At 41.5% G+C, this 72,089-nt stretch overlaps 4 protein-coding genes across 7 annotated transcripts in view; 2 read left to right on the top strand and 2 right to left on the bottom strand.

The window, feature by feature from the left end:
• Positions 1 to 3,791, bottom strand: part of LOC139459853 (uncharacterized) — a 14,538-nt gene extending 10,747 nt beyond the window's left edge. Inside the window, exons 1-3 of one of the 3 annotated variants that reach the window (XM_071241563.1) lie at positions 3,710 to 3,785; positions 2,925 to 2,995; positions 1,803 to 1,930 (exon numbers count right to left, since the gene is read on the bottom strand). In XM_071241563.1, the coding sequence (XP_071097664.1) occupies positions 1,803 to 1,929 (127 nt within the window). In that variant the 5' untranslated portion in view covers position 1,930; positions 2,925 to 2,995; positions 3,710 to 3,785. The other 2 variants (XM_071241562.1, XM_071241564.1) reach the window with 2 other exon arrangements.
• Positions 3,792 to 12,251: 8,460 nt separating this feature from the next.
• Positions 12,252 to 16,580, top strand: LOC139459855 (uncharacterized). Its single transcript, XM_071241566.1, has 3 exons — positions 12,252 to 12,300; positions 14,711 to 14,863; positions 16,432 to 16,580. Exons 1-3 carry the CDS (start codon positions 12,252 to 12,254, stop codon positions 16,578 to 16,580), a joined length of 351 nt encoding a protein of 116 aa, XP_071097667.1.
• A 5,951-nt stretch (positions 16,581 to 22,531) lies between these two features.
• On the bottom strand, positions 22,532 to 57,314 carry LOC139459844 (ATP-binding cassette sub-family F member 1-like). Of its 2 annotated transcripts, none has more exons than XM_071241553.1 (18): positions 57,086 to 57,314; positions 55,973 to 56,204; positions 54,660 to 54,721; positions 52,144 to 52,254; positions 50,821 to 50,921; positions 47,921 to 48,006; positions 46,663 to 46,802; positions 45,415 to 45,563; positions 44,144 to 44,227; positions 39,791 to 40,028; positions 36,846 to 37,020; positions 34,331 to 34,405; positions 32,722 to 32,792; positions 30,081 to 30,113; positions 28,651 to 28,722; positions 27,008 to 27,169; positions 24,463 to 24,535; positions 22,532 to 23,944 (listed from the first exon to the last, which is right to left on the bottom strand). In XM_071241553.1, exons 1-18 carry the CDS (start codon positions 57,194 to 57,196, stop codon positions 23,769 to 23,771), a joined length of 2,151 nt encoding a protein of 716 aa, XP_071097654.1. In that variant the 5' UTR covers positions 57,197 to 57,314; the 3' UTR covers positions 22,532 to 23,768. The 2 variants fall into 2 exon arrangements, with proteins under 2 accessions (XP_071097654.1, XP_071097653.1); XM_071241552.1 differs by having other exon boundaries at positions 54,660 to 54,724.
• Positions 57,315 to 63,341: 6,027 nt separating this feature from the next.
• On the top strand, positions 63,342 to 68,039 carry LOC139459848 (ankyrin repeat and death domain-containing protein 1A-like). Its single transcript, XM_071241557.1, has 3 exons — positions 63,342 to 64,450; positions 66,042 to 66,243; positions 66,955 to 68,039. Exons 1-3 carry the CDS (start codon positions 63,355 to 63,357, stop codon positions 67,298 to 67,300), a joined length of 1,644 nt encoding a protein of 547 aa, XP_071097658.1. The 5' UTR covers positions 63,342 to 63,354; the 3' UTR covers positions 67,301 to 68,039.
• Positions 68,040 to 72,089: the final 4,050 nt, after the last annotated feature.

The raw sequence follows: 72,089 nt of genomic DNA on the forward strand, positions 1-72,089 counted from the left end.
CAGTGATAGAAGTAGTACTAGAAGCAGTGATAGAAGTAGTGAGTGAGTGAGTTGGGTTTAACGCCGCTTTTAACATTATTCCAGTTATATCGCGGCGTGTCAGCTTAATGTGGGAGGAAAGCCCGAAGTGATGCAGGTCTCAGACGTTTAGCACTTCGGTGAAACCCACGAGCACGGGTATGGTGTTGACAAACCTAGAAACATAATTGGGGCGAACCGGGATTCGAAAGCAGCAGTAGTAACAGCAGAAGCAGTAGCAGTATTAGGAACAACGTCAGTCGGGAAGCTTATCCCCCTCCCCTGCCCCTTTAATCCGCCCTACACAGGTACAACGAAAAGTTAAAGCGACCGCCTAATTACATCCTGACCATGAACTGAGCAGTGTCTTGACGACCAGGCTGACAGCGATCTTTTTTTCCCCTTTGAATTCGAAATCAGGCTTCCATACCTCAAAGTAAGATAAAAACTCTAGTCACTTCGATTTATCATATTTGTGATGGACTTAACATACTCGACAACCCAGGTCAGGGATGAAGGGGTTTGCTGCAGAAGAGGATGAATTGGTTTGTTTTGTGTGTTGGCCAAGTTACTCAAATCCCCTGCTCCGCGACCTCGCCCCCTTTACAAACACAGCCTCTGCTGGGATTCCGGAAACAACATGGCGGAAGGCTCGTAGTGGAATTTGCCGCTTTCTGGCACATTTGCGACTGATTCGAAATATGAAACATGTCACTGTTTTCATTTTTCAAGTTATGTTAGTCACATGTTGCAAATGTCTCGTACGTGATTCGTAATGCAATGCAGACATTGTTATGGGGAAACAATGTCGTGAAGCAATTATGGGGAAGATATTCGTCGTGACGGTCATGCGTAATGGTCACAACCAATACGACTCTTCTCTGTAACGTCAGTCATTGTCAACAATGCCATGGATTGTGAAATCACATCACAATCTAGTCACAGTAATATAGGGTTTTATCTTGGAGCGATCGGTAACACGTCAAATCAAGGCCATCTTGTGTGAGTATTTTTGTACTGAATTTTTCGAATGGATATAACTAAATGTACCAAAGTATCATTTTGGTATTTTTGATCGAAAATCCCAATAAAAATATTTTACATAATTTAATTTTAAGTGGATTTGCCTAAACTAAACTGTCGCGTAAAAGAAAGTATATACTTGAAAATTGGATTTGACCCCCAAATTTACTAACGTTATCAAAACGTTATTCGGATGAAAACAGTAGCCGAAACACTGCAAACTTTAAGGTAAAAAACATAACTAAAATACCCGCATCAAATAATGACCATCAAATAACCATTTCTTGTTTGTTTTATGTTTCGCTACCGTAAAACACATGGGTGCATGTTTACTGTCTTGTGCCAGGCAAACTAGTAAGCAGAGTATAATTACATACACACTGGACAGACGTACAGACATACAGAGTTCAACGCGACCACTAGTCCATTAATCCAAGACCAGAGAAAAGCTCTAAGGACTGGTACTTTTCCCAAAAGATGTTGCGCTCTTACATAACAACTAGTCCGAAAATAATTTCAGCAGAATTGCTTAAGCACATGCGCACCCCGCCATGATGTCATATAAATTCAATGTGAACAAAACAAACAAAAGAATATGCAGAAAACAGAAGTTATGCTGTATCATGTTCCTCAATACCAATAACAGAGATTCCTATCACCTCCATCACAGGGGTTTGCTTATGAACAAACCCCGAAACACTACCAATGCACATTCGTACTGTAAATGAAATACAAAAATAATCTATCATTTTGGTACTTACCATCAGAGGTTGCAGGGATCGAGGCAAACGTCAGTAGAACCAAAACAACGGTAGAGAAAGTCGTTGTAAGATGAGTCCTGGTCGCCATATCAACAGCGACTGATAGCCCGCCGTCGCATATCCGCATCCTTTAACACATGGCATTAGTTGTTTAGCAAAGATCATCAGTTTGTTTACTCTTTCTTGTTCGAGCAGCGGCGAGGGTAAATTTGCATTGGGTTGGTTAACATTGTATCCAAGTCAAAAATAGATCAGCGTGCACTGTTTACACATCAACATCAACAATCACTGGCAAATCTCCGATTTCAAAGGAGTAATCCTATTTAATTCGTAGATTTAAGATTTACACCACGATTGGAGTTGTATTTGTCAAATTTGGAGTCGTGTGAGGGACAGAAAGTGTTGTTTCCGAAATGATTCCCAAGTTCGTCTATTTCCTGTGAATCGTGACTTCTTAACTTTGTAAATTTAAAAAACAAAGATAACAAATATTGCTGTGTAATTAATACTACAAGGAAATTAAACACAAATACAGAGGCCCAGATTAAAGTTTTTCCATATATCTTTGGGAAATATCTACTAATGATATTTTTATCTTCTTGATAAATGTACACGATACCACCAATGCCAACTGGAGTGAGTGAGTGAGTATGGTTTTACGCCGCTTTTAGCAATATTCCAGCACTATCACGGCGGGTGACACCAGAAATGCAGGCCAACTGGAATTTACAAGTATATTCTGTATGTTTATCAGGGTGAGTGAGAATGGTTTTACGCCGGTTTAGCAATATTTCAGCACTGGACACCAGAAATAGGATTCGCACATTGTACCCGTGTGGGGAAGCGAACCCGGGACTTCGGCGTGACGAGCGAACGATTTAACCACTAGGCTACCCACTCCCCCTCTCAAGGTAGTACTGAGTCAGATCATAGGATACACAGAAGCAGAGGTAGCAACTGAAAGGGTTATCAAATATTGTCATGAAACGGTTACAAAACATGTAATTTAATCATTGACCAATGATTTATATGAGTATGTACCTTGTGGAGAAGAAAACAAATGTGTTTCGTCAGACCATTAATACAGAATACCAAAGAAGGACATTAGTCTGTCATACAGACCCTAGCACAAATATATCCAATACAGCCCTTGGAAGTCTCTAATATTTGGCAAGTCTAGATTCCTGGAGTATCTGAAAATGAAGAAACTTCACTAAGCACCTTTTTATTATATTTTATGAATAATTACTTTAAGTTAACAACTGTTATTTCTGTCAAATATGTTCATTTCAGAGACTAGAAGTTAGTGTAGGACATAATTATATAGTAACAGGAGGGGAGATGTTTTCTAAGCGTACATAAACACATATATTCATAGTCAACAGTGACTGAAATATAAATCTCATGATAAGGGAGCATCCATTTGATTTGCATGGGGGGAAAGTGGAGGGGGTTAATTTTCAGAACACTCTATTTTTCCCCATCTATATCCAACAAACTATTTATTTAATGAGCACATCACAAAATCTCTTCATGTTCACTATTAACACAAACATTTTGACTTTTGGGCATTTTCCACAAGGCAAAATATTCATGTTGTTCAACACTGCCAACAAACTATTCATTTTGGGCATATTTCTGAACAATCTATTCATTAAAAATCCTCCCTAACTGATAATCATTGTTACTCATAATATCATATCGAAATGTTGTATGTGTTTGAAATATAAATCTAAAATTAATAAAAATTAAAAAAAGTCAAAATGGGTGTTTTGAACGACAATACGCTTTCCAACGTTGAATAATACATAACTTTATAGTAATATTTGCTAAAAACATGACATGATAAAAAGTTACTCTTGAATTCAATTCTGTATGCAACATACATTAGTTTCAAATTGCAGTACCTTGTGTGTGTCAGCCCGTTTCTCCCTCTTGATTCTCGATATACATCCCGACAGGTGTTGAAGTGTCACTGGTTAATTCCACACCCGAATTCCATGTATATTTACTTACCTACGTAGGGCTAGGTGTGCACTGCAATAGTCACGTGTGGACAGGCTAGCAGGGGCAAAGCGCATGCGCCAAGAACAATTCTTGGACGTGACCTTTAATTAACGATGAAATCACACATAATCTGCGCATGTGTCACTCCTTCCCATTGTGAAAGTGAATGTGTTGGTCGTGTTTCAATGTAATTGTTGGTACGGCCTACTCAGAAACCGGCTGAGGACACATTCAAGTTTGCCATGTCAAGCTGTCTAATGTATATCAATAAATTATTAGCAGTTAACAATTACCCGTATTAAACAGCTCCATACAAAAAGGGAAAAAAAACATTTCCATAGGTTCATAAGAAATCTCCGAGTCGAGTGTACGATTTATTAATACATTTATCACAAAGACTCGACCTTGACTGAAACTGACAACAGACAGTTAATCTGATTCAGATTCTGTCATTCTCCAATAATCAAAACACAGTTGATAGTAAGCATGTAAGTATAAAATGGGTTTCAAGACGACTGAATATATATGGTTGTTATTATCAAGTTAGATTTTATTTACATGCGTCCGAAACCGACAGCTGTTTTCGTTCTCTGCGAATAAATTGCATTGGATATTCTCCGGATTTGATATATTCGGACAGTTTCGACCAATATGATGACGTCACGCTATTGTTCTTGCAATGGAGTCTGAGCCAGGAGTTCTGGCCAATGTGGACGTGCATTCTGTGCAAGTAAAACTGACACAATTACAGGTCATTATGCAAAATTATAGAGAAATTATAGATCAACCATAACTAGGTTTAAGTCTTAAAATTCACTCGAATTTGTTGATTCCGCAGTTTCTCATGACTTCTCAATTTATATTTTACATAAAAGTTAAAGTGAAAGAACTTCGTCGGCTGGTATGTTTGTTTGTTTGTTTGTTTGTTTGTTGTTAAACACTCAGCAATATTCCAGCCATATGACGGCCGTCTATAAATAATCGAATCTGGATCAGACAATCCAGTGATGAGCATCGTTCTACAGCCTGACCACCCGATCCCGTTAGTCGCCTCTTACGCCAAGCATTGGTTGCTGCAGATAAATTATAACCAGGATCTTCACGGGTGTCTTTGTCTGGCGAGCTACAAAGGGTACATAGTGTTTCATCTCCAGGACTTTTATTCCATATAAACCTCTCAATAGGGCCGTTGGGAATTGAGGTTATAAATCGGATAGGAGAAAAGTGTCATCATTTTAGAAACTGTAATAAAGCTGTTTGAGCTTAACGCACCGGACTACGCTACATCTGAAGAAAAAAACAATTTAAAAAAAGTTTAAATGTTGTCAACTTTAATTACATCTTAACGTTTTTAATTAACAAAGATATATGAACATGCCTTTAAACGCTACAACTAGTATACTTTTATTACATGACAATGTTGTGATGCGTGTTATGCTTTGAGTTAAGGTATAACAACTTCTTTAATATGTTGTTGTTTCGGTATAACGCTTTATACTGTTTTAGGGCAAGACTGGTCTTTACCGAATCGTCGCTAAATTGCCTGTGTCAACTTCTAAGAGATACCTGTCAATTTCTTTTTACATGTTTAACAATAACTATGTCTTTTTACCATGAAACCCTTGTCAACATAGAATCACCTCACAACAAAGACAGTTGCATGGTTTGTTTTTCTCATGATAAATATAATAGCTTTCAGTGTTGAAAAACGCCATACGTGTACAGCAGGAAACAATGTGGCTCGTTATGTATTTAAATCACATGGCTCACGGGATCGACAATGCTCGTTTCAAGTGCCCTTATCATTTGTTGATTGCAAATAAACAATACAAACCCAGACGGTGTTTTGGGAAACGGTAGATCGAGGTGCACATACCACGACGTGTGTACAATGACACTACCGTAAAAACTCCATCGTCAAACATACGGGCGGCCCGGGAGCGGAATCAGCGGAGGAAGTTTAAGATGAAACCTCCCGAGAGAGCGGACATGAATGTTGTAGGTATGTGAAACAGTGCACACCCCCACCCCCACCCCCACCCCCAACCCGTTCATTAATATTCAGGATTTTAACCACCCGTTTAAGAGCTTTCACCTTCGTTATTGTAAACAAAGGACCACGGTTACATCTTCCTCCTGGTCAAGTCGTCTAAGTAATATAATTATATGAGGAGAGTTACTTCCCCTATGAGTACCAGGATCTTACGATCGCGAGTTCTTATCCTGGATTCGCTCTGATTATGATCTTACCCAGTGCTCGTGCGTTTCACTTGACCTGATAAGGTGTCAGCTTTTGAAAACGATTCGGTTTTTATTTCTTAAACACTTCGATTGATAAATATAAATATTAACAATAGGAAAACTTCACGGAACAAACATTCCCTCGTTTTTCTACCACTTGAATGTAGATGCCGTGGAGCTCAGAAACGACAGGATGCATAGAATACCAACAGCATATATAACCGCCTTTAAATTGTTCAATCAGAACTTCGTGTTTATGTTATGTGGTAAAGCCAAGCTCGTATCTGTATCAAACAAAACTACAACACGCCTATTGATTTGTGTTTGCATGTCAGTGTTGTAAGCTATGCTTGGAGTGCTTTGTCATGCGTGTTGTGCGTGTTTATTGTGATGTGATGTGCATTACATTTAGAGTGTGGTGAGATGGGTGTGTTATGTATAGAGAGTTGAGTGATGTGTGTTACATTTAGAGTGTTGTGAGATGGGTGTGTTATGTGTAGAGAGTTGTGTGATGTGTATTACATTTAGAGTGTGATTAGATGGGTGTGTTATGTATAGAGAGTTGTTTGATGTGATGTGATGTGCATTACATTTAGAGTGTGGTGAGATGGGTGTGTTATGTATAGAGAGTTGTTTGATGTGTATTACATTTAGAGTGTTGTGAGATGGGTGTGTTATGTATAGAGAGTTGTTTGATGTGTATTACATTTAGAGTGTGGTGAGATGGGTGTGTTATGTATAGAGAGTTGTTTGATGTGTATTACATTTAGAGTGTGATTAGATGGGTGTGTTATGTATAGAGAGTTGTTTGATGTGTATTACATTTAGAGTGTGATTAGATGGGTGTGTTATGTATAGAGAGTTGTTTGATGTGTGTTACATTTAGAGTGTGATTAGATGGGTGTGTTATGTATAGAGAGTTGTTTGATGTGTATTACATTTAGAGTGTGGTGAGATGGGTGTGTTATGTATAGAGAGTTGTGTGGTGTGTATTACATTTAGAGTGTGATTAGATGGGTGTGTTATGTATAGAGAGTTGTGTGGTGTGTATTACATTTAGAGTGTGATTAGATGGGTGTGTTATGTATAGAGAGTTGAGTGATGTGTATTACATTTAGAGTGTTGTGAGATGGGTGTGTTATGTATAGAGAGTTGTGTGGTGTGTATTACATTTAGAGTGTGATTAGATGGATGTGTTATGTATAGAGAGTTGTGTGGTGTGTATTACATTTAGAGCGTGATTAGATGGGTGTGTTATGTATAGAGAGTTGAGTGATGTGTGTTACATTTAGAGTGTTGTGAGATGGGTGTGTTATGTGTAGAGAGTTGTGTGGTGTGTATTACATTTAGAGTGTGATTAGATGGGTGTGTTATGTATAGAGAGTTGAGTGATGTGTGTTACATTTAGAGTGTGGTGAGATGGGTGTGTTATGTATAGAGAGTTGTTTGATGTGTATTACATTTAGAGTGTGATTAGATGGGTGTGTTATGTATAGAGAGTTGTTTGATGTGTATTACATTTAGAGTGTGATTAGATGGGTGTGTTATGTATAGAGAGTTGTTTGATGTGTATTACATTTAGAGTGTGATTAGATGGGTGTGTTATGTATAGAGAGTTGAGTGATGTGTGTTACATTTAGAGTGTGGTGAGATGGGTGTGTTATCTATAGAGAGTTGTGTGGTGTGTATTACATTTAGAGTGTGATTAGATGGATGTGTTATGTATATAGAGTTGTGTGATGTGTATAACATTTAGAGTGTGGTGAGATGGATGTGTTATGTATAGAGAGTTGTGTGATGTGTATAACATTTAGAGTGTGGTGAGATGGGTGTGTTATGTATAGAGAGTTGTGTGATGTGTATTACATTTAGAGTGTGGTGAGATGGGTGTGTTATGTATAGAGAGTTGTGTGATGTGTATTACATTTAGAGTGTGGTGAGATGGGTGTGTTATGTATAGAGAGTTGTGTGATGTGTGTTACATTTAGAGTGTGGTGAGATGGGTGTGTTATGTATAGAGAGTTGTGTGATGTGTATTACATTTAGAGTGTGGTGAGATGGGTGTGTTATGTATAGAGAGTTGTGTGATGTGTGTTACATTTAGAGTGTGGTGAGATGGGTGTGTTATGTATAGAGAGTTGTGTGATGTGTGTTACATTTAGAGAGTGATTAGATGGATGTGTTATGTATAGAGAGTTGTGTGGTGTGTATTACATTTAGAGTGTGGTGAGATGGGTGTGTTATGTATAGAGAGTTGTGTGGTGTGTATTACATTTAGAGTGTGATTAGATGGATGTGTTATGTATAGAGAGTTGTTTGATGTGTATTACATTTAGAGTGTGGTGAGATGGGTGTGTTATGTATAGAGAGTTGTGTGGTGTGTATTACATTTAGAGTGTGGTGAGATGGGTGTGTTATGTATAGAGAGTTGTGTGATGTGTGTTACATTTAGAGTGTGGTGAGATGGGTGTGTTATGTATAGAGAGTTGTTTGATGTGTATTACATTTAGAGTGTGGTGAGATGGATGTGTTATGTATAGAGAGTTGTTTGATGTGTATTACATTTAGAGTGTTGTGAGATGGGTGTGTTATGTATAGAGAGTTGTTTGATGTGCATTACATTTAGAGTGTGGTGAGATGGGTGTGTTATGTATAGAGAGTTGTTTGATGTGTATTACATTTAGAGTGTGGTGAGATGGGTGTGTTATGTATAGAGAGTTGTGTGATGTGTATTACATTTAGAGTGTGGTGAGATGGGTGTGTTATGTATAGAGAGTTGTGTGATGTGTATTACATTTAGAGTGTGGTGAGATGGGTGTGTTATGTGTAGAGAGTTGTGTGATGTGTGTTACATTTAGAGTGTGATTAGATGGGTGTGTTATGTATAGAGAGTTGTGTGATGTGTATTACATTTAGAGCGTGGTGAGATGGTTGTGTTATGTATAGAGAGTTGTGTGATGTGTGTTACATTTAGAGTGTGGTGAGATGGATGTGTTATGTATAGAGAGTTGTTTGATGTGTATTACATTTAGAGTGTGGTGAGATGGATGTGTTATGTATATAGAGTTGTGTGATGTGTGTTACATTTAGAGTGTGGTGAGATGGATGTGTTATGTATAGAGAGTTGTTTGATGTGTATTACATTTAGAGTGTGATTAGATGGGTGTGTTATGTATAGAGAGTTGTGTGATGTGTATTACATTTAGAGTGTGGTGAGATGGGTGTGTTATGTATAGAGAGTTGTGTGATGTGTGTTACATTTAGAGTGTGGTGAGATGGGTGTGTTATGTATAGAGAGTTGTGTGATGTGTATTACATTTAGAGTGTGGTGAGATGGGTGTGTTATGTATAGAGAGTTGTGTGATGTGTATTACATTTAGAGTGTGGTGAGATGGGTGTGTTATGTATAGAGAGTTGTGTGATGTGTGTTACATTTAGAGAGTGATTAGATGGATGTGTTATATATAGAGAGTTGTGTGGTGTGTATTACATTTAGAGTGTGGTGAGATGGGTGTGTTATGTATAGAGAGTTGTGTGGTGTGTATTACATTTAGAGTGTGATTAGATGGATGTGTTATGTATAGAGAGTTGTTTGATGTGTATTACATTTAGAGTGTGGTGAGATGGGTGTGTTATGTATAGAGAGTTGTGTGGTGTGTATTACATTTAGAGTGTGGTGAGATGGGTGTGTTATGTATAGAGAGTTGTGTGATGTGTGTTACATTTAGAGTGTGGTGAGATGGGTGTGTTATGTATAGAGAGTTGTTTGATGTGTATTACATTTAGAGTGTGGTGAGATGGATGTGTTATGTATAGAGAGTTGTTTGATGTGTATTACATTTAGAGTGTTGTGAGATGGGTGTGTTATGTATAGAGAGTTGTTTGATGTGCATTACATTTAGAGTGTGGTGAGATGGGTGTGTTATGTATAGAGAGTTGTTTGATGTGTATTACATTTAGAGTGTGGTGAGATGGGTGTGTTATGTATAGAGAGTTGTGTGATGTGTATTACATTTAGAGTGTGGTGAGATGGGTGTGTTATGTATAGAGAGTTGTGTGATGTGTATTACATTTAGAGTGTGGTGAGATGGGTGTGTTATGTGTAGAGAGTTGTGTGATGTGTGTTACATTTAGAGTGTGATTAGATGGGTGTGTTATGTATAGAGAGTTGTGTGATGTGTATTACATTTAGAGCGTGGTGAGATGGTTGTGTTATGTATAGAGAGTTGTGTGATGTGTGTTACATTTAGAGTGTGGTGAGATGGATGTGTTATGTATAGAGAGTTGTTTGATGTGTATTACATTTAGAGTGTGGTGAGATGGATGTGTTATGTATATAGAGTTGTGTGATGTGTGTTACATTTAGAGTGTGGTGAGATGGATGTGTTATGTATAGAGAGTTGTTTGATGTGTATTACATTTAGAGTGTGATTAGATGGGTGTGTTATGTATAGAGAGTTGTTTGATGTGTATTACATTTAGAGTGTTGTGAGATGGGTGTGTTATGTATAGAGAGGTGTTTGATGTGTATTACATTTAGAGTGTTGTGAGATGGGTGTGTTATGTATAGAGAGTTGTTTGATGTGTATTACATTTAGAGTGTGATTAGATGGGTGTGTTATGAGATGTTATGCGTGTTATGCATTGAGTGTATGGTGTGATGCGTGTTATACTTTGAGTGTATGTTGTGATGCGTGTTATGCTTTGAGTGTATGGTGTGATGCGTGTTATGCTTTGAGTGTATGTTGTGATGCGTTTTATGCTTTGAGTGTATGGTGTGATGCGTGTTATACTTTGAGTGTATGTTGTGATGCGTGTTATGCTTTGAGTGTATGGTGTGATGCATGTTATACTTTGAGTGTATGTTGTGATGCGTGTTATACTTTGAGTGTTGTGTGTTGCGATGCGTGTGTTGCTTTGTGTGTTGTATGTTGCGATGCGTGTTATGCTTTGAGTGTTGTATGTTTTTATGCGTGTTATGCTTTGGGTGTATATTGTGATGCGTGTTATGCTTTGAGTGTTGTATGTTGCAACGCGTGTTATGCTTTGAGTGTTGTATCTTGGGATGCGAGTCATGCTTTGAGTGTTATGTGACATCCTAGTATATATGTTGTGCTATGTGTTTTATGTTGTGTCTGTAGATATTATATTACGTCTTACATTCAAGTGTAAAGTCATGGTGAGATCACTTGCAATTCCACGTGTCTTCTCTGATTTCACGATAAGTCCAAGCATTCGCTCATGCATGCCAAGACACTTAAACTTAACTAGACTGACAAAATGTCATAGAAAGAAATGATACAACTTCAGTTGCAATAATTATTGTTGTAAGTATTGTTGTAATTATTATAGTAAATATTTTCGAATAAGCCCAAATTTATTTCCTATAGTTATTCCTTAATTCTTTTATCTTTACAAAGTATGAAAAGTATAATAATTTTGACAACTGTGTGAATGAAATCTTTTTTTAATGAAATAACGCGAATCCCTCATGATCAGAATTTAGTTACGACATCAACTGAAGAAACTCCATATAAATATGGTTAAAGTTTAAAAAATTAGAGGCAATGTTACTTATTTCAAAATGATTTTTTAAAATCATAAATATGCAATCGCTTAACATGTGTGTCACGCTAAGGTTCCCATAGCTGTCAAATATTTCAAAAAGTCGATTTTGGTTTTGTTCGTCAATGCAGACAACTTGTGAGAAAAACAAAAACAAACATATTATTCCTGGCTAATATTTAACAGTTTAATCACTTACAAACTGGGTTTAAAAAGACCCTGTCGTGTCTAACCACCATGAACCAACAGTACCTCTAACATTGTTATCACCCACAGTAAATGACTTGCACAGACAATACCTGGAACACTTAATTCAGTAACACGTAATTTAAATGCTGCATATCTCCCTTAGAATACAAGCACCTAACTGTTCAATCTGCCACAATTCTGTTTGAGCTGGTGGTCATGGCGGCAGTAATGCGGGATTAATACACGAGGTCAACTCCTTCTGTTTGCAGACTCCCTTTACACAACGCCATATATCAAACATGGCGGGGTTCAACCGGGTCCTGGAAAATACGGAAATCTAATGTCCTTCCTCTTTTTAATTACCTTGTCTTGTTTGGCGTCCACTAAGGGGGGTAGAAAAGGGGATGCTGATAGTGAAAGGAAGTCTAAGACTCTGGAAGTACCAAGATGAGGAAGATCGCGCTTATCGTATTGTCAGTGTGCCTTGTGAAGGAAGGTAGGTGTCAACATTGAGCGTTCTCATTAGGAGATGTAATGAACTATATTGGGCTTCAGGATCATATTTATTTCCGCAGTGTTTTTATTGTTTGAAAGCGTTTAATCTGTTTGATATTTATGGTTATTCAAATCGCGACGCGTGTTCACGAATATGATAGTGATAGGTATGAAATAACTTTATTCACTATCCGTTGAGGTCTTTGTTGAGAATAGGTCTTCAGCAACCCATGCCTGTCGTAAGAGGCGACTATGCTTGTCGAAAGACGCGACTAATGGGATCGGGCGGTCAGGATCGCTGACTTGGTTGATGCATGTCATCGTATCCCAATTGCGTAGATCGATACTCATGATGTTAATCACTGGATTGTCTGGTAGACTTGAATATTTACAGACTAACATCATATGGCTGGAATATTGCTGAGTGCTGGGGGCACCAGAAATGGGCTTCACACATTGTACCCATGTCGGGAATCGAACCCGGGTCTTCAGCGTGACGTGCAACCCGACCGCCCCAAGGGAGGAGGGGGAAGGAAGGTGTGTGGGGGTGGGGGTGGGGGTGGGGGTGGGTGGGTGTTTGGGTGGGGGGGTCGCGTGGGGGGGGGGGGGGGGGGGGGGGGGCAGTCGTCTACGGAGAGTTACCGAATTATGATCTTGGGTTCGAATCCCATATTCGTCCTTGGTTTGTCAGCGCCATACCCGTGGTTGACTGAAACGACAGGCAAGGATTGATGGGCCACTATGCCCCGGATTCTAAATGGACTACGTGCATCTCGCTCTGAACCATACAATCATTAAATATAATTTAATCATTGAACATGTTCAAAACATATCAGTTATCTTGCCACCAAATAACCAAGTGCGCATTAATTGCACGTGCAAGTGGATTTGCAGCTTTCTCGGATGTACTTAATGTTTGTCAACAAGCCATTAATTCAAGTAGGTGTTTATATTATTCCAGTATTAATCGTTGCTGTTAAACAGTTTACCAAACTGATAAGAATAAACATGTCAAGTGTAATCGGTAGACATGCCAGAAACTGATAGGATATTCATTGTCCCATGACATTTTCGAAGCCAGCGTTCTGATTATCCACTAACGGTAGCAAATCTATCTACATCTTGCCCATGGATTGTGCTCCAGTGATGAGTAATTACACTCAAACGTTGGGGATATACGGTGTGGAATGTTGGTTGCGGGATGCGATTTGTTTGTACCATAAAACAACTGGCATCGTTTCCTAAGGATTTAAAACTTTTTAAAAATCGGTCGTTGGATATCCTGGATGAACTGAAAAAGAAAACGATTGCGTGTCCTGAAGCAGTGACTTAGAACAAGATAACAATCTGTCTTCCGTTTTCAAAATACCAGCCCTCGCAAAATGATTACTATCCGGAATGTATTGACATAAACAATTAATGCAGTTTCATGGCGTGTTAAACATTAAACAGGCATGTTATTGGGTGTATTGATTCACAAGTTGATTGGCCCTGTTAAGAAGCACAATTGTAAACTTAAATTATTTTAAGGGGTGGTCGGGTAGCCTAGTGGTAAAAGCGTTCGCTCGTCAAACCAAAGACCCGGGTTCGATTCCCTACATGGGTAGAATGTGTGAAGTCCATTTCGGTGTCCCCCGCCGTGATATTGCTGGAATATTGCTAAAAGCGGCGTAAAACCATACTCACTCACTCAATCACTAGCAGTGGCTTCATACTAACGAGTATAGATACCACCGTACGTTAAGATGATGTCTTATGTGTTTAACGATTCGCAGCGCTTACCAATCGCCAAACTACAGAATAATTAATTCAGATAAACATCCCACTCCTTTTGCCGCTAAAAGCTGTATAACTGTTAAGCGGAAATTAAATGTTCACTTTCTCTTCCGCTTGCTTTCTCTGTATGAAAGGACGAGGGGGAGGGGGTAGTCTCGTGGTTAAAGCGTTCGCTTGTCACGCCGAAAGCCCAGGTTCGATTCCCTTATTGGTACTATACGTTGTAGGTCATTTCTGGTCTCCCTTTCTGTCCAATTGCTGAAATATTACTAAAGGCGGTATAAAACCAATCTCATCTATTCACTCTACACTATATTCATGTTATGTTAGGGGGCACGGGTGGCCCAGTCGTCTAAGGCGACGCGATTCGCTGTGCAGAGTTGCGTCCCTTTGGCACGCCAGAAACCTATAATTGTGGGTTCGAATCCCGATTCTCCCCGATTATTTGTTTCTAGGTTTGTCAGCACCATACCCGTGCTCGTGGGTTTCACCGAAGTGGTAAACGTATGAGACCTGAATCACTTCGGGCTTTCCTCCCACATTAAGCTGACACGCCGCGATATAACTGGAATACTGTTAAAAGCGGTGTTAAACCCAACTCACTCACTCTTGTTACGTTAACTTTCTTTTTCCAGGAAGCGGTCTCAAATGTTTCATGTGTGAAAGTGGAGACTTGAAGACCCCCAATTTCGACTGCCCCGCTGAGGGACAAGTGGCGTACCCTAAAACCCCTATGGCTCCCTGCAACGGCAAATGCTACATCAGAACAAAGGGCGGAGAGGGTAACGGTGAGCATCATACGCCTGTCTGTGTGTGTGTGTGTGTAGGAAGTAGAGACGGGCTTTACGCCGCTGTCGGCAAGACTACTGCCGCATTACAGATGAGTAAACTGGGAAGGGGCCAGAAAATATACCGTGTAACGAGGTGAGGTGACATAGGGTTTAATTTTGCCTCCACACCTGTGTGTGTGCATGCTGCTGCTTGTACTAGTCCGGACTAATGCCGATTTTGTAGTGCTAGAACAGTAAGATACAATGCCGCAGCTTAACATGAATACCCCACTCTGACACATATACCAACTCCGATCCGACCAGTCCTTGTGTTTAGCCCCTTAATGCCTAGTGCCAGGCATGGTAACAACAAGTAACATCTTTTAACGTCTTTAGGTACGACGCAGCCGGGGATCGAACCCCCGGCCTCACGTTCGCCGGGCGGACGCTCTACCTCTAGACCACGGAGGCGTACCCGTGTAATGAATCCATGGCAAATGTATGAGTGAGTTGTGCTCAACACCACTGTGGATCAGTATTTCTGTCGTGGCAGGTGCTTGATGTGGGCGGGAGCCCATGACATATTGGTCTGAGATAGTTATCACCTTGGTGCAAATCAACGAGCATGGGCATGGTCTTAACAAACCATGGATCTGTACATAATCGAGTCAGCGAGCCTGACCACCCAATACCGTCAGTCGCCATATTTGTGACCGGGTTCCGTCTTAGCGCAAACGGGCATACCTATAACAATTGTCAACTCGTTGCGTAATGGTTCACATATTATTTCCCCATGTATTATATATATTTCAGATGCAATTTAAAGCACATTGGGACGTGCGGAATTATACAGTATGACTGAACACATTTAACTGTGTCTTGGGTATATTTTTAGATGCAAGACATGTAAAATCAAAACTTATTTCTGAGGGATTCTTTGACGAAGAACTTGAAATCATACGCGCATTCTGATTGGTTTGTCGTATTTTCGCACATAACATTCATCGATAGGGGGACGAGTCTTCTTGAAGGTTACGGAAAGGGGCGAGTGGTCACGAATGTAGGGGGGCGAGTCTTCTTGCAGGTTACGGAAAGGGGCGAGTGGTGACGAATGTAGGGGGACGAGTCTTCTTGCAGGTTACGGAAAGGGGCGAGTGGTGACGAATGTAGGGGGACGAGTCTTCTTGCAGGTTACGGAAAGGGGCGAGTGGTGACGAATGTAGGGGGACGAGTCTTCTTGCAGGTTACGGAAAGGGGCGAGTGGTGACGAATGTAGGGGGACGAGTCTTCTTGCAGGTTACGGAAAGGGGCGAGAGGTGACGAATGTAGGGGGACGAGTCTTCTTGCAGGTTACGGAAACGGGCGAGTGGTGCCGAATGTACACAACAGTGGTTGATGTTATGACCAACGATCCACGCCGTCTGGGTACGATGACACGTGTTTAGCCAAGTCACCTTGTTGACCACCAATCCGTATAGTCACCCTAACAACAAGCATTAATTGGTTGCAGGGGGTCTGTTCTAACAACGGAATAATTGTATTACCACATGCAATCATCATGATCACAATTCGTCTATCTTCTTCAGCGTCGATACACCGAGGTTGTCTGTCTACGAAATGGCTGCGGAAGTACCTAAAGGACGGATGTGACGTATTGGGCAGCGACATCTGGTGTTTCTGTTCGCAAACTGGTTGCAATGGGAGACGACTCGGGGAGTGGTTCCCCATTATCTAGGTGTACACGGGACAACGATTCCGTGATTTACTGGACTTGTATTGAACAAGGACATTACAGTTAAGCATGATGTAACCGGAATCTTGTGAATCTGAAAAGATTTTTAATGGGTTTAGTAAATGAAGAAACGTATTTATTCTCGGTTCCAAGGATCTTTTGATGGGACTTTCATCCCAGAACCACGGCTTTGTACGTGGTCGTGACCTGGGCAGCGTCCTTACGTCGCGAGATGATGTTTTACAGACCCTGGTGATGACGAGGTGGGGTGTGAATGGTGCAAGCTTTCATCAACAAATTCAAGCATTTTTAGACATTGCTGGGGTTGGAATTGTTTTACAAAAACAATGTGTTCCAGTTCTGGATTTATCAAAATATATATATTCTTCGCAACTTATGCTGAATGTCCTGCAAAAACACAATGTGTGCGGCTGCTCCTTTAATAGAAAAAAACATATGGTGTGTGTGTGTGTGTGTGTGTGTGTGTGTGTGTGTGTGTGTGTGTGTGTGTGTGTGTGTGTGTGTGTGTGTGTGTGTGATTCACTGAAAAATACTGTCCCTGTCCACACACACAATCAGAGAGAGAGAGAGGGGGGGGGGGGGGGAGGTATTGTATTGTCGTAGGCTTGCATTTGCATACTATTAAGTTTGCTCGTGAAGATCCGGGGCTCGTGAAGATCCGGATCCGGGGCAACTCATGCTTGTCGTAAGAGGCGACTCACGGAAGCGGGTGGTCAGGCTCGCTGACTTGGTTGCTGCATGTCATCGTGTCCCAGTGCGATGTTAAACAAAAAATAAAAAAACTATTAAGTTTACTAAAATAATCCTTCCGGTTTATACGAGGGTTTGGCGTCTAACAAAAGACGGCCTCTCACGTGGTCTTTTTCTAAATGTGAACTGTTAATGTTAACAAATGCCTGGGTTCTTAGTGGCGGAAATAGAAGTAGTATTTATGATACACGTGTGTTGTGAACTTAAACACGTGTTAAAATGTAATGGAAAGAAATCATAACAGGACATACTCTCTTGTCAAACGTTGCACTTAGACACTTTCTTCGATAGGTGCGTGTTTCCACATATATATCAGCAACACATTAACTCCAACCCGGAACGACGTATAGCGTTTGCCACAATCATGGAATATAAAAAATACAAATGCTTTTTTAGCCATGCAGGACATTCGGTGTAGAACGCCTTTCTCTGTCACACACTCTGGTAATGTATTGACGATGTCGTGCCAGTCAGCGTTTACCATCTCTGTGTGTATTATCACCGGCAGCAGGGGGAATCTCCCCCTGGAGCAACAGTGAGGGCTTTGTGTAGAAGGGACCTACTTAATATCTGTGGAGATAAGTTGAAACTTTTGAGGTATTTGTCACTGTTCCAAGTGTGATACAAGTTCTATTCTCTGAAAGACGCAACCTATATCTTTTACAGAACAGAAAACAATTACCGTATTCGCCGCATTAAGAACCCTGCTCTAATAAGCACCCCCTAATCAACATCTAAGTTATCTCTATTAGCGCCTCCTACTAAGACCGACAATTAACGTGACAGTCCGTATAAACCTTTGTATATTTCATATTCCCTTTGCAGAACATGAGCGCAGAACGCATATTTGCCTCGTAGCATCGAAGTAGTCTACGTTTTATCTACGTTTGAACTGAGTTTGTTCGTTGCCGTCCTTCTCTGTAGAAGTGCATTCCCGCAATCAAATCTCCCCCACCCCTCCACCCCACCCCCCACCACCGTCGATTTAGAAACGCCTTTAGCGCGCTTATTACAGCGAATACGGTACATGTATGAGAGGTAGGTTTAGGTCGTTACCCACTTCCATGCGTCTTGGTTAGCGCTACAGTGGTTGTATTTCGACCCTGTATTAATATGATAACGATGTAACCCGGTAGTTCAACAGAATTATTCAGCAACCTTTTCTTTTCTTACGTGAACATATTATCTCAGTTCGATAATCAATATTCTTCACTATGATCACAGCAAGGAAGAGGAAGAACACACGTGTCGGTCGGGCAGGCTAGAAAAACTTACCGGGGGCTTCTCGTGCAGGAAGTATTCGACTTGGCTTACATTATGATCACGTGTTAATTTCAAATTGGAAAGAAACCCCTGACGCTGCAAAATAGCAAGATTATGTAAAACTCTGTGTGTTATAACCAGCGTCCGGAATGAGCTTTGAGGGTTACCTATGATATATTGCCCAATGAGTGAGTGAGTGAGTATGGTTTTACGCCGCTTTTAGCAATATTCCAGCAATATACCGGAAATGGGCTTCACACATTGAACCAACGTCGGGAATCAAACCCGGGTCGGCGTGACGAGCGAACGCTTTAACCACTAGGCTACCCGACCGCCCCTTGCCCAATGAAGAGAAGGTCTGTTCAGTGTCTGTCAGTTTGTTTGTTGTTTAACGCCGCGATATTCCAGCTTTATGACGGCGGTCTGTAAATAGTCGAGACCAGACAATCCAGTGATTGACATCATGAGCATCGATCCACGCAATTGGGATCGATGACATGCATCAACAAAGTCAGGGAGCCTGACCACCTGATCCCTTGAGTAGCCTCTTTTCAGTGTAATTAAACAGGACAGATATGAAAGAGAGGGCTGTATGCTACTCAAAAGAAGTTAAAGTTTCCTCCGACTCTTTCATATGAAGGAATCGGTTGTTCCTTAACTTCTTTTGAGTGGAATGTATGCTGAATATAACATACTAAGGATGCGAGGTATATCCGGCACTGAGCTACACGTTTGTGTTTATGAAGACGGATATTTAGCTAAACCATAAGTTGTTACAACGCAGTAAAGGACAAAAGAGATATTTTGACAGTTTATCTAAAATGGTTATACTGTTTGCGTGGGTGAGTGAGTGAATGACTATTGCTTAACGTTGCATCAGCAATGTTGCAGCTGTTCGCGGCGATATGTTGTCATAATTAGATCGATAACGATACATCGGTATATAATGTACATAATTGATAACGACACGTGGGAATATTATATAGATAGTTTGTAAGGGTGATTAACAAAGGCTTATGAAGATGAAGAATACTTTTGCTACACAGTGAAACCCCGTTAATCCGGACTATTGTTCATAGTGAAATCGTTTGGATTAAAGAATGTCCGGATTAATGAATCACCGGCAATTAGTTATGTCCGTCAACATTAAAAGAAAAAACTGCAAGTGATTCCATGGCATTTGATGGCTAACCAAGCAGTTCTTTTTACGTTTATGTTTCCATAAAAAGGAAACGACTAATGTTTATGATTAGCAGATAATGGAATGGGTGGGCCTTGAGTTGTGTAATTGATGTAATGATTTCGCAAGGGCGGATCCATCAAAAAGGGAAGGTCACAAAATATCACAATCTCTTCTCATAAGTATTGACATCAATATGTTTTGCCCTTATGGAGATTAAACGTTGAACCCGGCATCCTCTTCGCCTATATATCTCCTACGCGGACTTACCCAACATGTACACCGGCCTTAACGTTTATACGAGATGTTCGGGTGAACGGGGTGTCCGGATTGGCGACGTTTCACTGTAGTAGTATTTCCTCCAGTTGTTTATACTGAGGTGAAATGTTGTTTTACGCCAAAGTCAGAATTAGTCCGCTCTGTCACAGCCGCATTTCAATTAAACCAATCTAATTTAAACATCTTTTAATCCGGTACGATGCTTTCTCTTCTCGCATATCTGATCGGATTTTATTGAGATTGGTCTGTTATGAAATCTGGAACAGGCAAACCGGTGTGGGATGGCCCGAGGAACATTGACGCTACCGGAGTGCGATCAAACCTAATTAATCTTGTTTGTTTGTGTGTTGTTTAACGTAGCACTCAGCAATATTCCAGCTTTATGACGGAGGTCTGTAAATAATCGAGTCTGGACCAGACAATCCAGTGATTGATATCATGAGCATCTATACAGCTTGGGTGAGTGAGTGAGTATGGTTTTACGCCGCTTTTAGCAATATTCCAGCAATATCACGGCGGGGGACACCAGAAATGGGCTTCACACATTGTACCCATGTCGGGAATCGAACCCGGGTCATCGGCGTGACGAGCGAACGCTTTAACCACTAGGCTACCCGACCGCCCCCTATACAACTGGGAGACGGTGACATGCATCAACGAAGTCAGCGAGCCTGACCTCCCGATCCCGTTAGTCGCCTCTTACGACAAGCATAGTTTCTGAAGACCTATTCTAACCCGGATCTTCAGGGGTTCCCAATTAATCAACCAGGTCACACAATGTGACCACACTGTCAGATTTTTTTTTATCTGTGTTATGTGTTTGTCAAGTGTATATATAGTCTGTAAATAAATGTAATACGATACCATATGTTGTTCCAACACTGTCGGTCGCGTCTGTGGTGTAGTGTGTAGAGCGTCTGCCCGAAGAGCGTCATACCAAAAGACGTCAAAAGCTGGTACTTGTTGTTACCCTGCCTGGCGCTCGGCATTAAAGGGGCTAAAACAAGGACTGGTCAGTTTTCTGTGTCTGAGTGGAGTATCCATGTTAAACTGCAGCATGGCATCTAAGTGGGCTAGCACTATAAAACCGGCATAAGTCTCGACTAGTACAAGCACGCCCCCTCCCCCAACCCCACGCCGACCACCCACGTCGCTATGTAAGTGCAATAATCTTGAACGCACGTTGAACCCCAGGTCACCTCACCTCTGAAACTGTCCCCGAATTGTTCAGTGTCTGTGTAGATGATATCATTACTCTGCAGAGCTTGTTTATTTTGTTTAGTAAAATAATAGTAGATTTGCAGAAAGTTGAAATTGTACTTTTTGTATTTTCACGACTATTTTCTTCAAATGTTCAAATGTGTATATATTTCGACTTTTTGTACAATAAAAACGTTCATTACAACCCTTGTTTTGTTGACATTCCTGTGGGTCCTGCGCATGTCAGCACCTATGCAGTGGGGCTGTTCCACTACCGAGGTAAGTCACCTAACGTCGTCACCTATTGCAGATGTATTGCAGATATGTGACCAGGAGAGACTCTCCAGTATCCCTCCTCCTAAGGTTATATACTATGCATTGCCGCTCAATCCTTTTAATTATATATATATATATATATATATATACATATATATATATATATATATATATATATATATATATATATATATATATATATATTAGGGTGGATACGGGCGTAAGTCTTATCGGATGTTATTTTTATTCTATAATAAACTAAATATCAATCATATTTTTAAACACTCCTTGAATTCCACCATGTTGCGGGCAATCCACAAGAAGAACGTTTACGTACGCTTCAGTGACTATTTAGGAAACAACTTGAAGTAATGTTTGTTTGTTGTTAAACACCGCACTCAGCAAAATTCCAGCTATATGACGGTGGTATGTTAATAATCGAATCTAGACCAGACAATCCAGTGATTAATATCATGAGCATCGATTCACACAATAGGGATCGATGACATGCATCAACCAAGTCGGTGAACCTCACCACCGATCTGGATCGTTGCCTCTTACAAGCATAGTCACCTTTTATGGCAAGCATGGGTTGCTGAAGATCTATTCTACCCCGGATCTTGAAGTAAAATGTGTACAACTGTATTTACATTTTCTACAGCAATACACAGGTGGTGTCAAGAATAGATCCCTGGCAACCTATGCTGGTCGTAAGCACCGACTTAATGGATCGGGTGGTCAGGCTCAGAGACTTGGCTGGTTGACTGCGTACCCGATGTGGTGGATCGTGGCCCAAAATATCCATCACTGGATTGTCTCGTCCAGACTGGATTATTTACGGGCTGCTGTCCTAGCTGAGTGGTGTCAAACACATGAACACACACTCTATACAGCAGGGAGTGTTCTGAATGATGTAATAAACATGTCTGGAAACACATTGCTTGTCAACAAAATCAAAACAAACATATTTATCAGAGGAGTCATTTAATATTTACACAATTTAACAGAGTACTATATTCAAATCACCATAGAATGTTTAATAGTTAGAAGGGATAATTCTAGGGTAGCTATAGTTATTTAAAAAAAATTAACAACAAATATTTATTGCAACTCTGTATGAAGCAAGTCAGATATGGTATTAGCATCTCACACTGTTGTGCCCTACCAGTAACTTATTCATAATGGTAAAAATAATTCCCAAAAACCTTTGTGGCTCAGGTCATCTTGACCCACATATGAGCCAGTACTTGATAGTGAGTGAGTGAGTATGGTTTTACGCCGCTTTTAGCAATATTCCAGCAATATCACGGCTGGGGACACCAGAAATGGGCTTCACACATTGTACCCATGTTGGGAATTGAACCCGGGTCTTCGGCGTGACGAGCGAACGCTTTAACCACTAGGCTTGCACTGCCCCCAGTTCTTGATAGACAGGTTTTTTTCTCAGACGATTTGTATTAAATTGTTTAAAACAGATGGCGTGTTGAGAACTGATGTTCATTCCAATGTTTCTCGAATTTGTAATTCAAAATAGCTGCAGAAACATCAGGTATTTTTCAAAACATAAAATGTGGCGCAAACCTTCCTGAATGATATGGTGAATTTGAGGTGTTTTGATCTACAATTATCCTACTGATTGGTAATATCCATTCAAATCTTAACATGAACAAATATTGTACAATTAATTTTTTTACAACTTGTACACGATTAGATGAAAGAAACAGTTTTTTAGTTGCCTCATAGCTATATTCATCATCTTGGTATTGTCGGTATTTCATGGCACTGGCGTAATTGTGTTGTGCTTCACGATACATAAACCGGACACAAACATGGACCCTTGGTGTGATGGGCGAACGCTTTAACCACTAGGCTACCCCACCCCACTCAAATGCTTAGTATAAAGCATGGGACGATGATTTCAGTTCCTGGTGTAACCCACGTAGTAGGGATGATTCTCTATAATGTAGAATGTACATGAAGAAATGACGACCAAGGACAAACACCTGTTCATCCAATGGATCCGCAGGACTGTATATGCACTGTCACCATGACAACTCAACCTCCTGATCCCAGCTTGGCAGGTGTCTATGTCATACAAGTTCATCATTGCACCGGCAGATTGTCAAATATTGTAGAGCTGAAGCAGATGCTGTCAATGTTTCTTAAATGTCCTGAACCAGAATGATTATGGTTGCAATTAGAATTCTATTTTGATCTCCTCGTCAAACTCTTTCATGCTCTGGTGCTTTAGCCACTGTCTCCCCTAGTTCCTCAAGAAGTTCTCGTCTGTAATCGTCAAAGTCGCCGTCGATCTCGCTAATGCCTCGGTTCTCTACAACCCACAGTTGACAGTCTGTCTCTCGGATGAGACGCTCGTCGTGACTCACAATGATCACACCTGCAGAACAACAGCATGTCATGAACATAAACAAGAGCATGTCAAGAACATTAACAAGAGCATATCAAGAACATTAACAAGAGCATATCAAGAACATTAACAAGAACATATCAAGAACATTAACAAGAGCATGTCATGAATGAATCAGAGTAAATCATGAATGTAAAATGGAGTATATCATGAACTCTAACCACAGTATATCATGATCGCAAATGAGGGGAAATCAGGGGAAATCTGGAAAGCTAAACAATTTCTGTGTAAGGTTTCTAGTTCCCACAGAGAAGGTTCTAAACCAAAGATTAACAAATTTGCCTATCTCCTACCAAATACCTCTAATGAATGTATGCACTCAGGACAGACAATCTATAATTTCTCATAGTTCATAGCTTATACTCTAAAGCGAAGATTAACAGACTTGCCAATCTCCTATCAAGGTATGGCTACGGCTCTGGTCTTACAACCTTAATTCACTCGGGACAAACATAAGTAATATCTTGTATAGAATCAATGTCCCATACCTCCAGTGAACTCCTGAATAGCATCTGCAAGAGCATCAATGGACTCAATGTCAAGGTTGTTAGTGGGCTCATCCTGCAAGTAGAGTTTCGAACATGAGCCTAACACTTCACATCTCCGGGGAGACAGATGGTACTGCATATAGTCAAGTGAAGTTTTTACAACTGTACATATTAACCAACCATCATTACTGTTTTTGTTTGTTTGTTGTTTAACACTGCACTCAGCAATATTCCAGATACATGAAGGCGGTCTGTAAATTATCGAGTCTGGACCAGACAATCCTGTGATATGAGCATCGATCCACGCATCAACCAAATCAGCGAGCCTTGACCGCCCGATCCTGTTTTATGACATGCATGAGTTGCATCGCCTATTGTGATAAGCATTGGTTGGTGAAGACCTATTCTTACCTGGATCTTCATGGGTCCCCTCATTACCGAGAGAGATTTATTAGATAAATTGGGTTTGGTCTGTCAAAAATGGCTCCTAATATGAATAATCTCTCCTCATAAGATTCAAACACACACAGCACACACTGGCAGGTCTGTAGAAACCATCAAGAGCAGTTAGGCTTCATAACTTTGTAATATGTTCATTATTTGAACTCCTGAGGTCCTGTATATAGGCATCTGCCTGAGGGAAGGGAGTTAACTGACTTTATAAACCTATTCATTGGGATCGCTATTAAGTAAGAGACTTCTTTCTATAGGCATTAAAACCTATTGTGAGGTTTTACTTTCTAGTCTGGTTAAATCTCATAAACAGGGACGTTGTAATGTCCCTTGGATTTTATATAATATCCCAGGGATTTTATATAATGTCCTGGGTATTTTATTAATATAACTTCCGTTCAGATTGTAACATGTAATGAAATGTAAAATCAAATGACAAAGGTTTTCTTTATATTCCCGAGGATCGAACTCGCAACCTTCATATCTGTAGCCTAGTGAGTGTACCACGAGGCTACCTAAGGTTCATGGAAAGTATGTTCGAAACATAAAAATGTTGATAAATGTTGTTTTAAGTTTCTTTTTTCGGTTTATAACCATGGAAAAACACTTTCCCTCGGTTTTAGTAGATTAGTAGACAGAGCATGCCCGGTCAGGGCTACCAAAACCTCGTGAGCGTGTTTTCTCCAATACGTAAAAGTTCAGTTTCCACCCTTGCTGAACTAGGCTGGAATTTCTAGGCTCGAACATAGCGCCACCAGTGACTATGACGAGTTATGTCCCTTCTATGCCCCTCCCATTGACCAATCAGATTCCACCTTTCATATCACTTGCATTTGCCTCAAACAAAATGGCGGTGCCCATTCAAGACAATCTGATCGAGGATCAAGATATATTTTGTAATAAAACGGGTCTTACTTTGCAAAGCGCATCAAATCATGTGAGCACCTTGATTAAAAACATGAAAAGACTTGGAAAATATTTGTCAACGCCCAGATGACGGTACACATGCTTTGCATATCCTTTGCACATGTTGATTTCGTTACACGATTTTGATTGAACTATGCATAGACTAGTCAGTCTAGCCAACAGATAACTCCAATGATTCCAGACAAGTTCAGCAAGGGTGGAAACTGGACATTTCCAGTCAGTTAACTCCTGCCTCAGGAAGATGGTGCATAGGTGTTTGCTGAAACTGTATTTGAATCTAAGGTACCTGCAGATTTAGATTTCAACACTTAATTTGAGGGGGCTTGGATGATGTTAGAGACCAACATACACAACTTTAAAGAAGTTAACGAAGACCCGATTCTTTCATATTACTATAGTTAACCTGTAATTGCAAATATCGTGATCTTATGCGAACACTTTCAGACTTCAATCACAACACTTGATAACTTTCTGTACAGATCACCAAGGTTACTAATAATATCCAAGGAGTTAGGGACCACCCGATTCTTTCATATCACTAAAGTAAATCTGTCATGGCATAACAACAATGTTACTACTGTTAATCTGCGACTTGACACATTAACTATAGTAATATGACAGCATTGGGTGTTCATTAACTTCCTTGGAGTAGCATATTTTCTTTCAGTCACTGCTTCACGATATAAAAAAGGTTCTAGAAAAGGAAGATATCAAATGTACTTGTTCTATTATGTCCTTGTTGGTTGGTTGGTTGGTTGGTTGGTTGGTTTGTTAGTTTAACGTCGCACTCAGCAATATTGCAGCTATATGATGGCGGTCTGTAAATAATCGAGTCTGGACCAGACAATCCAGTGATTGATATCATGAACATCGATCCACGCAATTGAGATACGATGACATGCATCAACCAAGTCAGCAAGCCTGACCACCCGATCCCGTTAGTCGCCTTTTACGACAAGCATAGTCGCCTTTTACGGCAAGCATGGGTTGCCGAAGACCTATTCTAGCCCGGATCTTCACGGGTCACATGTCCTTGTATCCCATTTGTGTAAAACACTGCTCATGATGTCAATCACAATTATTCAAAGACTGCTGTCATATAGCTGGAATAGTGCTGAGTGTGGCATTACACAAACAAAAACCAAGCAATATTCAATGATCTCACCAAGATGAGGACGTCCGGGGCCCTGCAGGAGAGTTCCGCCATTGCCACCCTGGCCTTCTGACCGCCGGACAGATCGCTGTTCTTGATGGTGTGACCGTGACTCGCCAGGCCGAACTTCCCCAGGATCTTCCTGGCATCCTGGTACTGCATGTTGAACAGCCGCTGCAAGAGTCGAACACACAGCTGTAGTCACTAGGTAGTTACTACAGTGTAACAAGGGAGATAACTCTTATTCCTGGATCAGTTTCTATTTCAACGTGTTTCTGTTTGTTTATTTTTTAACGCGGCACTCAGCAATATTCCAGCTATGACAGCAGTGTGAAACATAAGCAAGTCTGGACCAGACAATCCAGTGATTGACATGATGAGTATTGACCCAAGCAATTGGGATGCGAAGACATGCATCAACCAAATCAGCGAGTCCCTTGAAACCACTCGACCCCGTTAGTCGCCTCTTATGACAAGCATAGTCACCTTCTAAGGCAAGCATGGGTGGCTGAAGATCCATTCTACCCCGGATCTTCACGGGTCTTTTACATGTGAATCAATGTTGACAGTTGTTGGTACAGTATTACTCTGTGTTGTATAAGAATGATGCACTGACTCGTTGATGTGAGGATGATCAAGAATACCACTCGGAGGAAAGCCAGAAGTGATGCATGTTGTGGACGTGTACCACATGGTGAACCTCTTGAGGGTTTGATGGTGAAATAGAGTGAATGAGTGAGTGAGAGTGAATGAGTGAGTGAGAGTGAGTGAGTGAGTGAGTGAGTGAGTGAGTGAGTGAGTGAGTGAGTGAGTGAGTGAGTGTGTGAGTGAGAGGTTTTACGACACTTTTAGCAATATTCCAGCAATATCACAGCGGGGGACACCAGAAATGGGCTTCACACATTGTACCCATGTGGGGAATCGAACCCTGATCTTCGGCGTGACGAGCGAACGCCCACTAGGCTACCCGACCGCCCCCTCTCTGAATAGAGCACTAAAGTACTCACGGAAATGAAAAAAACCCTGTTTTTTCGACCTCAGATCTTAAACATGTTAAATAAATGCAGTTAATATACAAAATATGTAAATATTCAAACAACTAAATTAGTACTAATTGGGCCGTGGCACAAATACAGCGTATCAATGTCGACAAGTTACCTCCTGTAAAGTACATTTTGTATTGTTCACTGAGATCAAACTAGCAAATCCAGTACTTTTCGAGTTTTTTTGTTATTTCGTATTTACAGCTACGTAACACTTTGTGTCGATTTTTAAATTGAGAAAAACTTTTTTTTTCATTTCCGTGAGTACTTTAGTGCTACACCAGACCACCAGGGTTTTACTAAAGTGGAAGCTGAAAATAGTGCTAGACTTGTGTCATTAGCCAAACTCCTGCTGAGTTCTATTTTTGCTGAGGTGAGGTGAGGTGAGGTGAGGTGAGGATCCTGCCGTATGAGTGATGAGTGGGGGAGTGCACCTTGTGAATGCATAGTTCTATTCCTGTTGGGTGAGTGAATGTTAAGATATACTCCTCTATCAATCCAACATTTCGAATCTCTTTCACTGTAGACCAAGATCTACCCTGACGACCATGGATCAAGTTTCGGGACACAGCGGTATCCGGTATGAACAGAACAAGTATGAGATGTGTTTACCTGAAGATATTCCACTGGCGTCTCCTCAAGGTTAAGCTGGTCAGCTGAGTGTTGATCATACTTCCCTATCCTCTGCAATAAACAAGTCAGTGAGTCAGCGAGTGAGTAAGGTTTAATGTTGCTTTAAAAAGTATTCCTGTTATATCACGGCATGTCAGCTTCATGTGGGAGCAGAGTGATGTAGATATTAGAGGGTTACCACCTACTTCTTGTGGGGTGAGTTGAATTGGGGTTCAAGATTATTGCACTTATATAACATCCTTGTTTTTAGCCCCTTGATGCTGAGTGACAGGCAACGTAACAACAAGTACTATCTTTCAATGTCTATTGGTATGACACAACCGGGGATCGAACCCCGCGCTGCTCTACCACTAGACCACAGAGGCAGTGATCTACTTCTTGTGACCTGCCACCCGAGCCAAATATCACATCAACACAATACTATTAAAGTTATTTCCAAATGTATCGTGTCCTCCTGTGTCTTCGATGGATTGAAAAATAAACAAGATTCAACAACAAAATGCAAACATTAACTGTTAACTCTTACTGGTAGTTCAGGATAAGTAGAACTCACAAAACATATTTGAGACAAGTAGGCAGTGAACAGAAGTTTGGCAAGAATATTTGGTTTGTTACAAATTTTGTTTGGTGTTTAACGCCACACTCAGCAATATTCAAGCTATATGACGGCGGTCTATAAATAATCCAGTCCGGACCAGACAATCCCGTGATTGACATCATGAGCATCGATCCACGCCATTGGGATTGATGACATGCATCAACCAAGCCAGCGAGCCTGACCACCCGATCCCTTTAGTCGCCTCTTACGACAAGCATAGTCGCCTTGTTACAAGTAGAGAGGGTGTACGCATGTGGTGCACGTGCAGGTCATGAAGATGACATTAACTACACTCCGGTGGACATATCACATAAACATATACTATTATCTGCTACTGAACTTGCCATTAGACAGGACATGCACATATCCTTCGTAATACTTGTCGTGGACCACCGCCTTTCTTCACAATGGTACTTGCGAGTGGGCGGACCTCACACAGTCAAATGGGGTTAATTGCTCAACTTATCCTGGCTTACCATGAATAATATTTAATCAAATGCCTATATAGTCTGACTGTGTCAAAACAATGAGAACAAAGTCTTAACACTAATCATCCCATACCTTATCATAGCTGACAACTTTATGTCAAGTCAACAAAATATAGTACACAACTTTTATTTCTATTTCAAACTATACAAGCTGATTGGTCAGCAATGAGTCTGTATTAATAAAATCCAAATAGCATGGCCTCAGAGTTGTTTTACTGTTTATTGACACAAGATCACAATTTTCTAAACGAAAAAAGATTCAGGTATGTACAAACACTATTTCAAAATAATTAAACCAAATTTTCAACAATCATCAAACTTACCAATCGATGGTTCTTCCTTATTTCTCCTTGTTGCTGAAATCAAGAACAACATCAATTGTAGAGTAGGAGGTGGTTTTATTAGTGACGGAGATTTATAATTTTGAGAGTGTGGTATTTCTTTGTTGTTTAGCCATGTTCAAGCTATGTCATCAGTCAGTAAATAACCGAGTCTGGACCAGACAATCTAGTGACTGATATTATGAGTGAGTGAGTGAGTGAGTATGTTTTACGCCGCTTTTAGCAATATTCCAGCAATATCACGGCGGGGGACACCAGAAATGGGCTTCACACATTGTACCCATTTCGGATCTCGAACCCGGGTCTTCGGCGTGACGAGCAAACGCTTTAACCACTAGGCTACCCGACCACCCCGACTGATATTATGAGCAATAATCACGGCAATATAGGAGGAGGAGGACATGCTAACAATGAAGTCCACGAGTCTGACCACTCGCCTCTTATGACATGCATAGGTTTCTGGGGATCAATTCTAAGCTGGAATCCTCATGGGGACACTGAATGACAAGAATGTATGGCAAAATAGAAAGAATGTTTCTTGGCCCAGCCTGCGTCATTTTGAACTCTCAAATCTGAAAGTGGCGTGTCTTCTATCCGGTTAGGCAAATAGCTGAAATCAAGCTACCAAATCAAATCAATCTGGGAGAGGGGGACTCCGGAGAGCTGGATCCCCAAAAAGGGGACCTGGGAGAGGTGGATCAGAGAAAGGTGGATCTGGAGAGGTGTATCAGAGAGAAGTGGACCTGGAGAGGTAAATCTGAGAGAAGTGGACCTGGAGAGGTGGATCAGAGAGAAAGGGATCTAGAGAGGTGGATCAGAGAGAAGGGGACCTGGAGAGGTGGATCAGAGAGAAAGGGATCTGGAGAGGTGGATCAGAGAGAAGGGGACCTGTAGAGGTGGATCAGAGAGAAAGGGATCTGGAGAGGTGGATCAGAGAGAAGGGGACCTGGAGAGGTAAATCTGAGAGAAGGGGACCTGGGAGAGGTGGATCAGAGAGAAGGGGACCTGGAGAGGTGTATCAGAGAGAAGGGGACCTGGAGAGGTGGATCAGAGAGAAGTGGACCTGGAGAGGTGGATCAGAGAGAAGGGGACCTGGGGAGGTAAATCTGAGAGAAGTGGACCTGGAGAGGTGGATCAGAGATAAGGGGACCTGGAGAGGTGGATCAGAGAGAAGGGGACCTGGAGAGGTGGATCAGAGAGAAGGGGACCTGGAGAGGTGGATTAGAGAGAAGGGGACCTGGGGAGGTAAATCTGAGAGAAGTGGACCTGGAGAGGTGGATCAGAGAGAAGGGGACCTGGGAGAGGTGGATCAGAGATAAGGGGACCTGGGGAGGTAAATCTGAGAGAAGTGGACCTGGAGAGGTGGATCAGAGAGAAGGGGACCTGGGAGAGGTGGATCAGAGAGAAGGGGACCTGGAGAGGTAAATCTGAGAGAAGGGGACCTGGAGAGGTGGATCAGAGAGAAAGGGATCTGGAGAGGTGGATCAGAGAGAAGGGGATCTGGAGAGGTGGATCAGAGAGAAAGAGATCTGGAGAGGTGGATCAGAGAGAAGGGGACCTGGAGAGGTAAATCTGAGAGAAGTGGACCTGGAGAGGTGGATCAGAGAGAAAGAGATCTGGAGAGGTAAATCTGAGAGAAGGAGACCTGGAGAGGTGTATCAGAGAGAAGGGGATCTGGAGAGGTGGATCAGAGAAAAGGGGACCTGGAGAGGTGGATCAGAGAGAAGGGGACTTTGAGAGGTAAATCTGAGAGAAGTGGACCTGGAGAGGTGGATCAGAGAGAAAGGGATCTGGAGAGGTGGATCAGAGAGAAGGGGACCTGGAGAGGTAAATCTGAGAGAAGTGGACCTGGAGAGGTAAATATGAGAGAAGTGGACCTGGAGAGGTGGATCAGAGAGAAAGGGATCTGGAGAGGTGGATCAGAGAGAAGGGGATCTGGAGAGGTGGATCAGAGAGAAGGGGACCTGGAGAGGTGGATCAGAGAGAAGCGGATCTGGAGAGGTGGATCTGAGAGAAGTGGACCTTGAGAGGTGTATCAGAGAGAAGGGGACCTGGAGAGGTGTATCAGAGAGAAGGGGACCTGGAGAGGTGGATCAGAGAGAAGGGGACCTGGGAGAGGTGGATCAGAGATAAGGGGACCTGGAGAGGTGGATCAGAGATAAGGGGATCTGGAGAGGTGGATAAGAGATAAGGGGACCTGGAGAGGTGGATCAGAGAAAAGGGGATCTGGAGAGGTGGATCAGAGATAAGGGGACCTGGAGAGGTGGATCTGAGAGAAGTGGACCTGGAGAGGTGGATCAGAGAGAAGTGGAAATGGGAAAGGTGGATCAGAGAGAAGGTGACCTGGGAGAGGTGGATCAGAGAGAAGTGGACCTGGGAGAGGTGGATCAGAGATAAGGGGACCTGGGAGAGGTGGATCAGAGAGAAGGGGACCTGGAGAGGTGGATCAGAGAGAAGTGGACCTGGGAGAGGTGGATCTGAGAGAAGTGGACCTGGAGAGGTGGATCAGACAGAAGTGGACCTGGAGAGGTGGATCCAAGAGAAGTGGACCTGGAGAGGTTGATCCGAGAAAGGGAGATTCATTTTTCATTCGAAGACTTTTGTTGAGGCAAAATGAACTTACCGGCTGTATCTCCTTTGTCAACAGCTTGAGGAATGTACTCTTGCCCACTCCATTGGGGCCGACTATTGCAACTGAAATGACAAAACATTGCAATGCATAAACAAAACAGGCATGGACACAGTCACTAGTCTTGTTTGTTTGTTCATTCGTGAGTGAATGAGTGTGGTTTTATGCCGCTTTTAGCAATATTCCAGCTAAATCACGGGAGGGGACACCGGAAATGGGTTTCACACAATGTACTCATGTGGAACAAGTCTCATGAAATCAGAAAGGTTTTGTAGTATTTATCCTTAAGTCTACCATTCCAGATTGACTGTTTGCTGCACTTAACTCATGGTGCCTGTGGCTGCAGTAATAACAAAACTGAAAATGTTCTCACAAAACAAGTGATGATATGTTTACTCAGGATCAAATTGATAAACAAAGGGAAAGTGTCTTTTTATCTCATTCCATGACTGCATGTCAACAAAACCTGTCAGCATATTTTCAGCAGCATCAGTGGCCAGTCAACATCCAACAGTAAACACAGACAAGTTCCGAGACAAGTGAAAATGAAACATAGATTTTTTCCAAAATCTAGCAGTCTTACATGAACCAACCACAACTCAGAATGGTCAATATCAATAGTATTTACAAGATGTACAGAAGAATAAATAGTGTTATCACATACTAGGAGTGTTCGACACTCACCGAAAGTGTCCCAAAAGTGAGTGAGTGAGTGAGTATGGTTTTACGCCGCTTTTAGCAATATCCCAGCAATATCACGGCGGGGGACACCAGAAATGGGCTTCACACATTGTACCCACGTGGGGAATCGAACCCGGGTCTTCGGCGTGACGAGTGAACGCTTTAACCACTAGGCTACCCGACCGCCCCCTCCCTGAAAAGAGCACTAGTGCACCAGACCACCAGGGTTTTACCTTGACTTACAAAAGTGGAGGTCCAGAGGACCCCAATAATTAATTTTAAGGGTCCTTGCAGGGTCCTGTAGAATACTGTACATATTGATAATTACTTTAGAGCCTGGAAGGAATCGGAGATCAGGTGGACAGTGGTCATGATTAATGGATGAAATGACAGACACCTTCAACTGTAAAATGAGTGAGTGAGTGAGTTTGGTTTTACGCCGCTTTTAGCAATATTCCAGCAATATCACAGCGGAGGACACCAGAAATAGGCTTCGCACATTGTACCCATGTCGGGAATCGAACCCGGGTCTTCGGCATGACGAGCGAACGCTTTAACCACTAGGCTACCCCTACAACTGTAAAACGGTACAGAGGTAGTTTTCCATTAACAATAAATTGATTTTGTGCAATCCATTATCAACCATCAGGACCCTTATGATTTTAGAGTTATTCCCCTTTGTTTCAGGTACTTGAGTCTTTGAAAACGGACTCGAATCTGGCTAAACCCGATCCGTTATTGAGAACTTCTCAGATCCCAATACCCAACCATACATTCTGACCTCGGTCCAAGCACTATTAAGGTCTGTTTAACCAACGGAGGGGAGACAGTTATCAGAACTTGGATCGGGGCAAAATGGTAAATGAGCACATGAGCAACCTTGGGTGCAAACAATTCAAGGGACATAACTCCCTCTTCTCACCTCTGGATGACATATCAATACCAAAGTCCAGGTTCTTGAAAAGTGGCCTCTGTCCATCATAGCCAAATGTGACATCTGAAATACACAACAGCAAACACTTTAAGTACAGATGACCCCATCGGCGATCCTTTATTGTTCGTTTACACATCCTTCATCACCTGTGAATCGACACAGCTGCAATACGAGTGAGTGAGTGAGTATGGTTTTACGCCGCCTTTAGCAATATTCCAACAATACTATGATTGGGACACCAGCAATGGGCTTCAAACATTGTATCCATTTAGGGATTCGAACCCTGGTCTTTGGTGTTACGAGCAAACGCTTTAACCACTAGGCTACCAGATAACCTCACCTGCAAGGCAATGTAACCGTGCATGAATGTTGTGTGAACACTATGATTGCCTACCATTAATGGTGAGGTGCAATGTGGTTTAATGTCACATTCAAGATCATTGTACTTAAGCCTATATAACTGCATATTCTAGCCAGGACTAATCTCTGTTTTACAGTGCTAGCCCTCTGAGATACCATGCCACAGTTTAACATGGATACCCCACTCAGACAGAGAGCGCCAGGCTGGCTAAGAACAAGTACTACCTTGGAAACGTCTTTTGGTGTGATGGTGTGATGCCAGGAATTGACCACAGACTTTTCGCTCGTCTGACAGATGCTTTATCAAGTTTATCAACTTGATAAAGCATGGTGTAGTGTGTGAGTGTGTCTGTGTGTACTCGTCCAGATTGATGCCAATTTATAGAGCTAGCACAAAGAGATACGATGCCACAGTTTAACATGAATACCCCACTCAGACACAGCATTCTGATTCTGAGCCGACCAGTCCTCGTTTTAGCCCCTTACTGCCGAGCGCCAGCAAGGTTAACAACAAGTACCATCTTTTAACGTCCTTTGGTATGACGCGGCTGGGGATAGAGCCCCGGACCTTCCGATCTCCCCTGGTGGATGCTCCACCACTAGACCACGGAGGTGGTAAATTATTGTCAAGCAAGAAGCATTGCTATCTGTGTGATGTAAACTGAACCCTCAATTGTCTGAGCACATTCTGGGCACCAAGTAAAGGTGTGAGTGAGTGAGTGAGTTGGGTTTAACATCGCTTTTAACAGTAATATAGAATACTAAATTAGCTCCCATGTAGTACCAATTTTATGAAACGAGTGAATAGTTGCGGTATCTGACGAGTGAAACTATTCACCTTCAGGTGTCCGTTCCACAAAATTATCGTAGCGTTAAGGTTATCGCAACTCACATACTTCAACTTAGACCAACGAGTGTCGTTGTGCTACCGTACGATCGCCTTGTGGAACGGGGCCTTGCACCTCAAAGTTTACAATCACATCACAATACCCGATTACGTAATTTGTGGAAATTTGTTGCTAGATCCTTCGGCGAAACAATGCCAAGTGACGTCAGCCTAGCAACAAGGTTGAAACGTGTTCCGAGAGTACATAAGCACGCGTTTTGGTATTACACAATGTGTAATACAGCTGAATGTTTATTAAAAGGGTGATCTCTTCACAGGCAAGTAATAATCACAGTTATATCGCGGCAATTCAGCTTATAGTGGGCGGAAACCCCAAAGTGATGCAGGTCTCAGACGTTGACCACTTCGGTGAAACCCACGAGCACAGGTATGGTGCTGAAAAACCTTGAAACATAATCGGGGCGAACCGGGATTAGAACCCACAATCATAGGTTCTTGGCATGCCCAAGGGACGCAACTCTGCACAGTGAATCACGCCGCCTTAGATGACTGGGCCACCCGTGCCCCCTTACTAAGTATAGGGATGAGTGGGTTAGGTTCATATACTCACTGTGCACCCAGTATAGGGGTGAGTGGGTTGGGTTCATATACTCACTGTGCACCCAGTATAGGGGTGAGTGGGTTGGGTTCATATATTCACTGTGCACCCAGTATAGGGGTGAGTGGGTTGGGTTCATATACTCACTGTGCACCCAGTATAGGGGTGAGTGGGTTAGCTTCATATACTCACTGTGCACCCAGTATAGGGGTGAGTAGGTTAGGTTCATATACTCACTGTGCACCCAGTATAGGGGTGAGTGGGTTGGGTTCATATACTCACTCTGCACCCAGCATAGGGGTGAGTGGGCTTGGGGGATAAACTCACTGTGGGGACCCAGTATAGCGGCTGAGATAAGAAGGTTAGGTTCATATACTCACTGTGGGGACCCAGTATAGCGGCTGAGATAAGAAGGTTAGGTTCATATACTCACTGTGAGGACCCAGTATAGCGGCTGAGATAAGAAGGTTAGGTTCACATACTCACTGTGGGGACCCAGTATAGCGGCCGAGATAAGAAGGTTAGGTTCATATACTCACTATGGGCACCCAGTATAGCAGCTGGGATAAGAGGGTTAGGTTCATATACTCACTGTGGGGACACAGTATAGCGGCTTAAATAAGAGGGCTAGGTTCATATACTGACTATGGGCACCCAGTATAGCAGCCGAGATAAGAAGGTTAGGTTCATATACTCACTGTGGGCACCCAGGATAGGGGGGCTGAGAGGAGTGGGCTTTGGGAAGGAAAACTTGACGATGTAATCTCGAGGTTTTTGCAGCAACTCTGTCGGCTTCTCCTCCTCAGCGAACAACGACTGCTTCGCCTTGTTCTTTGCCTGCTTCCGCGTCATGGCTTCCTTTTGTTTCTCCTCCTACAATGTAACGGTGGGTGTATGGTGAATATAAACAGAGGCAGGATATGTATGGTGAATATAAACAGAGGCAGGATGTCTATGGTGAATATAAACAGAGGCAGGATATGTATGGTGAATATAAACAGAGGCAGGATGTGTATGATGAATATAAACAGAGGCAGGATATGTATGGTGAATATAAACAGAGGCAGGATGTCTATGGTGAATATAAACAGAGGCAGGATGTGTATGGTGAATATAAACAGAGGCAGGATGTCTATGGTGAATATAAACAGAGGCAGGATGTCTATGGTGAATATAAACAGAGGCAGGATGTGTATGGTGAATATAAACAGAGGCAGGATGTGTATGGTGAATATAAACAGAGGCAGGATGTCTATGGTGAATATAAACAGAGGCAGGATGTGTATGGTGAATATAAACAGAGGCAGGATGTGTATGATGAATATAAACAGAGGCAGGATGTGTATGATGAATATAAACAGAGGCAGTGGGGTATGATGAATATAAACAGAAGCAGGGGGTGTATGATTAATATAAACAAAGGCAGGGGGTATCAGACGCAGGGGGTGTATGATGAATATAAACATAGGCAGGATGTGTATGATGAATATAAACAGAGGCAGGATGTGTATGGTGAATATAAACAGAGGCAGGATGTCTATGGTGAATATAAACAGAGGCAGGATATGTATGGTGAATATAAACAGAGGCAGGATATGTATGGTGAATATAAACAGAGGCAGGATGTCTATGGTGAATATAAACAGAGGCAGGATATGTATGGTGAATATAAACAGAGGCAGGATGTGTATGATGAATATAAACAGAGGCAGGATATGTATGGTGAATATAAACAGAGGCAGGATGTCTATGGTGAATATAAACAGAGGCAGGATGTGTATGGTGAATATAAACAGAGGCAGGATGTCTATGGTGAATATAAACAGAGGCAGGATGTCTATGGTGAATATAAACAGAGGCAGGATGTGTATGGTGAATATAAACAGAGGCAGGATGTGTATGGTGAATATAAACAGAGGCAGGATGTCTATGGTGAATATAAACAGAGGCAGGATGTGTATGGTGAATATAAACAGAGGCAGGATGTGTATGATGAATATAAACAGAGGCAGGATGTGTATGATGAATATAAACAGAGGCAGTGGGGTATGATGAATATAAACAGAAGCAGGGGGTGTATGATTAATATAAACAAAGGCAGGGGGTATCAGACGCAGGGGGTGTATGATGAATATAAACATAGGCAGGTGGTGTATGATGAATATAAACAGAGGCAGTGGGGTGTATGATGAATATACACAGAGGTAGTGGGGTATATGATGAATATAAACAGAGGCAGTGGGGTGTATGATGAATATAAACACAGGCAGTGGGGTGTATGATGAATATAAACACAGGCAGTGGGGTGTATGATGAATATACACAGAGGTAGTGGGGTATATGATGAATATAAACAGAGGCAGTGGGGTGTATGATGAATATAAACAGAGGCAGGGGGTGTATGATGAATATAAACACAGGCAGTGGGGTGTATGATGAATATACACAGAGGTAGTGGGGTATATGATGAATATAAACAGAGGCAGGGGGTGAATGATGCATATAAACAGTGGCAGGGGGTGTACGATGAATATAAACACAGGCATTGGGGTATATGATGAATATAAACACAGGCAGGGATGCATGATGAATATAAACACAGGCAGGGGTGTACGATGAATATAAACACAGGCAGGAGTGTATGATGAATATAAACACAGACAGTGGGGTGTATGATGAATATAAACACAGGCAGGGATGCATGATGAATATATACACAGGTAGGGATGTATGATGAATATAAACACAGGCATTGGGGTATGATCAATATAAACAGAGGCATTGGGGTATGATAAACATAAACACAGGCAGGGGTGCATGATGAATATATACACAGCCAGGGATGTATGATGAATATAAACACAGGCATTGGGGTATGATCAATATAAACAGAGGCAGTGGGGAGTAAGATGAATATAAAGAGGCAGGGGGTGTATGATAAATATAAACAGAGGCAGGGGACGTATGATGAATATAAACAGAGGCAGGGGGTGTATGATGAATATTAACAGAGGCAGGGGACGTATGGTGAATATAAACACAGGCAGAGGAGAGTATGGTGATTATAAACACATTGGCCATGTATCAGTGACCAAGGACATACCACCTTCTTCCCTGACTAGCTACACACCGCCTTCTTCCCTGACTAGCTACACACTGCCTTCTTCCCTGACTAGCTACATACCACATTCTTCCCTGACTAGCTACATACCACATTCTTCCCTGACTAGCTACATACCTCCTTCTTCCCTGACTAGCTACATACCACCTTCTTCCCTGACTAGCTACATACCACCTTCTTCCCTGACTAGCTACATACCTCCTTCTTCCCTGACTAGCTACATACCTCCTTCTTCCCTGACTAGCTACACACCGCCTTCTTCCCTGACTAGCTACATACCACATTCTTCCCTGTCTAGCTACATACCTCCTTCTTCCCTGACTAGCTACATACCTCCTTCTTCCCTGACTAGCTACACACCACATTCTTCCCTGTCTAGCTACATACCACCTTCTTCCCTGACTAGCTACATACCGCCTTCTTCCCTGACTAGCTACACACCGCCTTCTTCCCTGACTAGCTACACACCGCCTTCTTCCCTGACTAGCTTCACACTGCCTTCTTCCCTGACTAGCTACATACCGCCTTCTTCTTGGACTGTCCCGAAGCCTTGAGGTCCTTAATCCTCTTCTCCTGCTTCTCGTAATCCTTAATCTGCTCTTTCCGCTTTTGCACAAACATCTTCTTAAAAGCATTGAAGTTGCCACGGTAATAGAAGAGTTTTTGCATGTCCAAGTGGATGATGTCAGTACACACGTTGTCAAGGAAACTTTGGTCATGTGACACCACAAGCAGGGTCTTCTTCCACGTCTGCAGGTAGCTGTGACAAGTGAGGGAGATGTTGAGACATTGATCAGTATGCCTTGTTTGTTTGTTTGTTTGTTTGTTGTTTAATGCTGTTCAATACGATGACATGCATCAACCAAGTCAGCAAGCCTGACCAGCCCATCTCGTTAGTCGCCTCTTCTGACAAGCATAATCACTTATTGCGGCAAGCAGGGGTTGCTGAAGACCTATTCTACCCTGGATCTTCACAGGTCCTGATCAGTATGAATGGTGATTTAGTGAAATTTACCTCACCTTACGTTACTGATGAGGTGAAAAGGAGTTTAACATATGATCGCATTCAAGATTATTCACTCATACTGTGACATGCATTCATGTGTGTGTGGTCTACTGAGATACCATACCGCATTTAAACATAGATACCCCACTATGACACAGTAAACATACTCCTAGCCAAACAGCCTGGGTTTTATGCCCTTAATGCAAAGGGTCAGACTGGGTAACAAAGAAATACCATTTTTTAACATCCTTTGGTATGGCCAGTTGGGAATCAAACCACTGACCTTCCACTCTCAGGGCAGACGCTCTATCTAATGGACCACGGAGGCAGTCACATAAGCAACCGCAGTCCGTTAAAGGACCGAGACCAGACCAACCAGTGAAGCACCGTTCGTTTACTATCGAATATCTATAGGTTGCTGACACATAGCTATAACTCACCCAGCAGAACCATTCTGATAGAATCTCAGTTGGGAGTCAGGGACTCATCTGGATGAGGCTGAATATCACGGAATTGTATTTACAACTAACATACTTGCTCCAGTATGTGCCCCGGGCACTTAGAACATTAGCATAGGGAGTGCTTATTAAAACCATTCACAAGTTAAATTTGTTGTCAGATATCAGTAGGTGAAGATTCAACATGGTCGAAACGTCGATGAAAGTAACTTTTTTTATATTAGTTATAAGGCATTTATATACATGTTTCGCGCTGCTGTTTTAAAAGGTGTCAAACGCACAAGAAAAAGGGACGGATATGAACATTTTCAGGCTTGGTACTGGGTGCCGGTAAAGACTGGTCAAGAATTGGTCATGAGGTGCTTCATGGAGAGGGACGCTTAATACAGCAAATACGGTAGTTCAAAACTATTGATCTCAAAGTAACACCCACAGAGCTTGATTAAGCTACCGTATTTTCTTGAGTATAGTGCGCACCCATGTATAATGCGCACCCCCCTCTAGCGGGTTCAATATTTTGGAAAAAAAGAAATTTGAATATTATGCCCAGAAAAAATTTACACCGTACCCTTTCAGCGAAGTCCGGCAAACGAACGGTTTATTTACCGTTTAAATAGTATTTATTGTTCTGCTAGGCATTGTTTTATATCTAGGGATTAAGATTACCTTGTGTATTTTCTCGTAAACTAAGCCGGAAACAGCAATCAGCTGTACACACGTTTTCTTGGAATCGACCGGTGATTCGGTCAAGACACACCCAGTGATATAACTTTATAGGATTTTTAATGCAAGGATCGGCAACAATTGTATCTGAAACTATTTTATTTATCAGGAATAATATATTCCATTATTTTCTTAATTATATGCAGCCTTTACTAAACATATTTAAAATAATAATAACCCTAAGCGAAGCAGCTGATCGCTATTCCCGGGTATTATTTTTTACATGGAACATGTCTGACCAGTCACCGTCAAGGCTCACGCGCACGTGAGCACGTGAGCGCGAGAATTTCATGTTGACATAGAATCGTCAAACAAAAACAAATATGACTTTTAACGAGTCAAAGTATGTCATTTATGATATATGTATCCATTCTCTGTCAACTAAAGTTCGTTTCAAGGCGTCAATAGCGGTATTCTGACCGTGGTTGCTGTTAATAATGGTGAGTTGTGCGATCTTCCGATCGCTTCACACACGATTTCGCCGAAATTAATAAAAACAATATTATAAGGAATTTTGAATAAAATTAATGAAGTAAGTTACAAACATAAGTCCAGAAATACAAAGAACACTTTTTATAGACAGACAGTGTAATTACATAATTATTTTGCGTACTTCAGTATGGATTTGTTGACATGGTATTTCCGGTGTTTCGTGCTCACGGTACGTAATGTCTTTCCATGGGAGGAAAAAACATCCAAACTCATAATTCGTGTATAATGCGCACCCCCTTCTACACAGCTGTGTTTTTCCGAAAAAAAGTGCGCACTATACTCAAGAAAATACGGTATATAAAACTTGCACCAGGGCATATTGAAAAATGCAACCCAATATTATTAGTTATGGTTTCTTTAGTTGCCGTATACGGTGTCATATTAGGTTAGCAGGAAAATATATCGGCTCACGCCTCGACCAAAATTTTTCTGCTAACCTAAAATGACACCGTATACGGCAACTAAAGACACCATAACAAATTTATTATGCCGAAAAGTACACACTATTTGGTATCATTGTCGCACATGTCATGTCAAAATAAATCCTTGACACTTACAACGGTATGAACGACAGGACCAGTACATGTTTCCGAAATACAACGCTTTAACGTAAACTTAAGTGTTATCAATTGAATATATATTATGCACGTTTAAAGTATTATAGCTAAAATGGATAGAATTTTCATCAAAATTGCCCGCATGGTAACAGAAATATGCGGGCCAGTGTAACTTGAGGCCGCTTTCCCCTAACGACGAGCTGCTGTTTATTCTCTTCACGTTTCTTGTTATTGACGTCATCCTATACTAAGTTCTATGACGTTGCTATTTGTAACTCAGTGACCTCGGTTTTGAGCTTCTTTTCTCTATAACTTTTATCAATAAAGTCATGAACGTGGTTTCTTTAATAAATGATGGCTTTGCTCATCACAAATAATGATAATAAAACACAGAACAGCGTCGTTAAGAAACTTCTGTACCAGAATTTCCATGTGAAATATATGAGGTGGGTGTTGGAAATCCAAGATGGCTGGTACTGACGGTATACGGTCTCATATTAGGTCAGTAACAACCATCTTGGATTTTTACTGACTGTATACGGGTTCATGTGGAGTTAGTTGTTCTGCCCTCTGATTGGTCAATCTCACTTTGAGGCATAATAATAATATCTACAGGCACTTAGTGAATTCAAAGACTTTCAACTCATTTGTCCCTCACTTATCCACACAATTTTTTTTATTTCTGAACACATTCAGTACCTCTAAACTTTATGTATCATACAACATCAGTAATCCCTGTGTTATTTGTTACGCTTTCGTCGGCTTGATATCATCAAACGGTGGGTACTTCAAGATTATGTTTTACAAAAATTACAGCAATGTGTCATTAATTGATGCGACACTAGCAGCAGCTGCCTGTTTCAACTTGACAAGTTTATGGGACCAAGGTGCAACCTGGCTTTGTCTGTGGCAACTAGGTTTTCATGTCAACATGCACAGGGTGCCTTAAATCGAGCCCTGACCCAACACTTCCATTGAAAATGTATATTGTCAAAAGCTAAGTGAGTGAGTGAGTATGGTTTTACCCGCTTTCAGCAATATTCCAGCAACATAACAGCAGGGGACACCTGAGGTGAGATTTCATGAAATAGGGTTTAACGTCACGTCCAAGATTATAGAACTTTTACAGCGACGTGCCTGCAAGTGTATGTGTGTGTGTGTGGCTGCTTGTACTAGTCCGGACTGATGCCCATTTAAAGTGCTAGCTCACTGAGATACCATGCCGCAGTTTAACAGGAATACCCCACTCAGACACAGTATACGGAGCGCCGAGCGCCAGACAGGGTAACAACAAGTACCATCTTTTAACGTCTTTCGGTATGACGCGGCTGGGGATCAAACCCCTGACCTTCCGCTCTCCGGGCGGACGCACTACCACTGTACCACGGAGGCGGTCGGGGACACCAGAAATGGGCTTCACACTTTGTACCGATGTTGGGAATCGAACCCGGGTCTTCGGCATGAGGAGCAAACGCTTTCACCACTAGGCTACCCCACCACCCCGCCAAAAGTTAAAAACCTGTAAACAAAGTCTGTACTGACTTTGCGCTGTGTCTGAAAACAATTAAAGCTGCCGAGGCAGTATCCATGTATTCACATAGTTGGCACATACTAGAGAGAATCATCCGGCATCACTTACTTGTCCAGCCAGATGACGGCGTTCAGGTCCAGATGGTTGGTGGGTTCGTCCAACATCAGCAACGTTGGCTCCAAGAACAATGCCCTGAATCAACACAAGGGTTTTACTAGTCCGGCTAGACAACAGTACACTCTACTCAAACATCAGTCTCTTTAGAACTTTGAAAATGTAGCAAACTCTGTTGTGTAATGCCCAACTCAGCAATATTACAGCTATATGAAGGCGGCCTGATTGATACAGGACAACACTCCACCTTGCTGGTGTACAATGACACAAAGTCACAAAGTCTGGCCACCTGACCCAGGGGTAGCAGAGGGGGCAGGGGGGTGACTTGTGGTTGTGGGGGTGGATGCGGGTGTGGGTATGTGTGGTTATGGGGGTGGATATTTTAAGTCTTTTTTTGGCTTAGTCAGTCAAAACACCACATGCAAAAATTTGACAGCTGTCTAGCTGAATAAAAGATGTGAAATCATCTCCATGCAAATGCAGCCAATCTGTAGGGAAACATGATGACAGCTGGTTCTGCTATTGGTCCATTACTACCACTAGTGTTTGCTTGTTTGTTTGTTTGTTGTTTAACGCTGCAATCAGCAATATTCCAGCTATATGACAGCGGTCTGTGTTTGCTTGTTTGTTTGTTATTTGTTTAATGCTGCACTCAGCAATATTCCAGCCATATGACAGCGGTCTGTAACTAATCCAGTCTGGACCAAACAATCCAGTGACTGACATCATGACCATCGATTCACACAACTGGGATATGATGACATGCATCAACGAAGTCAGCGAGCCTGACCAGTACACCCTATCAGGACACTTCGTTGAAAGCAGCCTCTCACCAAGCTTGCTGACAAGGGGGCACGGGTGGCCCAGTCATTCAGCGATTCGCTGTGCAGAGTTGTGTCCCTTTGGCATGCCAGAAACCTATGATTGTGGGTTCGAATCCCGGTTTGTCAGCACCATACCCGTGCTCGTGGGTTTCACCGAAGTGGTAAACGTCTGAGACCTGCATCTCTTCGGGCTTTCCTCCCACATTAAGCTGACACACCGCGATATAACTGGAATACTGTTAAAAGCGGCGTTAAACCAAACTCACTCACTCACTCACTTCCCGACAACTAGAATAAAAACAGAGAGTGAGTGATTATTGGGTAACTCCAATTTCGCAGCTATTCACAGTGAAGAACAAAAGAAGAAGCGAGCTGAATTAGGAAAGCCACATTTTGTTGTCCTCTCTACACCACCCAGCAGCTCTGTGATCCTGTACCTACCTGGCAAGTGACACTCTCATCCTCCAGCCTCCAGACAGGTCTTTGGTGGACCTGTCCATCATATTCTTTGTGAAGCCGAGACCAGCCAGGATCCTACGCGCCTTCGACTCCGCTGCATCCGCGCCGATAGCACGCAGCTCCTCGTACACCTGGACAGAAGAAACAAGGCGTGGAGTTCATCATAACGTTATTTACAGATTCAACAGCCAATCACTGAAGTGGTGGTATCAAAATAAGATTGTTTTCTTTCTTACGCATAATAAGATGAGAGGGAGGTTATATTTTACGTCGCTTTCAGCAATATTCCAGCAATATCACGATGGCGGACACCAGAAATGGGCTTCACATATTGTACCCATGTTGGGAATCGAACCCGGGGCTTCTGCGTGACGAGCAAACGCTTTAACCACTAGGCTACCTGACCGCCCCTAATTAAAATAAAGGAGTTGTTTATGAATAGGAACTTGTCCTTGTCCTTGTTCATCACACCTGGCCTCTGAGCAAGTCTAAATAAAACCCTGAACTAACTACTCTAACTGTATCAGAAAGCTGTTATAAGTTAAACTTTAGCTGGATATGTTTTCCTGAGTTTAAAGACAATTGAAGGAAATCCTACAAGATCTTCCCAGTTGTATTTTAGAGTATGCGTAAAAAGTACAGGGGATATCATTGCTTGTTTCACTCTTGATAGAAGAGTGTGGTTTGCACACAGCTATTTTTAGCGCTGTGTCATTCGAACCTGACACAAAACAAAGGTGTTCATCACAATCATAGCAATAGCATGAATATATAACACACTGGACAATCGAGGAACCCCTGTGAATGAGTTGGGTAGAACCCCACTTTGAACAACACTTTGAACAAGCACAGTGTTTCAGCTTAATGGGTGATACAGTTCAACTTGACACAGGCCCACAGACCCACGAACAGTATCAATTTAAAAAATCAGGGAGAACTAGGATTCAATCCAATAATTAGCTGATCCTGACACAACAAAGGGATGCAACTCTACACACCAAACTGGCAAACTCAAGACAAACAACGGTGATATCATTGTCACAAGTTAGTATGGTATTATGACACTTTTAGCAATATTTAAGAAATATCGCAGCAGGGGACACAAGAAATGGTCTTGACTCATTGTACCCAAGTGGGGAATCGAACAAGGTCTTTGGCGTGACGAGCAAAAGATTAAACCACGAGGCTACCCCACAGCCCGAAATCCCCTCCAGCCGAATGATGACCAACCTGCTTGAGCCTCTCACTGTTGTTGGTGTTGCCAGCCTCAGACTCTTGCATTAGCTTCTTCTCTTCCTCCATGAGAGCAACACGCTTCTTGTCGGCCTTCAGCACCACGCCGATGGCCTTGTCCACACTCGCCTGCACCTCTACACACACAAATCAGCCACAAGTTGGACAAGGTTTGTTTTGTTTGATGAAAGTCTTAATAAGCATTTAGAAGTAGGATGTTAACATGACAAGGAGTATTATGGATAACAACTTCTTCATTATAGTAATATATATACAACGTTTCAGGGATGCTTCTTGACCCTTCAACAGGTGGAACGTGTAAAAACTGGCCCTGATTCGTGGATTCAACTGATGAAGATTCAAGGAGTCGCCCTGAATCAAGGATTCAACTGATGAAGATTCAAGGAGTCGCCCCAGATCAAGGATTCAACTGATGAAGATTCAAGGAGTCGCTCTGAATCAAGGATTCAACTGATGAAGATTCAAGGAGTAGCCCTGAATCAAGGACCCATGTGATGAAGATTCAAGGAGTCACCCTGAATCAAGGATCCATGTGATGACGATTCAAGGAGTCGCTCTGAATCAAGGATTCAACTGATGAAGATTCAAGGAGTTGCCCTGAATCAAGGATCCATGTGATGAAGATTCAAGGAGTCACCCTGAATCAACGATTCAACGGATTAAGATTCAAGGAGTCACCTTGAATCAAGGATCTATGTGATGAAGGGGCAAAAAGTAGCTGTGAAACATTGATATGTATCATAAAAAAGTTGTTATCCATATTATTCCAATCACAATTATTTGTTTGTTGTTTCTGCTGCACTCAGCCATATTCCAGCCACATGAGGTGAGTGAGTTGGGTTTAAAGCAGCTTGTAACAGTATTCCAGTTATATCATGGCATGTCGGCTTAATTTGGGAGGAAAGCCTGAAGTGATGCATGGCTCAAACGTTTACCACCTCGGTGAAACCAACGACCATGGGTATGGTGCTGACAAACCTAGAAACATAATTGGGGCGAACCAGGATTCGAACCCACAATCATAGGTTTCTGGCGTGCCCAGGGGACACAACTCTGCACAGTGAATCACGGCACCTTAGACGAGTGGGCCGCCCATGCCCCCTCCAGCCACATGTTAGTCACCGAGCCTGACGACTTGACCCATTAGGTTGTCTTGTACGACAATCATAGGTTGCTGGAAACAATTTTTACTTGGAATCCCCACAATTTACAGATGATTACTGGGGGTGCTTACCCTGTTCACAGTACAGCACATCTATGTTGGGGGGAATGTTCAGGGATCTGCTCTGGATGTGTTTCAGCAACGTGGTCTTGCCGTGCCTGAGTGAAGATCACATAAATTCATTAGGAATACAAGATGAAACAGTTTGTGTGTAAATGAGTTCGGTTAAAAGCAGCTTTCAAGGGTATTTCACATCATGTCATCTTCATGTGGGAGGAAAGCCTAAATTAATGCAGGCTTTAGATGCGTACCACTGTGGTTTGTTGTTTAACGACGCACTCAGCAATATTCCAGCTATATGACGGCGATCTGTAAATAATCGAGTCTGGACCAGACAATCCAGTGATTAATATCATGAGCATCGATCCACGCAATTGGGATCAATGACATGCATCAACCAAGTCAGCGATTCTGACCATACGATCCTGTTAGTCGCCTTTTACGACAAGCATAGTCGCCTTTTATGGCAAGCATGGGTTGCTGAAGACCTATTCTACCCTGGAATCTTCACGGGGCTCTTACCATTGTGGCGAAACCCACAAGCAAGTGTTTAGTGCTGACACACAGAGAACCATCATGATAATCAGGATGAGTCAACAATTCATGCTTTGTTTATTTGTTGTTTACAGTGTTACCGCTGGCTTTTGAAACTGCCAGTCTGGTGGACTGGCAACTCTAAAAATTACCAGTCCCCTCTAATTTTTGTCAGTCCCAACTTTCAACAAATAAAAAATCATATGAAAATTACCTGGTTTTAATTCCCTCAACATCATATTCAATGCAATGAAGTCATCTCTGAAGTAACTTAGTTAGATTTACTTGTCATTCACACAAAGTTCAGTCACAATTCTCTCTTCTTTTTTAATATTTCGAGACTAAGTAATATATACAAATATATACTTAAATGTTATTTCCTTGCACTAGAAATAGACAAGGGGAACCCAAGACAAGCTGACTTCGTTTGAAAAATATACTTATGTGAATATCGCCGATGTTTTGTTCAACAAAGATTTGTAAGGTACTTTAATTGCCGGTCCACAGGGACTTGCAGTCACATGAATTACCGGTCCAAGCCTAATTTTACTGGTAAAAAACTGGTAATTACCAGTTAACAGGAACACTGTGTTTAGAATGCACTCTGGACTAATTCAGCTAAATAATTGAGTATGGATGAGACAATGCAGTGATTGATATTATGAGCAACGTTCCTCTGTCATGTTATACTGACACACCATCAACAATCAACCAAGTCACAGAGCTTGACCCCCCAATTCATTAAGTCCCCTCTTAGGACCAGCAAAGGTTGCTAAAGTACTCACGGAAATATAAAAAAACCTGTTTTTTCGACCTTAGATCTTAAATAAAGGCAGTTAATATACAAAATATGTAAATATTCAAACAACTAAATTAGTACTAATTGGGTCGTGGCACAAATACAGCGTATCAAATGTTTTTAAGCCTTTTTACACGTAAAAGTGTGTATAAATGTGAATAAAACAGACTATTGTGAAACAGGGCATAACCAGGTGTAAGTAGATCAAGGTGACCTATGACACCTTGACGACAGGTGAGAACAGGTGCATAATGCCTATAGTCTGTTTCTGCTATGTCAATTTGGACTTAGTTTTATCTTTTAATGTTGAAAGTGCCGACAAATTACCTCCTGCAAAGTACATTTTGTATTGTTCACTGTGATGTGATCAAACTAGCAAATCCAGACTAGTACTTTTCGAGTTGTTTGGGCATTTCGTATTTACAGCTATGTAACACTTTGTGTCGATTTTTAAATTGAGAAAAACAGTTTTTTTCATTTCCGTGAGTATTTTAGGGACCAATTCTAAGCCGGAATACCCACAAGTTAGTTTTCAAGTAGCTAAAGGATGCAACTCTCTTACACATTGCAGCATCTTAGAACACTTGTCCAGGTGAGACTAATCCATACTTTAATAATAATCATAATAATAGTTCACCACTTCTTCACAATATATTTAATGAGTTTATTTCATGACTTGTGTTCAGAGCTGCTAGTTTCTACAAAGTGATATACACATAAATCATTTAAGTTTGATCGTCTTCAATCACATTAAACATTGCTTCACAAGAATCCCAGCTTCCTTGTTTCTAGAAAATATATTTGGGTATTGATAGAGGCCAAACTTTCTAATTTGGCTAAAAAGTTGGGAAAATAACTTCCTTTATGTCTTTTCTATGGTAATGCCTTGATAAAAGTGTCCTTTATAAAGTAAATGACCAATTTTCATGAGAAAAGTTTTGCGTTTGAGGTATTATTAAATAATTATAATTAAATATAATCACCATGATCACAGCTAATTAGTCCTGTAAGATATGAGTGAGTGAGTTGGGTTTAATGTTTTTGACGTATTGAACAGTATTTCAGTTGCATCACGGCATGGCAGCTTGATGTGGGAGGAAAGCCCTAAGTGATGCAGGAGTTAGCCGTTTACCACTTCGGTGAAACCCAAGAGTACGGACATGGTGCTGATAAACCAAGAGTGAGTGAGTGAGTTGTGTTTAACGCCGCTTTTAACAGTATTCCAGTTATATCACGGCATGTCAGCTTCATGTGAGAGGAAAGTCCGAAGTGATGCAGGTCTCAGATGTTTACCACTTCGGTGAAACCCACGAGCACGGGTATGGTGCTGACAAACCTAGAAACATAATCGGGGCGAACCGGGATTCGAACCCACAATCATAGGTTTCTGGTGTGTCCAAGGAACGCAATTCTGCACAGCCTTAGACGACTGGGCCACCCGTGCCCCCGATAAACAAAGAAACAATCAGGGTGAATGTGGGATTTGAACCACGGTCATTGGTTTTAGGCCCACCTAAGGGACACAACTCTGCGTAGCACTTGTGGTACCTGTAAGAAAGGAAGACAAGCAAGTACGCACCCATTAGGCCCCACTAGACCATATCGTCTCTGGTTCGTGATCTGCAGCGTAGCCCCAACAAACAGATCCTTCCCTCTGGCCGATATGGAGAAGTTCTCCACCTGATGGCAAGACACAATGTTTTCACAGCAGCCATGTTCAAAATAATACCTGCACATTTAAAATTAAAAGTAACTTGTGCCGATTTTGAAACCAGTGAGGAATGTACTTTACACTTTAAACTGCAGAAACAAATAGAACATTAAGATCTTGCTCAATGAAAAGATTTTTAAAAAACCTTTTCCCACTTTTTCAACTTAATTTCCAGTGAGTGAGTATGGTTTTACGCCGCTTTTAGCAATATTCCAGCAATATCATGGCGGGGGACACCAGAAATGGGCTACACATTGAACCCATGTCGGGAATCAAACCCGGGCCTTCAGCTTGACGAGCGAACGCTTTAACCACCGCCCATACTTAATTTCCAAAGATAACACCTGAACATCTTTAGCAGTGTTTTTTGACAAGTGAAAAAAACACATTTCTAAACCTGTAACCATGGTAACAGTTGCGCACCTAAATGTCCAGTGATCGATATCATGAGCAACAATCTACGCCATTGTGGTAGGATGACATGCAATCAAACAAAATCTACTAAAACTATGTTTATAACGAACACTCTTATAACAAACTGACTGATATAACAAACTTATGTTTTAGTCCCATTTGTTGTATAAATGCTGTATAAGCTTATAACGAATTACGATTTTTACGAACTAAAATTAGTGGTACCTTCGAGTTCGGTATAACCGTGGTTTATTGTAGTTTGGACAGACAATCTGGTGATCAATATTATGATCTGTTTGTTTGTTGTCTACACCACACTCAGCAATATTCCAGCTATATGACAGCGGTCTGTAAGTAATTGAGTCTGGACTACATAATCCAGTGATTGACATCATTAGCATCAATCCATGCAATTGGGACACGATGGATGACATGCATCAACCTTCCCGTTAGTCGCCTCTTACGACAAGCATAGTCACCTTTTACAGCAAGCATGGGTTGCTGAAGACCTATTCTACTCCGGATCTTCACTGGTCTTGATATTATGAGCAACAATCTATGGCATAGGGGTACGATGACATGCAATCAACCAAGTCCCCGGCCGGGCCACCCAATCCACTTGGTTACCTCTTTTGACCTACAAAGGTTGCTGGGAACCTATTCTAACCCAGAATCCCCACAGGGTCACAAATCAATGAACTTCAACAGTGTCATAGCAGCAAAAATACTGTGGTACTAATATAGGCATGTGTATTTCACTGTTGGAGGCATATGTACCTTGATGTCTTGTTGGTTCTCCAGCACCGCGGCCTTGGAGGACTTCTCAGCCTGGGACACGGAGAACTGTCCCTGGTCGCCCATCATCTCCAGCTGCTGCTTGTACTCCGCCTACAACACAGCGGTCAGTGAGTTGGACTTTTCAATAGGGATGGCTATCGATATAGATTATAGAGATCGATAATCGCTAACTAAATATCAATCAATTACTTCAATAACTTCGCGAGAAAGTTCCGAAAGAATAACAACATATTTTACGCCACTGGTGAGCAGTGACACATTTATATATGGATCCTTTTGTGGACATTCGAGATATGAAAAAAACCCAGTTCCTTCCCGTCTTCAACACTTGACATTTTTGACAATAACAAGTCTGTTTCAGTAAATCTAAACTTTATTTCATCACAATACTTTATGTAAGTTATTATCGATGACACCGATTCCAATTGTTGATCTTGTTAGCCAGCCCTACTTTTCAATATGATCACGACAGGGACACCATAAATGGGCTTCACACATTGTATCCACATGAGGAATCAAACCTGGTTCTCTAGTGTGATGAGTAAACGCTTTTACTACTGGTCTACCTCTACTGACCCAACAACACAGGGTGAATGAACTGGGTGTTACAACGTGATCACGACAGGGATACAATAAATGGGCTTCACACATTGTACCCACATGGGGAATCGAACCCAGGCCTTAGGTGTGATGAGTAAACACTTAAAACTATGGGCTACCCTACCTCCCTTACACCGCATGGGGTACTGAGGTGACCATAACTGCCATACTTTAACATACCGTACTTGTTGCAATAAGCGCTCTGCTCCTATTAGAGCCTCATGACCAACTTCTAGACCAATCTGTTAGAAATCTTTACAACCAAAAAGGTACATGACTGTCCACATTTTCTTGTGTATAGGAAATATTATTTATATAAAACAGCAGCTCAAAACGGCCAAAAGGGTATGTAATTGCAAAATGATTATTATTGAAGATGTTTTAGTTTCATCGGTGTTTGAACAAAATTGTTCAAAATGACTTGATGACTAAAACCAACTTGTAGTGTATGTTTTTTATAAGCACCCCCTTTGTCAATTTTCTGGGTGCCCAGGGTGCTTACTAGTGTGAATACGGTATAGACATTCCTACCCACAGAAAACCAATGTTCGACTGGCTGAATCGCAATCCCTCACTCAGGATGACTGTTTCATGAAATGATAATGATCAGGAAATTATAGGAAAAAAATAAACATTGGTCCCTAGATTTCAAAACAATTTACTTCCTGACCCTATTTTCCAAGTACCCGGCCAATCACTACTTATGTAATGGGATGTGATATTGAATTGTGAAATATGACTAACAAAATATGTCTAATTTCTTCATGTGTTCTTTGGTGGTTGAGACCAACTCTAAGGAAATGTCAGTGCGTATTATACAAGAAAAATATTTTTTCCCATAATTTAATTGCCCATAATTAGGGGTGCGTATTATATACTATGAATACAAGTGTGTAATATATACAAGTGTGTATCATATACAACTGTGTATTATATAACTGCGCATATCATTCAAGTAAGTATCATAAACACATGATACAAGTGCGTATTATATACAAGTGTGTATTATATACAACTGTGTATTGTATAACTGTGCATATCATTCAAGTAAGTATCATATACACATGATACAAGTGAGTATTATATACAAGTGTGTATTATATACAACTGTGTATTGTATAACTGTGCATATCATTCAAGTAAGTATCATATACACATGATACAAGTGCGTATTATATACAAGTGTGTATTATATACAACTGTGTATTGTATAACTGTGCATATCATTCAAGTAAGTATCATATACACATGATACAAGTGCGTATTATATACAAGTGTGTATTATATACAGCTGTGTATTGTATAACTGTGCATATCATTCAAGTAAGTATCATATACACATGATACAAGTGCGTATTATATACAAGTGTGTATTATATACAGCTGTGTATTGTATAACTGTGCATATCATTCAAGTAAGTATCATATACACATGATACAAGTGCGTATTATATACAACTGTGTATTATATACAACTGTGTATTGTATAACTGTGCATATCATTCAAGTAAGTATCATATACACATGATACAAGTGCGTATTATATACAAGTGTGTATTATATACAACTGTGTATTGTATAACTGTGCATATCATTCAAGTAAGTATCATATACACATGATACAAGTGCGTATTATATACAAGTGTGTATTATATACAGCTGTGTATTGTATAACTGTGCATATCATTCAAGTAAGTATCATATACACGATACAAGTGCGTATTATTTACAAGTGCGTATTATACACAGATAAATATGGTAACTATGTTAACGATAACATGACAAGACAATGTTAAGTTTTGGTGTGTCTTATTACATCCTATCTATCTAGATTATTGACATGTATCAATACAGACCTGCATGGAATATCATGGCTTTCTTAATATGACAAATACCTGTTTCTTTAACTTCTTTAATTCCTTCTTGCTAAGCTTGGGTTTTATTTCTTCTGTTTCTTCTGCTTGAAAACAAGAAATGTTATCATAAACATAGTACTATATGAACATGTGTCAAACGAAATCAAATCCAAAATGGCGTGAAGTCCTCAGGGAATTATCTAGGATTCCAGTTTCACCAACAAATCAGTAAAATACATACTTGTTCTAATTTGGGATATTGAAAAGTCCTTATTTTCTTAAACATGTTAAATCCAGTGCATCCTAATAATTCATTCAATACAAAAATGTAAAACTAAAGACTGTAGCCCCTACTTGTTTATTAGTCCTGTTATCAGGGAAATGAAATCACCTTGCAAAGCAATAACATTATTTATTACTATAATAACATGATTTGGCAAATTCATTATTCCAATTATCAGAGTTTTACTGACACTTGCTTCATACTTTGAGCAGGGACGCATTCCACAAAGCAATCTTCGCGCTACGACTGTCGTAAGTCAGTGTTAAAGAATGGGAGTTACAATCGACTTAGCGCTAAGATTGCTTTGTGGAAAGGGGGGCCCTGGTCTAGATAAATCCCTGCTTTTGATACATATTTCATATATCATTTAACCTTCCAGAATGTTGTTACATTGTATTTTCTTTCTAATTCCACAGGCACATTTACCATTCTAACTTTGATTATTTCTTCCTGTTGACCACACCATTGCCAGTTTCGAACACCTTCCCAAGGCAAGGGAGTAACCGACTAGAAAGTCCAGTTTCCACCCTTGCCAAACTGGGCTGGAATGATGGAGTTATATTTTTGCTGGACAAATGAGTCTGTGCATAGTCCAATCAACATTGTTTAACGAAATTGAAATTTGGTTCATAAACTGTTGTGCAGATTTCAGGATTTGCAAAGCATGTGTTTCACCAACTCGGCATCAACAGATATTTTCCAAATCTTTTCATGTTTTTAATCAATGTGCTCAAGTGATTTGACGTACTTCATGAAGTAAGACCCGTTTTATCGAAACATAAATTTCTATTATCTATCAGATCATCTTGACTTGGTGCTGCCATTTTGTTTGAAGCAAATGCAAGTGATTTGAGAGGTGGAATCTGATTGGTCAATAGGAGGAACATAGAAGGGACATAAAATGTAATAGCCACTGGTGACACTAAGATCGAGCCCAGACATTCCAGCTTAGTTTGGCAAGTTTGGAAACTGGACTTTTACAGTCAGTAAACTCCCTTTCCTCGTGAAAAAGGTTTATAAAGCCAGATGATGGTTCAACTTTCTTTTCGTATTTTTTCATGACACTTACCTTGTTCAGCTTCCGCTGCTGCTCCACCGGCATCTCTGTCAACTTCACCATCATCGTCATCGTCAGAGCTGTAATGTTTCACAGGCTTTTTCTTTGGTTTGGCTTTTGGTTTCTCCACAACCGGCTCTGGTTCTTCCTCTGGTTCATCATTCTCCGCCAGCTGCATTTCTTCCTTCAGCAGATCCATCTTACTCTTCTTCGGCTTCTTCTTCTTTTTGGACTTGTCTTCTTCCTGTAACCATGGTAACAGTACTGAGATGATTATTCGGCTGCTTGAGTCTCACAACATGATCAATGCCAACATGCAGTTCCTGGGTCTTGGATATGGTCAAGTGAGATCAAAAAGGATTTAATTTTGTGTTCAAGATTGGTGCATTTATTTACCATAGCGACATGCAGATGCTCTATCTATTGCACCGCAGAGGTGGTCTTGAGGCTAACATAGTAAGAGTTGCCATGAAGTAGGTGAAAGTTAAGAGTGTCACACTCACAGTAGTGAGTGAGTGAGTATGGTTTTACACCGCTTTTAGCAATATTTCAGCAATATCACAGCGGGGACACCAGAAATAGGCTTCACACATTGTACCCATGTCGGGAATCGAACCCCGGGTCTTCGGCGTGACGAGCAAAAGCTTTAACCACTAGGCTACCCGACGGCCCCCACACTCACAGTAAGACCAAGACCAGGGCAAAAGGAATCTGCTTAATGTGTATGAGGGAAATAAAACGACCAAAGCATTAACAATTTGGCTGACAGCTGTGGCCATTTCTATATCTTCAACATGTTCAATGAATATTTTTTTCTGGCGTTGATTCCTGAACATCAAAATAAATACTTTTAATAAACAACACAAACAATTTTTCCAGACCTATCTTTTTTGGAGATATCTAGTTATTTTCCGAACAATAATAAATGATTTTTTTTGCTATAACTGCTTTGTGTTTTTGAGACTTGAGAAAAAAATAGATTTTCATAAACCGGCTCTACATATTACATGAAAAATACAATTCACAAAACAATGACAATTGGTCATCAATAACCATGCTAATATGTTCGATTTCGACATATTCAGACATCTTACACCAACGCCGCGCCAACCATCTGGAACATACCTTTGGATCTTCGTCGTCGACTGTCAAGGATTTCATTTTGTCATCTAAATTCGGTTCTTCGTCTGGCCAGTCGTCGTCTTTAGACTTTTTCCCTTTGCTTTTCTTCGGCATTCTGTCTGACAAATATCAGGCCAACTACGTACGTTTCTCTATTAGTGATTTTGAGAAGATCTTGATTGGTATTTCACAACAGCATAGACTTTCATGCGTCTCCCATGTGCTTTTGAAATCGAGGTTTGCCGGAAAGAATTAAGAGTTATCTCCCGTGAATGAACTTTAAAGAATCCGATTCGCATACTGGATTGCGTACAGCATTCACAAATGACACATTTTTATAATTTTTAATTCTAGGTAGGGTTGATTACATTCCAAGCGAAACAGCTATTTATTAAAATAGAAAATCAACGGAAACTTGGAATTTTTTAAATGACCACGCACCAGTGAAAACTGACACATGCCAAAGAGTGCCATACAGTTTTGTCAAAACGGCGAAAACAGATTACGGAACGCATAAGAGAATACTCCTAGAGCTGTGAGGCCAGAGACCATATAATATTATATGGTCTCTGGTGAGGCATAATCCGCTATTTCGGATTTTCTGTCCCGAGTGAATTTAATTTTCTAACTTCACAGCTTTGGTTCAAATACATGTTAGGTATGACATCTTGACATGTTAACTACATATAGGTTTTAATAAAACTCTCAATTATTTCTTTCTTTCATTAAGCATTATAGAATCTGATCTAATCAAAACAAACGCATTTATAGGTTATTGCAAAGGTGCTTGCAATATCAGCTGTATCCACTGAAAATGTCTCCAAGAAATATACAAATCAAGAAGATAACTGCCAATTTGTAAGTGCCAAAGTGCTTTTAATTATGGAAACTAAAAAACCGGCTGCTATAGCATTAAACAGGCTAAATATCACTCGTTGTTGTGTTCGTGGTTGATTGCATTCTGCCCATTACGTGCTTAATGACAGAAAACAGCCGAAAGTGTGCTGATTGGTTCTCATTAATGTGTTAATTAACACCACGGACTTGTATATATATATACTCAACAACAAAAGTTCCTGTGACACCAATATTTTAGTGTATTTTTCAAACAAGAAAAGTTTGGTTTTCAATATTGTAGTACATGTATGGAATCAAGTCACAAAAACGCATCTGCTACAGAAAAGCATGCATTCCATGCAAAAGTTGACTTTTATGCAAGCCCCATGCATTTCACTACCGAAGAATGGGTATAAAAACATGTGATGTTGCAAGATAATTTAACGTCCACAGAAACACCATTTGGTGTTTATGGCAACGTTGACAACAGACGAATGCAGTCAGAGACCATCCTCGGAGTGGCAGGCCACGCATAACCAATAATCGACAAGACAGCTGGATTCGAACAATACACCTACGAAATCGATTCCAGCCAGCGACAGTGACTGCAAGAAGCATCTCTGGCCTTCGACGAATTGCTTCACAAACCGCACGTCGTCGCCTCATATGTGCAGGGAATGTCGCCAAAAAACCCGCCAGACGTCCCATTTTGATAGGAAACCACCGTCAATTAAGCACGTCTACAGTGGTGCAGACAGCGTCTACGCTGAACGGCCATGCATTTGGGACAAGTTCTATTCACCTCAGCCAAAGCAATGGACAGATTCGAGTGTTCCGACGTCGAGGTAAACGTTACGTCAATCATTGTGTCATGGAAGAGGATCGGTTCGGGGCGGCAGCGTTATGGTATGGGGAGAGATTACAGAAAGACAGAGGACTCGTTTGATAGTGGTAGAGGGAAATCTCAATGGGCAGCGCTACCGCGACGAGATCATCGGCCCTATTGTTCTACCGTTTTTGTGTCGTCCTGGCCCAGGCATTACCTTCCAACATGACAACGCCCAGCCTCATATTGCCCGACTCTTTCGGGATTCTCTTCAACAAAACAACGTGAATGCCATCCCCTGGCTGGCTCGCTCCCCTGATCTCTCACCAATCGAGCACATGTGGGATGAGATGGATCGGCGCCTTCGACGTCAACCACGTGTTCCACAGACACTCCAGGAACTTCGCAACATGCTCCAGCAGATATGGACAGATATCCCACAGGACTTTGTGCGACGCCTGGTCCATTCTATGAGACGAAGATGTGTTCTTGCATCGCAACCAGAGGTGGACAAACACGCTATTGATTTTTAAATTGACATTTCGGTATGTTCACGTGTTGTTGTTTTTTATATGAAATCACGCATTTTCTGAAGTCAGTATGGCAAATTAAACCATTTTAACACTTATAGGAGTCTTTTATCTGTTGCAAACCGAAACTGTTTCAGATTTGGTAAGAAACATAACTTTTGTTGTTCAGTATAGGTTATATAGATCCGTGTTATAACACTGAGACACACCACAACTGTCGTATTGGCGATTTTTAAATGAAGAGAGATTGTGTAGCAAAGAATTTCATGTGTGGTTGTAAAAAAACATAAAGAAACACTATTACAAACTGAACAGATCCAATAACATATTTATCTATTTCCCACGTGACACTTTTGTTACTATGTATACATGCTGGTTTGTATACAACCTGTCCGTTTTGACAAAAAGCCTAGATGCAGTTTGGTACTGTACTGTTTTATTGAAGTTTCATCACGTAAGCTATTGTGTCCTTTTCTGACTGAATAAGCAATTTTGTTAGTTCAAATGGAATAGATTTATCATGTCAATAAGACACATTACATGTGATCTTTCCACACCGCGTTTTTCAGGCCTCGTGGACCAACAATCATCAAGAGAATATTTGATAGAAGCATGGGTAAAATACCACTTATTCTCCCTTCCGGCTCCGTGCAATGAACGGTCCCTCGTACCTTCTTTGTTGAAGAGCACCTGTAATTTTCTATTTTCATTCATGACATAGGATAATTTTCAGTGCATGGGAAGATGTAAACAAAGGCATATCTTACAGTTTACTCACTGCATGTCATCTCTGATGCGTAATTGAATGATGGCTTATCGACAGATGGATACAAGCAGTTGGACAACAAGCTAATATTTCAGACATTACCTGCAAGAGCAAGACAGGTTGGTCGTGTGTTTACAAATGCAATATCGATTTCTTTGGTTTGCCCTGAGTGGCGCACATCTGTATTATGACAATGGTAGATTTTGAAGGTTTTGTTCTGATTCAGGTAATCGCTGAAACAAATTAACCTTATTTTGTATAGACACAGATTTGTTTATTTTGAGCTTCAGTTTACCAAGGGTCATGATTCGTAAACAACATTAATGGTTAATGCAATAATCATGATAATCAAATAATCGGGAGTAGTGCACTTTACCGGGCGCACTTTTTCAGATCCAATTAGCGCTGTGGGGGCTCGAACGCGCTTCGCCGGCTCACCGGTTCTGCTAATTAATGCGTTAATTAGCCGACGCTCTACCACTGGACCACAGGCGCTATCACATGTAGTCAGTGCTCGTTCAACGGGTCATTAGAATCCCCATTGACATGCACGCGTAATCAGTAAACAATGAATTGCGCATGCGTATGACATCACGGTCCGCGCTCCCGTTCATCTTTTCTTGAAACCACAACCGCAATTGTTTTTGTCAGCATGACCGACCAATGGGATTAAAAGGATTAACGCTTGTAAAGGTAAGAATTTATGGCTCACCCTTGCCCAAAGCAGGCTAACGCTAATGACCGAAAAAGGGTGTTGGATCGTAAAGACGTGTAAGTTTCCCTAAGACCGATAAACGGGTGTTGGATCGTAAAGACGTGTAAGTTTCCCTAAGACCGAAAAGGGGTGTTTGATTGTAAAGATGTGTAAGTTTCCCTAAGATCGAAAACGGGTGTTGGATCGTGAAGCGAGAGTCACCAGAGCGTGAGGTACGGTAACGGTATAACGAGACAGCGGTGGCACTATAGCGCGGTAATTGAGCGGATGGTAGAGCTCGGGTTGCGCCCGGTAAACTGCATTGTTGCCAAATAATTATACACAAAGAAAGGAATTGTAGTAGTCAAAAGGCAATACTTTAATTATTACATTTCCTTTTCCGTGTTCACTAAGCAGTGGCAATTAACAATAGCAATTAATAAAATATAATGTGATAATTGATAAAACCTCTGCTTTTAACTGAAATATATATTTATTGTGTATCACTTAATTCCCATTAATTATAAAACTCTAATCCCTTTTGTTAATCTTCATTCCTGTTGTACATTTTCTGTCCGCAACCCTGAACGAGCTGTACATCTTTGTCATTTCTCAACATTACTGTTGTTTATATTTATGACTTAATGCATGTCTGATGACTTTGGCTATAGAAGCCTTGGTTCAGAGATGAAAAGGGCAGGTCACACACTTAGCTTAGCTAGGGTGCTCCAGGGCACAAACACCACCATGACTACCACTATGTGGTGACCCGGCACATAATATAGGTCTACACTATTTTCTTGAATATAGTGGGCACTTTTTAAAAAACAACACACCTGTGTAGATAGGGGATGTGCATTTTGCACGCCTATAGTGAGTTTTGATGATTTGTTTTCCAGCGCAAAGACATTACTATGAGCACGTAACACCATGTCAATAAATCCGTACTGTAGTATTGCAGGGTAGAAGCCTCTGACTCAAAGCTGTCACATCGCACAGAGAACCATACCCCTGCCATATAAAACACGCACCATGGCATGGGTGGCCCAGTCGTCTAAGCCCTAAGGCACCGCGATTCGCTGTGCAGAGTTGCGTCCCTTGGGCATGCCAGAAACCAATGATTGTGGGTTCAAATCCCGGTTCGTCCCTATTATGTTTCTAGGTTTGTCAGCACCGTACCCGTGCTCGTGGGTTTCACTGAAGTGGTAAACGTCTGAGACCTGCATGACTTTGGGCTTTCCTCCCACATCAAGCTGACATGCCGTGATATAATTGGAATACTGTTAAAAGCGGCGTTATGCCCAACTACATAACTCACTCACTCACTCACTCACTCACTCACTCACTCACTCACACGTTCTGAATGAAAAAACTTGATATATTTTCCTGTTGTTTCTAAACACCATGGCATCTCTTCACATAAAAGTATTGTCATGGTGTATTTGCTTAGACTGACTAATTGAGGTGGTAAAGCATCATTGAAGAAAGCTGACATATTACTGGCTTAAAAATCCATGCATCCTTTTCTAAGATTGGGCGGTCAGTATATGCTCAGGCTTCACCTGACACGACCTTCTGTGGAGGTGTCGTCAGATATTGACGCAGGAAGGTATCGTATTGGAGTGAAACATGAATTTAATAAGACTGGTTGCTTTGTGCATGTAGTGATTGTTTGTTGTTTAACGCCGCACTCAGCAATATTCCAGCTACCACATTTAACGTAATAAGCACCCAGGGTGCTCTCAAAATTTGAAATAGGGGGCTCTTATTAGAATATTATTTTGGTGAAGAAAACCGAGTTGAAAGATAATTTTTTGGTTTATGCTGACAGCCTGAAATGTTTATGTACGACAGATATATTTTTCCAGATATATTTTGCCCATAATTAACATATAACATACGAGTGTGTATTGTACACAAATAAATCAATCTTGTTTACATTGATCAATCGGAAGGGGTGCTAACTGGGATTGTTCACTAGCCAATGAATTAGCAAATATCGCCGTGGGTGCTTATTAAAGCGGGGTGCTTATCACATCAAATACGGTATATGACGGCAGTCTGTAAATAATCAAGTCTGGACCAGACAATCCAGTGATTCACATGATAAGCATCGATCCACACAATTGGGATATGATAACATGCACTTACCAGGTCAATGAGTCTGACAACACAATCCCGTTACTCGTCTCTTACGACAAGCATAGTCGCCTGTTACGGCAAGTATCGGTTGCTGAAGACCTATTCTAACCTGGATCTTCAAGGAACCAGGAGTTTTGACTTCTGGAGTTGACACACTGCAGAGTTGTGTACTTTGGGCCCAACAGAAAGCTATGATTGGGGGTTTGAATCCCAGTTCATCCTGATTATGTTTCTAGGTTTGTCAGCACCATACCCACGCTCGTGGGTTTCATGAGTGATAAAAGTCTGAGATGTATCACTTCAGGCTTTCCTCCCACATTAAGCTGACACGCCATGATATTACATGACATACTGTTCAACATGTTCAAAGCAGCATTAAACCCGATCCACTCACTCCCTATCGGGTTGACAAGATAACATCTCACATAACATTATTATTTTTTCTACTTTCAGGTTTTAAACAAACAGGTGTTGACAATGGAGAGCCAGCCAGAGGACCAGCCATCAGTAGTTATTCCTATAGATCTGTTCACTGAAGCCTTGAAAAACAATGATTCAGCACAGGCAATATCCTATTTGTCAGACCCAGTGTTCAGACTGAACGTATCCCTGGGAGAATGTCTCGTTGAATGTGCCAAATATGGCAACCTGATTGCCCTCGACTTCATCCTCAACCTCCACAATCGAATCCATCAATGTATCAGTTACACCGACGAGTGCAACAAGCGCGCTCTGCACCACGCAGCCATGCACGGACCCCTGGAGTGCGTGGTGCGACTTGTCCGCGCAGGCTCGACAGTCAACTGCTGTGACAGTGAGGGCTACACACCCCTATTGTGTGCCTGTCAGGGAGGCAGGGCCGATATTGTGCAGTACCTTGTCAAAGAAGGGGCTCACATTAATTCCTCTCGGTCATATAAATTTGGGGAGACTGCTCTGCATATAGCAGCTAAACATGGCCATGCGGAGACTGTGGCCATCCTGCTTGAAGGCCGTGCAGACATAAATGCCACAACCAGGAATGTTGATGGTAATGGGGGATATACGGCTCTACACAAAGCGGCAAACGGCGGACACACGCGAGTTATTGAAATTCTGTGTATGAGGGGTGCCATATTGGATCTGAAAGACTCCATGGGTAAAACTCCATTGCATGTTTCAGCTGAGAAGGGAGACATTCTCAGTGTGGAGATTTTCCACAAATGTGGAGCACCGATCAATCTTCAGGACGAGCGGGGTAAGACGCCACTGGCCCTAGCTGTTCGAGAAGGCTACCCAGAGGTTGTCAAACACCTCATACGGTGTGGCTCAGATATTAATATGAGTGATACAAGAAGCCTGTCACCTTTGCATTCAGCAATAGCGGTACTGAATTACGAGATTGCCGAGTCTCTGCTACAAGCCGGCGCCGTCATCAACTGTCAGACCAATGACACACAGGAGTCGCCGCTGATGGTGGCCCTCAGCATGGGTCGGCCTGACCTGGTGCAACTCATGCTGAATAACGGGGCCGACGTGAATCTCTGTGACTTCAAGTGCTACTCTCCTCTACACCGGTCTCAGACAATTGGATGTAAGACTGAATACCTTAATATTTTGGTTTTTTTTGTTTGTTTGTTGTTTAACGTCACACTCAGCAATATTCCAGCTGTATGACGGTGATCTGTAAATAATCAAGTCCGGACAGACAATCCTGTGATTGACATCATGAGAATTGATCTACGCAATTAAGATTCAATGACATGCATCAACCAAGTTTTCAAGTCTGACAACTTGATCCCTTTAGTCACCTGACTCGTGAAGATCAGGGGTAGAATAGGTCTTCAGCAATCCATGCATGCCGTAAAAGGCAACTAACAGGATCAAGTGGTAAGACTCTCTGACTTGGTTGATGCATGTCATCGTATCCCAATTGCGTGGATCATATAGCTGGAATATTGCTGAGTGCGGCGTTAAACAACAAACAAACTTTAGTCACCTCCTAAGACAAGCATAAAAATATTCCCAACACTGTATTTGATGAGGACTTGTGGAACTAAGAACGCTAAATGAGTGAAAAATATAATAACCTCCAGTTCAAGTTCATCAGGGATTGCAACTGATCCTAGCCTATGTTATATGGACTTTTGTATAACTTCTAATTAACTGTTTGATTTGTATTCTAGAAGTTGGTGAGTAAGTAACAAAATGTACAACTTTATGGATAACAACTCTGGGTTTCTAACCTCTAATAAGTTTTCTTCTTACTGAGGACCGCCTCCGTGGTCTAATTGGTAGAGCGTCCACCCGGAGAGCGGAAGGTCTGGGGTTCGATGCCCGGCCGCGTCATACCAAAAGACCCTAAAAGGTCTGAGGCTGTAAAAGGGCCTATTCCAAAGGACTGCCTCTGTTATCTAGTGGTAGAGCGTCCGCCCGGAGAGCGGAAGGTCCAGGGTTTGATCCCCGGCCGCATCATACCAAAAGACGTTAAAAGATGGTACTTGTTGTTACTCTGTCTGGCGCACGGCATTAAGGGGCTAAAACAAGGACTGGTCGACTCGGAGTCAGTATACTGTATCTGAGTGGGGTATTCCTGTTAAACTGCGACATGGTATCTCGGTGAGCTAGCACTATAAATTGGCATCAGTCCGGACTAGTACAAGCAGCCACACTTATGTGCATGCACGTCGCTATATAAGTGAAATAATCTTGGAAGCGACGTTAAACCCTATTTCACCTCACCTCTTCTTACTGAAGAAGGTAGATGTCGCCTAGTCAGTTAAGGTGCCAGAATTGGCTTTGCACTTTTGTGTCTAAGGCAGTTTTGCCAGATACCTACAATCATGGGTTTGAACCCTGGTTTGCACTGACTATATTTCTAGGTTTGTCAGCACCTTACACATGCTTGTGGTTTCACCAAAGAGGAAAATGCCTAAGGCCAGCATCATTTCAGACGTTTCTTCCACATCAAGCTGAAGTGACGTGATGTAACTGAAATCCTGTTCAAAACTGCATTGAACCAACTTCACTCACGCCCTCTGCTTTCTCTACAACAACTTTTAAACATTCTCTTGTAAACATGCTCTTACTAATTTATGTTTCTCAATACACGTGGATGATGTTGTCGCATGACTGTGTGATATACCCTGAAATACAATGTGCATGTTGCATTGCTTGTGTTGAAGACCCCGATGCTGTGAAGGAGGAGTTGACGGAGCTACTGTTGCAGGCCGGAGGGAAGCTGAACGCCAGAGATCACCAGGGACACATTCCACTTCACCGTAGCATCTTCACGGGCTCCATCCGTGGCAGGCAGTGTACGCCCTGCATCCGGCTCCTGGTGGAGGCGGGCTCCAAGCTGAAGCAAGACACTTTCGCTCATACAAGGTAGGCATTATTGCTCTGTGTAAGCAGATACCCTTCGCTCATACAAGGTAAGCATGTATTATTGCTCTGTGTAGGCAGTAAGCATTATTGCTCTGTGTAAGCGGTTTATTACAAGTATATCGGTAAATTGAGGTTCATTTTTTCCATGATACGTATCACAATACTATTTTTTAATGAGTGGTATATTAGGTGATTTCAAATAGTGATTTTTATCACGTTTTTTATGTTTTACAATACCCTTATAACCTCGAAATGTTTCCTTATTGCAAGTTTGTTTCTGTAATTCCATATTCACAAAGATAGAGGTTAATTCTCAGTTATCTCCCTTATGTGCATATACATTCATGCACATTTGTCATCAACATACCGGCTAATGCATATGATGGTTGGTTGTTTGTTGTTTTACACAGCACTCAGCAATGTTCCCGCTATGTGATGGCTGTCTGTAAACAATCGAGTCTGGACCAGACAATCCAGTGATTGATATCATGAGCATCGATCTACGCAATTGGGATTGATGACATGCATCAATCAAGTCAGCGAGCCTGACCACCCAATTCCGTTAGTCGCCTCTTACAACAACCATACGCACCTTTTACAGCAAGTTGCTGAAGACCTATTCTACCCCGAATCTTCACGGGTCGCTAATGAATATGAGTCAGGATAAGAAAATATGATACTTTTACTCTAAAATATACGTTTTTGTTCCAGAACCTCGCCATTGTACTGGTTATGTTCCAAGGGAGATCTGAACATCGCTAGATACCTCGTCCAGTGTGGATGGGAACTACGGTCCGAATCCTGGATCCGATTTTCGGGGAAAACTCCGGAGCAGACCCACTTGCATCGCCTGTTCCAGATCCTGAACAAGTCCGTGCACTCCCTGAAGATCCTGTGTCGAGCAGTGGTGAGGGAAACAGTATCATTGGCAGTGGATGACGCAGAAATAGTATCTCCCATCACTAGCCTCCCCTTACCTCAGGCGGTCAAGAACTTTCTCTGTTTGAGAACCTGTGAGGTTTCGGAGGATGATGTGTTGATGATGGAAAGTCATTAGTGAGAACATTGTAAATGTTTTTGACACAATCTCATCAAAATCAGGTGTTTTAGTAGATACAACACTGCTTGGATAATTTGAGGACATTATTTTGTCCAGAGTATGTCTTGTTAGGTGAGCAGCCTCATCAGTTAATCAGCACTGAGTCTTCTAAATTCTCGGTAGTAATAATTCAGACAAGTTTATCTGATTTCTGTATCTCTAGAACAAATAAAATGGCCAGTTCTGAATGTAAATAACGAAAGCTGCAACATGCTTTCATGGGGGATATTTTATACATTCAGTCGTTCAACCAAATGACCAGGTGTTCCTTATGTTTTAGAAAGCTGACATCTGATTAGCTCAAGAACTCATTTAGCTTGGGGATCAAAAGTCTCTCGGAGTTCACATGGCGTTACTTTCCGTGGAGCTGTTGTTGCCAGATTTAGACACAGGTATCACTTGGGATTAAAAATCTGATTCTAATGAGATTGTCTTTGTACTAACCTATAATCAAACCAAGTTGAATGCTTCCAGTAGTATTTATTTGTGTCCCAGATATCGGCATGTTAGTGCATCGTTGTAGTTGTGTTATATGCTATGACGGTAATAGTTTTCAAATGGGTAAGGGAATTGCACAGAAGAGCATTTCCCATGATCACTGTAGTGAACGCCCTGCTCCAATAAGCACCGCGTGACCAAGCTGTAAGTAATTTTTGTAAGCATGTTAACGCTCCCTAAAGATTATTTAGAGAAAACAATTGCCAAGTTAGTGTATTTTTATTGATGTTTGTAAGTTTATTCACTATTGCTCAGTCTCTGACAACAGGTTTAACTTGTGTATGATTTTGATAAGCGGTCCCCTTTGTCAATTTTCTGAGTTCCTGATCACTTATTACAGCAAGTATGGTACATTTAGTTAAATGTATGTAAGAATGTTTAACTGATTCAAATCAAGCAGATCAGCATCCGTTACTAAATGTGAAATACGTCCAGACTATTTTATTGAGAACTTATATTATGTGATATTTTTGACATCAGTGTCTATAAGAAAAAGATATTTTGAACAAATTGTCCGTTTATCATCAGAATTTCTAACACAGAACATCTTTGAGATGACACAGTGACAATGTTTACGGGCTACTTCTTGTCCTTGCACCTTATAAAGGGGCAGGGGTAGAGGCGGGGGCGGTAGATAGGTGAGTAGTTAAAGCGTTCTCTTCTCACTCAAAAGTACTGGGTTCGATTCTTCACATTGGTACAATGTGTGAAGCCCATTTCTGGTGTCCCCCTGTCATGATATTGCTGTAATATTTTGAAAAGCAGTATAAAAGCATACTCATTCACCCACCCACCCACTCACTCACTCACTCACTCACTCACTCACTCACTCACTCACTCACTCACTCACTCACTCACTCACTCACTCACTCACTCACTCACTCACTCACTCACTCACTCACTCACTCACTCACTCACTCACTCACTCACTCACTCACTCACTCACTCACTCACTCACTCACTCACTCACTCACTCACTCACTCACTCACTCACTCACTCACTCACTCACTCACTCACTCACTCACTCACTCACTCACTCACTCACTCACTCACTCACTCACTCACTCACTCACTCACTCACTCACTCACTCACTCACTCACTCACTCACTCACTCACTCACTCACTCACTCACTCACTCACTCACTCACTCACTCACTCACTCACTCACTCACTCACTCACTCACTCACTCACTCACTCACTCACTCACTCACTCACTCACTCACTCACTCACTCACTCACTCACTCACTCACTCACTCACTCACTCACTCACTCACTCACTCACTCACTCACTCACTCACTCACTCACTCACTCACTCACTCACTCACTCACTCACTCACTCACTCACTCACTCACTCACTCACTCACTCACTCACTCACTCACTCGGGAGCAGGCCCGGAAATGTCACAGTGAAGAATTAGTGGTATTCCGGGTGCCACAGTGCAGTACGCTGGATGTCCTGAAATGTTTATCTGGTACACAGATGCCAATATTTCAGTGTTGAAATTGTTCGTCTCTTTTTCTTGCTAAGAGTGATACATCAATCAAATATTTCGCCCTAAGCTTGTGAGTAGCATGGTCACACAATGTACCGGTATGTGAAAAACCCAGTCTAATTTACTTGTACCAGTGTGTCAACTGATGTAACTCAAGACTTCTTAAGGCTTTAAAAAATAAAAGAATTGGTTCTCAGGCAATGTATTTTGAAAATAAAGAGCGGGCGGGCGATGTATTTATACATTTTTGGGGGGTTGTTCAAACTAGTATGTAACCAATAAACAGTTTTGTAATTAATAAACAATTGTGTACAATCAACCTGGGAAAGGGCCTCCCTACATAAATGTATTCCTTGATGAGTAAAATACTGGAATACAGTATTTGACTACCGTTGGCCTTGGAATATTTCAGGATTTAAAAAAAAAAATTAAAATGGAAATAACAACGAAATGGGGTCAAACTTTATAATGATGCGGGCGATGCCTGAGAACCAAGACTTTTTTTTAGCCTAAAGTGGATACCAAGACAAATTGGTATGACAGTGCCTCGAGAAGGAGGATTGCCACCCTCCGAATTGTTATACGTGACAGTGTCATGTCTTCAAGGCAGGGTGCTTAAGAAAAGAGGTGTTAGGTTGACATCTAATGTTATTGCTACAATGACTGGTGTTTGCACTGTAGTTCAACATTGTGATCATACAAACATTCCAGACTCTTGTCACTTAGCAACACATTTATCTTAGATTTGTGTCGCAAAGTTAGTGGAAATTGGTCAGCAATTACTTATTTCAAATTATTTATTAAGAAACATTGTCTCGATTCACCAATTTATCAAGAATTTACGCCTGCCCATGTATCGATGACTTTAAAACAAATTCTGTATCAATATACGAAAAGTCATATTTATCAAGTTTTGCAATAACCTATCATTATAACTTCTCAGGCTAGCTATTCATTGCTGTCCAGAGCTCCAGATAAGCTTTTGGTGTTGTGGGTATTTTACCCATGCATTTTAAAATCACTGCATATCAGCTATTCTATCTGGGTATTCAAATTTTTGTTATCCACTAGTTTTTACACATGTGGGTATTAAGTTAAATATTTGAAAACACTATTCATCTAGTCCCTGCAAACTGGTGTTGTATGGGTTCAAGAGCTTTATAGGACTCAAAAATACCACAATACTTCCACAAGAAAGTGTGATGGCAAATGTTCATGATGTAACTGTCATCGTTGAGTTGGGCAAGGTTGACGGAATGCCCATTTATAATTTGAAAATAAGTTGCTGATTTGCCAATCGAATACGCAGGGTTACTTCACAATATTTTGAATATACGCACAAGTTTTATTTTTGTAGCGTAGCTGTAATATTCGTTGCGTATTTGATACGCTTGGATTTTATTTTACTGCATATTTCTGCATTTTGATGCGTATTTTACGCAGATACGCAGCTTATCTGGATCTCTGCTGTCCATCACAAATCATCATGCTAAATCAGTGTAAAATACCATGAGACTAGAATGAGCCAAAATTAAAGAATCATGTGAGTTAAACTCAAATTGGTTTCTGGTCACAACCTCTGGGAAGGTTAAAGATGTCTTGATGACAGAGCACATCGATGTATGTACAGGGACTCGAGTGTCATGATACTGTCAGTTAAATGTGAACGAGTGGTTGTAGGTTTGAGTCCCAGTTTTACCCGATTATGTTTCTATTTATATCAGCACTCATGGGATTCACTGTGCTCATGGGTGTCACTGTGCTCGAGGGTTTCACCATGCTCATGGGTTTCACCGTGCTCATGGGTTTCACCGTGCTCATGGGTTTCACTGTGCTCATGGATTTCACCGTGCTCATGGGTGTCACTGTGCTCGAGGGTTTCACCATGCTCATGGGTTTCACTGTGCTCGTGGGTTTCACCGTGCTCATGGGTTTCACTGTGCTCGTGGGTTTCACCATGCTCATGGGTGTCACTGTGCTCGAGGGTTTCACCGTGCTCATGGGTGTCACTGTGCTCGAGGGTTTCACCATGCTCATGGGTTTCACTGTGCTCGTGGGTTTCACCGTGCTCATGGGTTTCACTGTGCTCGAGGGTTTCACCATGCTCATGGGTTTCACTGTGCTCGTGGGTTTCACTGTGCTCGTGGGTTTCACTTTGCTCGAGGGTTTCACCATGCTCATGGGTTTCACTGTGCTCGTGGGTTTCACCATGCTCATGGATTTCACCGTGCTCATGGGTTTCACTGTGCTCGAGGGTTTCACCATGCTCATGGGTTTCACTGTGCTCGTGGGTTTCACTGTGCTCATGGATTTCACTGTGCTCGTGGGTTTCTCCATGCTCATGAGTTTCACCGTGCTCATGTGTTTCACCAAAGTGGTAAATGTCTGAGACCTGCATCACTTCGGGCTTTCCTCCCACATTAAGCTGACAGGCCATGATATAACTGGAATACTGTTAAAAGCGGTATTAAACCCAACTCACTCACTTGCGGGATGCACAGGATTTTGTGAGCTGAATGGGTTTGTACACCATGAGACCGAAGAAAGATCAGCTCGTGAACTCCTTTACACCCTGCTAGTGACACATATAAAGAATTTATCATTACGTTTTCACAAGTACAGAGATGGTGAAATGTATTGTTCGAAAATATCTGACTTACGACTGGTGGCAGTGTCATGGTAACTCGGCATGTGAACGATAGGGATTGATAGTATTTATCAGTCGATACGATACGCGATACACACTTACT

This window comes from Haliotis cracherodii, unplaced genomic scaffold, assembly GCF_022045235.1.
Source record: "Haliotis cracherodii isolate W230 unplaced genomic scaffold, xgHalCrac1.p SCAF_13, whole genome shotgun sequence".
In the NCBI taxonomy this organism is placed as follows: Eukaryota; Metazoa; Mollusca; class Gastropoda; order Lepetellida; family Haliotidae; genus Haliotis; species Haliotis cracherodii.

Coding starts and splice junctions, on each gene's coding strand:
- LOC139459848 (XM_071241557.1), top strand. CDS start 63,355: ATGGAGAGCCAGCCAGAGGACCAGCCATCAGTAGTTATTCCTATAGAT. Junction 64,451..66,041: donor CCGGTCTCAGACAATTGGAT/GTAAGACTGAAT, acceptor CTTGTGTTGAAG/ACCCCGATGCTGTGAAGGAG. Junction 66,244..66,954: donor GACACTTTCGCTCATACAAG/GTAGGCATTATT, acceptor TTTTTGTTCCAG/AACCTCGCCATTGTACTGGT.
- LOC139459844 (XM_071241552.1), bottom strand. CDS start 57,196: ATGCCGAAGAAAAGCAAAGGGAAAAAGTCTAAAGACGACGACTGGCCA. Junction 54,725..55,972: donor AGCAGCGGAAGCTGAACAAG/GTAAGTGTCATG, acceptor CTTGTTTTCAAG/CAGAAGAAACAGAAGAAATA. Junction 23,945..24,462: donor TATTCAGGAGTTCACTGGAG/GTATGGGACATT, acceptor GTTGTTCTGCAG/GTGTGATCATTGTGAGTCAC.
- LOC139459855 (XM_071241566.1), top strand. CDS start 12,252: ATGAGGAAGATCGCGCTTATCGTATTGTCAGTGTGCCTTGTGAAGGAA. Junction 12,301..14,710: donor AGTGTGCCTTGTGAAGGAAG/GTAGGTGTCAAC, acceptor TTCTTTTTCCAG/GAAGCGGTCTCAAATGTTTC. Junction 14,864..16,431: donor AAAGGGCGGAGAGGGTAACG/GTGAGCATCATA, acceptor TATCTTCTTCAG/CGTCGATACACCGAGGTTGT.